General features: G+C 40.2%; 1 protein-coding gene and 1 non-coding gene across 3 annotated transcripts; both read right to left on the reverse strand.

The window, feature by feature from the left end:
- Positions 1-10,111: 10,111 nt before the first annotated feature.
- Positions 10,112-31,731, reverse strand: STRAP (serine/threonine kinase receptor associated protein). 2 transcript variants are annotated; one of them, NM_001015567.2, is made up of 10 exons: positions 31,311-31,702; positions 30,447-30,582; positions 22,687-22,768; positions 21,803-21,875; positions 19,532-19,628; positions 18,831-18,968; positions 15,122-15,258; positions 12,997-13,146; positions 12,545-12,610; positions 10,112-11,842 (listed from the first exon to the last, which is right to left on the reverse strand). In NM_001015567.2, the coding sequence occupies exons 1-10, from the start codon at positions 31,420-31,422 to the stop codon at positions 11,781-11,783; spliced, it is 1,053 nt and encodes a 350-aa protein (NP_001015567.1). In that variant the 5' UTR covers positions 31,423-31,702; the 3' UTR covers positions 10,112-11,780. The 2 variants fall into 2 exon arrangements, with proteins under 2 accessions (NP_001015567.1, XP_005207035.1); XM_005206978.3 differs by having other exon boundaries at positions 11,275-11,842; positions 12,545-12,607; positions 31,311-31,731.
- On the reverse strand, positions 19,927-20,109 carry LOC112446862 (small nucleolar RNA SNORA23). The gene has a single exon (XR_003034948.1). It is a non-coding gene; the product is annotated as a small nucleolar RNA SNORA23 (small nucleolar RNA).
- Positions 31,732-72,089: the final 40,358 nt, after the last annotated feature.

Below are 72,089 nucleotides of genomic sequence, written 5' to 3' on the forward strand. Positions count from 1 at the left end.
AGCATCACAGTCTTTTCCAATGAGTCAACTCTTCACATGAGGTGGCCAAAGTACTGGAGTTTCAGCTTTAGCATCATTCCTTCCAAAGAAATCCCAGGGCTGATCTCCTTCAGAATGGACTGGTTGGATCTCCTTGCAGTCCAAGGGACTCTCAAGAGTCTTCTCCAACACCACAGTTCAAAAGCATCAGTTCTTTGGCGCTCAGCCTTCTTCACAGTCCAACTCTCACATCCATACATGACCACTGGAAAAACCATAGCCTTGACTAGACGAACCTTTGTTGGCAAAGTAATGCTATCTAGGTTGGTCATAACTTTCCTTCCAAGGAGTAAGCGTCTTTTAATTTCATGGCTGCAGTCACCATCTGCAGTGATTTTGGAGCCCAGAAAAACAAAGTCTGACACTGTTTCCATTGTTTTCCCATCTATTTGCCATGAAGTGATAGGACAGGATGCCATGATCTTAGTTTTCTGAATGTTGAGCTTTAAGCCAACTTTTTCACTCTCCTCTTTCACTTTCAAGAGGCTTTTTAGTTCCTCTTCACTTTCTGCCATAAGGGTGGTGTCATCTGCATATCTGAGGTGATTGATATTTCTCCCAGCAATCTTGATTCCAGCTTGTGTTTCTTCCAGTCCAGCACTTCTCATGATGTACTCTGCATATAAGTTAAATAAACAGGGTGACAATATATAGCCTTGACAAACTCCTTTTCCTATTTGGAACCAGTCTGTTGTTCCATGTCCAGTTCTAACTGTTGCTTCCTGACCTGCATACAAATTTCTCAAGAGGCAGATCAGGTGGTCTGGTATTCCCATCTCTTGAAGAATTTTCCACAGTTTATTGTGATCCACACAGTCAAAGGCTTTGGCATAGTCAATAAAGCAGAAATAGATGTTTTTCTGGAACTCTCTTGCTTTTTCCATGATCCAGCAGATGTTGGCAATTTGATCTCTGGTTCCTCTGCCTTTTCTAAAACCAGCTTGAACATCAGGAAGTTCACGGTTCACATATTGCTGAAGCCTCGCTTGGAGAATTTTGAGCATTACTTTACTAGCGTGTGAGATGAGTGCAATTGTGCGGTAGTTTGAGCATTCTTTGGCATTGCCTTTCTTTGGGATTGGAATGAAAACTGACCTTTTCCAGTCCTGTGGCCACTGCTGAGTTTTAAATACAGATGATCAAAACATTTGACTTGCAAAGTTGTATGTGTGTAAAGCAGTAATACAATACACATTATGGCATATAGTAGGGGTTCAACAAGTGGAAGCTGTTAATGTTATTGTCAGCTTCACGCAGTAACTATAGGTTTCATAGGAAAAGTAATTCCAATCTTTTCCCTCTACATGGAACTGCCTCTCATCCTTGTCAGCCCAAAGCCATTGCTGAACATTTTGGATGTGTCTACATCCCATTCAGACATAAAAGAACATTTTTAAAATTTTCTATTTATTTCATTTTTTGGTTGCCGTAGATCTGTATTATTGTCACCCTGCTTATTTAACTTATATGCAGAGTACATCATGAGAAACGCTGGGCTGGATGAAGCACAAGCTGGAATCAAGATTGCCAGGACAAATATCAGTAACCTCAGATACGCAGATGACACCACCCTTATGGCAGAAAGTGAAGAAGAACTAAACAGCCTCTTGATGAAAGTGAAAGAGGAGAGTCAAGAAGTTGGCTTAAAGCTCAAAATTCAAAAAACTAAGATCACGGCAGCCAGTCCCATCACTTCATGGCAAATAAATGGGGAAACAATGGAAGACTTTCTTGTGGGGGGCTCCAAAATCACTGCAGATGGTGATTGCAGCCATGAAATTAAAAGATGCTTACTCCTTGGAAGGAAAGTTATGACCAACCTAGACAGCTTGTTTAAAAGCAGAGATATTACTTTGCCAACAAAGGTCCATCTAGTCAAGGCTATGGTTTTTCCAGTAGTCATGTATGGATGTGAGTTGGACTGCGAAGAAAGCTAAGCGCCGAAGAATTGATGGTTTTCAAGTATGGTGTTGGAGAAGACTCTTGAGAGTCCCTTGGACTGCAAGGAGATCCAACCAGTCTATCCTAAGGGAGATCAGTTCTTAGTGTTCATTGGAAGGACTGATGTTGAAGCTGAAATCCAATACTTTGGCCACCTGATGTAAAAAGTTGACTCATTTGAAAAGACACTGATGCTGGGAAAGACTGAAGGCGGGAGGAGAAGGGGACGACAGAGGATGAGATGGTTGGATGGCATCACCAACTCAATGGACATGGGTTTGGGTAAACTCCAGGAGTTGGTGATGGACAGGAAGGCCAGGCATGCTGCAGTCCATGGGGTCACAAGGAGTCGGACACAACTGAGCGACTGAATTGAACTGAACTGAGGTTTTCGTTGCTATGCATGGACTTTCTCTAGTTGTAGCAAGCAGGAGCTACTCTTCTTTCTGATATGCACACTTCTCATTGCACTGGCTTCTCTTGTTGCAGAGCACAGGCACGAGGCACGCAGGCTTCAGTAGCTGCAGCACACAGCCTTCAGTATTTCTGGTGCATGGGCTTAGCTGTTCCATGGCCTATGGGATCTTCCCTGACCAGGGATCAAACCCATGTCTCCTACACTGGCAGGCAGATTCTTAACCACTAGACCACCAGGTAAGTCCTGTATAATAGTATTTTACCTATTTTTATCTTTGCCCTGAAAGCCCGGAGCTGGCCTAGCACTCAAAGCTAGACCACTGCGTTCCCCAGTAGAATATAATACAGTTTTACAGAACACCAACATCAGCCAAGGCCACTGGACCCATGATAAATTAACAAAAACAAGATCACTTGTAATCATCAGTTCAGTGCGGTCGCACAGTTGTGTCCTACTCTTTGGGACCCCATGGACTGCAGCACGCTAGGCTTCCCTGTCCATCATCAACTCCCGGAGTTTACTCAAACTTATGTCCATTGAGTCATTGGTGCCATCCAACCATCTCATCCTCTGTCGTCCCCTTCTTCTCCTGCCTTCAATCTTTCCCAGCATCAGGGTCTTTTCAAATGAGTCGGTTCTTCACATCAGATGGCCAAAGTATTGGAGTTTCAGCTTCAGCTTCTGTCCTGCCAATGAATATTCAGGACTGATTTCCTTTAGAATGGACTGGTACAACCTCCTTGCAGTCCAAGGGACTTTCAAGGTCTTCTCCAACACCACAGTTCAAAAGCATCAATTCTTCGGCACACAGCTTTCTTTATAGTCCAACTGTCACATCCACACATGACTACTGGTAAAACCATAACTTTGACTAGACAGACCTTTGTCAGTGAAGTAATGTCTCTGCTTTTTAATATGCTGTCTAGGTTGGTCATAGCTTTTCTTTCAAGGAGCAAGCGTCTTTTAATTTCATGCAGTGATTTTGGAACCCCCAAAAATAGTCTGTCACTGTTTCCATTGTTTCCCCATCTATTTGCCATGAAGTGATGGGACCGGATGCCATGATTTTAGTTTTCTGAATGTAGCATTTTAAGCCAACTTTTTGACTCTCCTCTTTCACTTTCATCAAGAGGCTCTTTAGTTCTTCGTTTTCTGCCATAAGGTTGGTGTCATCTGGTATCTGAGTTATTGATATTTCTCCCAGCAATCTTGATTCCAGTTTGTGCTTCATGCAGCCTGGCATTTTGCATGATGTACTCTGCATATACGTTAAATAAGTTAAATAAGGGCAGGGAAACCTAGGGTGCTGCAGTCCATGGGGTCGCAAAGAGTCGGACATGACTGAGCAACTGAACTGAACTGAACTGAACCTGGAATTAATCTATACAGTTTGACTGTATCTTAAATTGGCAGCATTCAGAGACAGTGGGGATACAATGCAAAAAGTGAGATTTTTTTAAATTGTGTATTTATTTATTTTTGGCTATTTTGGGTTTTCATGGCTGCATGGGCTTTTCTCTAGTTACAAAGAGTGGGGGCTACTCTCTAGCTGCCGTGCATGGGTTTCTCATTGCAGTAACTCCTCTTGTTGGGGAGCACGGGCTCTAGGACGCACAGGCTTGAGCTGATGCGGCAAGTGGGCTCAGTAGTTTCAGCTCTCACATTTAGTTGCTGAGGCATATGGGATCTTCCCAGATCAGGGATCGAACCCATGTCTTCTGCATTGGCAGGTGGATTCTTTACCACTGGGCCAGCAGGGAACTGCAGGGTTTGTTTGTTTTCTCTAATGAGGAAATGTTGCTAAATTTCACTCTGTGGATTTCAGTTCTACATTTTTTGCCTTCTGAAACTAATAAAGTATCCATCCTTATGGTAAGGCCTCTCAGATCCGTGGGCCACCACTGCTATGTTGGACTCTCCCAAAAGATTTTTCCTAAAGCAGATTCTAGGCTTCACCACAGCCTTACTGAATCATAATCTCTAGGACCGTGAAATCTGTATTTTTTTTAAAAAGTCCCTCAGATGATGTTTACGCAAGCTAAGTGCAAAGAATCACTGGCCTAGAGGCAGAGAGTAAACCATGCATGCTAATCTGGAGCTCTGGCCCAAACTGTCTTTTACAAGGGTAAAACTGTCTTTATTGTATTTTTACCCATGCAAATTTTGCATGCCATTCCTTTTTGTGGCTATGGGAATTTTTTTTTTTTTTTTTTGCTGCCCCGGGTCTCTGTTGCTGAGTGCAAACTTTCTCTAACTGCAGCAAGTGGGTGGGGCTCCTCTCTAGTTGCAGTGTGTGGGCTTCTTATCGCAGTGGCTTCTTTCACTCCAGAGCATGGGCTCTAGAGTACAGGCTCAGTGGTTGTGGTGCATGGGTTTAGTTGCCCCGAGGTGCGTGGGGTCTTCCAGGACCAAGAATCAAACCCATGTCCCTTGCACTGGTAGGCAAACTCCAATTATTGGACCACCAGGGAAATCCATGTTATGTTTTTTAATAAAAATTTCGAGTTGTCAGATAAATTACTTTTCTCCCAGCCCTCCCACCTCTGACTCCTTCAATTAAAATTAAAGCTCTAAGAATATGTTCCGTTTACCTTGAAACCTTTAGAACCTACCTGACCTGGGAGATAGGAGTAATCCAAATGTTAAGGGTCAAAGGGCATGAACTAGTTGTGTTTGCTTAGTCACACACGTAAGCCTAGTAGAATATTTGTTAGATGAATGATTATTTATTACGGTTTGTGCTACTTTCTTATAGTGCCCACTGTTTTAACAAGTCCAATATTCAACTGCAGTCTCCATGACTTCTTAGAGCAGTCATTCACTCATTCCTAAGGTAAAAATTCACTTAGACTGTGGATTGTCAATAGTGTTTCTAAATCAGATGGGGGAAACTAGAAATAGGGAGGGTTGGGAAAGAGTATGAATATTAGAATTGATATATTTCAGAACTGTAGAGTGACTTCTAGAGCTTCTAATTCCTACTTCATGGTGAAATAAGAAGAAATTCCCAGGTGGTCCACTGGTTAGGACTATGTACTATCACTGCTGAGGGCCAAGGTTCAATCCTTGGTCAGAAAACTAAGATCCCACAAGCAGTGTGGCATGGCCTAAAATAAAAAAATTATAGTCTTTTTTATGAAGCTAAATTTATTCAGTTTAAGGAATAGCCCTTTATTCTGAGACTCTGCCCTTCACTACCAACTAGGATTTCAAAATGTCTTTTCTTTCATGAAGATTATGGTGGTAGGTGATGTTTTAATACTCACTTGGCAAAATTAGCAGCAGACCATTTTATCTTGTCACTGACATCCACTCCCCATCTTTTTCATCTGTTTTTCCAACAAATCCCAAAGTTAGGAGGGATCACTGATAGAATAAATACATAATACTGGGGCTTCCCAGGTGGCACAGCGGTAAAGAATCCTGCTACCAATGCAGGAGACACAGGTTTGATCCTTGGGTCAGGAAAATCCCCTGGAGGAGGAAATGGCAACTCATTCCAGTATTCTTGGCTGGGAAATCCCATGGACAGAGGAGCCTGTCCTCTGTAGCCTGTCCAGGGCTAGTCCACGGGGTCACAAAGAGTCAGACACCACTGAGAAACTGAGCATGTACCCACTAGGTTATATTAAGTGCTTCCTACGAGTTAAGCCCTCTCCATCAATTATTTGATCTCTTCCCCCCTAGGTAAATCTATGTGTGAAAACTGTCATCTCCTTTTATAGATAAAGAAACTGAGGCTCAAAGAGATTAGTCTATAATTGATAGAAGATGATTCAAACCCAGGCAGTATAACTCACAGAAACATACTTACTGTTCCTACTATTTCTCTGAAGCCAAACTCATTAGACAAGTCATTTAACCTCTGAAATGAAGTTTCCCATATGCATAATGGAGATATTACCTATCTCATGGGTTTATTGGAGAAATTAAACAGTAACAATATTTTAAAACTTAAGCGGAAAATCTAACATAAGGCACTTTAAATAAATACTATTTCCACACACATCTGTGAACTTAAACCAGTTGTTTCCACTTGACCAAGTTCCATTCTCTCATTAATTACATAAAGTGGTTCAGCCTATAAAGTACTGTTACTGTCCATTAGCTGTCATTTAGATGCATACTTTGGCCTTGTTTACTCAAGTAGATTGGTTAGATGTCTCATTTGTTTCTTCAGGAACTCTATTGATTTTAAACTCACACTTGTCTAGGTGATACTATGTCACACTGGCAATTGTGCACTCTTATAGCTCAGCAAAGCTAGGCCTATCTGAGAATGTTTGTGTTCCAGCAATTCTTTTCCTTCAGGAATCTCCCCTAGGGTTCAGTAACACATAGTAATCCAACAGAATCACTGTCTGAAAATATTCAGGTGTGGAACATAAGGGTCCTAATAAAGAAATATTTTCCCTTGGTCTGCATTTTCAATTCACCATTTTATTGTTGCTCTGTCCTGAAAAGTTACATACATTTGCCTCCACCTGGGTCTCAAAGAGGAACAGGCAGCTAAGTTAATAATTCCACTGAATTTGAACTATTAAAAAACGTAATCTGTAAATTATTTTGTAGCCATTAAAATGAATGTGTTGCGACTACCCTGGCAGTCCAGTGGGTAAGACTCTGAGTTTCCAGTGCAACGGGCTCAGGTTCCAGCCCTGGTCAGAGAACTAAGATAACACATATTGTGTGGCCAAAAAAAAAAAAAAATGTGTTTAACTTTATTGACTGACATGAAATATTCTTGAGAATTGACTGTACTCAATCCTGGTTTCTTAGAAAAAATCTTCTAAATGACACTAAAACTGAGAAGCAATGATGTATAGGGTAAATTATTAAAAATTACGCAGGATTTGAGCTATAATGCAATTAGGATGTGGAGAGGAAGCTGCAGAGGAAGAATGGAATGGGAAGCAGAGTGGAGATGGGGAGACTCTTATCAAACAAGCTGAAATCCTTGTAGGTGATTGAATCTCAGGTCAGCTGAAGCTATACATGAACTCACTGGAGAGAGGCATGTGCTTTGGATAGGTGACTGTCATATCCTATCTATCAGTGGATAGAAAGGTCTGCTCCATGGAGGGCAGGTGAAAAATCATCTCCCTGGTCTGGTGTGATTTGATGCTTGTTTAGGGACTTATTTCAACATCTACGAGAGCACTTCCAAGCAAGTGCTTTCTAAGCAAGCACCTTTCTAAGCAAAGCAGCATTGGTGAAGATAAAAACATAGACAAGATTATTTCAGGTAGCAGGAAGATTAAATAGGACAAAATAGCAAGTGACGAGGACTTGACACCTGAATCACAAGAATGGGCCAGCCATGCAAATATTTAAATAAGAGTGGCCCAAGTAGCAGAAATAGCAAGCAAGCCAAGTCAAAGGCCTTGTGAGGGACTTTCCTGGTGGTCCAGTAGTTAAGACTTCACCTTCCAATGCAGGGAGGGGGTGCAGGTTCAATTCGTGATTGGGAAGCGAGAATTCCACACGCCTTGTGGTCAAAAAATCAAAACATAAAGCAGAAGCAATATTGTAACATATCCGATAAAGACTTTAACAATGATCCAACATCAAAAACAAAAATCTTGGGAAAAAAAGGGGGGGGGGGTGAGAAATGAAGCCACTATGGCTAAAGCAAGTACAAACAAGGGAAAAAATGAAGTCACAGATGGCAGCAGTCAGAAAATAGTAAAAATATGGTATAATAGGAAGATACTATGGATTTAAACAAGACAGTCACTCAGCCTTTTCAAATTCTCAAGTAATTAGCTTTCCTGTGTAGAGGACGGGCAGGATGAGGGTGAGGTGAGGGAGTAGGGATAAAAGGGGAACAGTCAGGCACTAGAACAGTCCACATGGGAATAGCCTGGCCTAGGGTGGTAATAGTGGAGATGAGGCAAGTAGACTCACAAGAACCCACAGGACTTACACAGAGACTAACAGACTCAAGGACTATATGTCTTTCAGCTTGAAAAAGTATTAGGCAGTGCCCATGAGTGGAATGGGTAACAGGTTGAGGGGAAATAGGTTTGGTTGAGAAATTAAGATTTGTTTTCCACAGGTAAACCTGAGATACTTACTAACGTGGAGCAGCAACTGTGACATTAAGTACTGGCACTCAGGGCCGCAGGCGGGATATAGGAATTTGAAAGATTTCAGAAGATAGTGAATCCTACATTTTCTCTTTGGAGACCAGAGCTAGAAAGTACAGACCAGACCTGAGGTCAAGCATAAAAGGAGGAGCTGGCAGATACAGAAGCAGTCAAAAAGATGTAAGGAAAATCACAAGTGTGATAGAAGTTTCACAAAGTAAAAAACAAGTAAGACAACTGAATGTTGCTAAAGGTTTAGTTATGGGGGCTTCCCAGGTGGCTGTGGTAAAGAATCTGCCTGCCAATGCAGGAGATGCGGGATCGATCCCTGGATCGGGAGGATCCCCTGGAGAAGGAAATGGCAACCCATTCCAGTATTCTTGCCTGGGAAATCCCATGAACAGAGGAGCCTGGAGGGCTACAGTCCATGGGATTGCAGAAGAATAGTTTGTGCTGTTTCAAGCCACAAACCTGTGATGTTTGTTACTGCAGCAATAGAAAACCAAGACACAAAGGATACCAAACACTGGCTGTTCCCCTAGCCTGCCAGGTGGCTTGTATACTTAGCATGTCCAAGGCCACCAAGAAAAACAAGGGTACCCCTCAGAGCTAGTCAAGTCCCTAAAAACATATCCTCTGTTGTTAAAACAAAAGTAGCTAATGATCAACTCTATTAATCTGGCAAAAGCTAAAACCTACAATGACTCAACTGGATGATCAGAATCTAATAACCTAAGAACTTGACAGTTTATACAATACAATCAACCAGAGATCTGACCAACATGAACACTGTAATTACACAAGTATAAGCTATGGTATGAGAGTTCCAAGGCCCGAAATTCAACTTAAAACTTTTTTTAACTGGAGGATATTGGCTTTACAATGTTGTGTTGGTTTCTGCCGTACAACATTAATCAGTCACAAGTATACATATATCCCCTCCCTCCCACCTTCCCATTCCACCCCTCTAGGTCATCAGAGCACCGACATGAGAGCTGAGTTCCCAGAACTATACAGTAACTTCCTGCTAGCTATCTACTTTACATATGGTAATGCACATTTCCATGCTACTCTGTCAGTTCATCCCACCCTCTCATTCCCCTAAAGCATCCGCAAATTTGTTCTGTCTGGTCTCTATTCTTGCCCTACAAATAGGTTCATCAGTACCATTTTTCCAGATTCCATATATATGCATTAATATACGATGTTTTTCTTACTTCACTTTGAATATAACAGGCTCTAGAGTCATCCACTTCACTAGCACTGACTCAAATTCATTCCTTCTTATGGCTGAGTAATAGTCCATTGAATGTATGTACAGCTTTTTCTTGATCTATTCATCTGTTGATGGACACCTAGGCTGCTTCCATACTTAAACTTTTAGAGATTTCAAGCTATCTGCCACCCAGGGATGGTAATAAAGGGCCTTTAGACCTTTAGGAAACCTGCTGCTGCTAAGTCGCTTCAGTCGTGTCCGACTGTGCGACCCCAGAGACGGGAGCCCACCAGGCTCTCCCATCCCTGGGATTCTCCAGGTAAGAACGCTGGAGTGGGTTGCCATTTCCAGAAGAAATTCTCTTTGGTCATGAACTTCACAAATTACCAGTCAATTTCAAAATTCCAGTCTGGTGCATATAAAGCTCAGCTTTATTTACAGTAAGTCAGAGTATGATTAGAATCTGTGGTACACTGAGAATACTGCTGCTGCAAAGGATCAGGCATGTGGCAAGCTGATGAGAAAATACACCCTCCTCCAACCTCCCCCACCCAGGCGACCCTGTGTGGACCATCAGTTGACTTTCCGCAACACACCTCTCTCGAACCTCTAAGGCAGTCACAGCCTACTGTGCTTTCTTCCAGTTACCAGAAATCCTCAAAGACTTATTTTGGGGTTGGTTATTCTTTTAAGGAAAGTTATCAAGGATCAGTCACAAGATAAACAAAGAGAGAAAAAGCAATTAGGCAGATATTATTCATTTGTCAGAAGTATTTCCAAACAAGTTCAGTAGTCCTCCCATATTATTAAAAAATAAATGTATCACAAATCTAAACTCAGTTGATCCATTTTATTAGAAGGTTGGTAAAAGGGCTTCTGGACTGTCACCTGAACTTAAAATGGTAGTGAAACAAACAATGCAGGACTACAATTCTCCCCCATTTTTATAAAATCTCTTCTACCTGTATATATACACGCAAAGGTATACTAACGTGCAGTGATCAATTTTAACAGATTTTAGGGGTTACTGGGATTTTGCGTGATTTTTCTATCTTTCTGCTAATTCTTAACTTTTTTTTTCTTATAGTAAGTACCTATCATTTAAATAAGTCATTTTTATTTTTCTGAAAGTTTTCTTAAAAGGCAGTTCAAGCATTTCTGTCCTATCTAGCAGGGAGAAAGGTATATAAAACTCTACCAAAGCACATGAAGACTTCAAAAATTCAGTGCAAGTAACTGAATTTCAAAATCAGGAAACAATTTCTGTTCACTACAGATTCTTTACCTGGGTGGTCTCTTGATATGATACAGAAAAACTTTCTGGCCATTTCCATTTATAAAACTACAATCTATGGGGACTTCCCCAGGGGTCCAGTGGCTAAGACTCCACACTCCCAGTGCAGGGGGCCCGGGTTCAATCCCCGGTCAGGAAACTAGATCCCACGTGCTACAACTAGGAGCCTGCATTTGCAACTGAAAAAATGATCCCAAGTGCCACAGCCAAGACCTGGCACAGCCAAAACATCCCAACTACTCAAATTTATCAACTTCCCCAAGAAACACACACAGCATTGTTTTAGAGCCATTTTATTGAGACAACTAAAAACAATTAGATGTTCAGAAGCAGTGTACAATAAAAGAGAAATCAAACTGTTACTTTATCATGTATTCCTTCTTCTTTATAACTAAAGCAAAAAAAAAAAAACCAGCTTTCTGCTTTTAAGGGACAAGTCAGAAAAATAGGCCAATATATTTTCCCTCTTCATAATAACATAAACAGCTACAAGAAATCTAATTGTAATAAGAGAAATTGGATGTTGGCTTACACATATTCATTAAAAAGACAACAGATCATCACATTATAAGAGCATAACTCCACCTGCTTTTAGCGGATACTCTTGTGTTCTCATTCATAGGTATCACCAAGTAGGTTAGTTCCAGCACTGGAGCTAATTCATATTCCTCATTATTTACTGCTCATGTTGCTGTAAGCAGAGAGTAACTCTGAAGGCTGACGCTTTTCTCCGCTTGTTTTAGTCCATTCAGTTGTGTACTGTCTGTGGCATTTGCCTGATGCTCAGGCCTTAACTTCAGGAGTTGAACTATAGATGGAATCTGAATTCTCTGAAGCAATTTCTTCTACAATTCAAAAACAGGAAGTCACATTAGTCGACTTAAGGAAGGGAAGAAGCCACTCTATATTTCTGTGAGTTAAGGAATAAATGAAAAAGTTTTTCAAGTGTGCTGGTGAGGGGAAGCAAAAGAGAACAGTGCACAAGCCACGAACGATGAACCCAGGCCACTAAGAAGCAGTGAGGAAAGACTTGACCATTTCCCAGCAAGCTCTTCTACTCCAGGGGGGCTCTCGTTTGGGCTACATTTTCAGTGACTTCAACTGTCTAGTAGACACTGAATTAAAGTCAGATTTTTGAAGATCTGGCTCCCTTTTATTGATTTGAATTTCAATCAATATTATATTTGATCAGAGCACATTACAATTTATAATTCTATATTTGGGAAAGAGCACTTGGTGCTTAACAAGTGTTAAGTAAAAATTACAACTACAACAGTCTATTTTAGCATCTGCCTCCTAAGTCAAACTCTAAGATCTTTAAGAGTAACCATATCAGTCATCTCCATGACACATCTCCGTGGCTAGTACCATGCAGTAAGTATTTAAAATGATTTATCTTTTATGTATTTATATGTATATATAAATATACATATATTTAAACTTCCTATAAGTATACGCTTACATTAAATACATTTTGTCAATGAGTTAACTAATACCTCAATTTTCCATCCTCCAGGACCCTATAGAAGTTAAATGTTAGTATTTACCTAGCTCCTCTTCCGCTGTCTCTGGAAAATTGATCTTGGGCTTTGCCAGCTCACCACTATCTTCTTCTATGAAAAGAAAAGCAATGATGAGTACATGAATTACAATGTCATGAGCAAGTTCTAGTATTTTAACAACTAAGAAGAGTACACCAAGACTATGGCAAGCAATAAACTACAAAACACCTTTTCTAATAACTGTAATTCTAAAATAGTATATCTTTCAGATTCAGACTTTTAGACCCAAACTATAACTACTTGGGATCAATAACAATATCTTTATTAAAAACATGTCTAAATGTACTAGTAAGGATCAATAAGTAGTATTATTCAGAGATTAATGGATGATTTATTCATCAGGCTACTCTTTGCTTAAACCTTATTCTAAAGAAGACAGAAACAGAGACAGAATCAATAATGAAAAATGATACAAAATTATGAATAAAAATTCTTACCAGGAAGCACACATTTCCAAAGGCCATATGTTTTTCCAACCACAGTTTGCCACAGTCTCAATGTTCCATCTTCAGAACCACTGGCATAGAGTTCTCCATCAGGACTAAACCTCACACAGTGAATAGGACCAAAGTGTCCTTTGTAGGATTCTGAGAAAGAGAAGGGGTATTAGATAATTTAATACTTAAACAGGACATTAAGTATTGATACACTAGAGAAGATGTGAAATTCCTGAGGGCAAAGTCAAAGAACTATACCGAATTAAAACTAAAGTGATTCTCATCATAAACAAAACAAAAAAACAAGACTTCATGTTCCAATAAAGATAAAGGAGACTTCCATGATGGTCCAGTGCTTAAGAATCCTGCCTGCGAAAAGCAGAGGATATGAGTTTGATGCCTGGTCTGGGAAGATTCCACATGCAGCAGGGCACCTAAGCTGTGTGTCTCAATTACTGAGCCAAAGCCCTAGGGCCCACAAGCCACAACTACTGAGATTGTATTCTGTAAGGAGAGAGATCAGTATGAGAAGCCCAAGCACCGCAACCAGAGAAGACCCCTGCTTGTCACAACTAGATGAAAAGGCTGCACACAGCACAGCCAAAAACAATACATTTTAAACAGACATCTAGAAATCTCTTTTAAAATAAACCAAAAAAAAAGATAAAGAAAGGGAGGTAAATGACACCCCACCTTCAAGTCTACGGAAAGCAAGTCTAAAGTTTATCAATTCAATCCCCATTTTCAAATCCTAAACTCACTATTTACCAGGGAAGCAATTCTTACTATGACTACAGAGAACCACCAGATGGAGCTCTTTTACACACTCTGCCTCTCATACTCTCCTATCACAGACTATGAAGATAAAGGATCAATACCTATCCTATATAGAGTTTAATGAGAAAATGTACACATTAGTAGTGGTGTTATTCTGTTTAAGGCATATCCTTATTTCCAAACTTTTTTCACTTACTTTCTAATGCCTCATCACCTTACCAGTTTTCGAAACTGTTTATTAGACCAATGTTCTTATTCCGGAGAAGGCAATGGCACCCCAATCCAGTACTCTTGCCTGGAAAATCCCATGGACAGAGGAGCCTGGTGGGCTGCAGTCTGTGGGGTCGCTAAAAGTCGGACACGACTGAACTACTTCACTTTCACTTTTCACTTTCATGCATTGGAGAAGGAAATGGCAACCCACTCCAGTGTTTTTGCCTGGAGAATCCCAGGGACGGGGCAGCCTGGTAGGCTGCCATCTATGGGGTCGCACAGAGTCGGACACGACTGAAGTCACTTAGCAGCAGTGGCAGCAGTTCTTATTCTGTCTCCATGTCCTCTCAATTCAAAGACATTCATGCACTAGCTTCTCTCAGGGAATACCATAACTGTGTTACCATGAATATAAAAAATTATCATAAGAGTAGAAAGAATTTGAGATTTTGAAATAAGAATGTCTGCGTCCAAGGTTCTATATTCACGAATTGCAACCTCAGATACCAGCAAATAATTTACTTTCTCTTCTTCAGAAAATAAAACATGTGGCCAAACATCTAAAACTTGAAAAGTGACATTAAATAAAAACAATGGGAAAGAATCTCAGTTTAAGTCACTTAATATTCAACCAGTAAATTATGAACACTGAACAATTAAAATAGATTCTATTTAGTGTATTCACTGAGGTTATATTTACCCAACACAATCCATCAGTTTTCCCAAAGAAACAAAACAAAATTGTGTTTTATTCTCTGTGTACAATTCTAACAAGCTTAAGTTCATTATAAAGCAGGATAGCTAGAAACCAAGTGAGTGAAGTGCAATGCAGTGCAGTGAGTCGTGTCCGACTCTTTTCGACCCCTCTTTACCACGCTCCTCCATCCGTGGGATTTTCCAGGCAAGAGTACTGGAGTGGGTTGCCATTTCCTTCTCCAGAGGATCTTCCCAACCCAGGGATAGAACCCAACTCTCCTGCATTATACGCAGACGCTTTACCAACTGAGCCACAAGGGAAGTCCTAGAAACCAAGTAGGAGCTAAAAAACATTGGCTAACTAAGGTGTTAATCACTGAAACCTAACCTTTGATCAAGGTACCTATATAATCTTAAGAAAAAAAAAAAGACAACTTACCTAATTCTTCTCCACTATTATAATCATACTTATAAAGTTTAAAATCTTCACCACCTGCAACAACAAATTCTTTCTCAGGATGAAGAGATGCAGAATTGATGGTTGCAGGAGCTTCAAAGGATTTAATTGGGTCCAAACTAGAAAAAAAATTAAACAACATTTATAAGTTTTGAATATTTCATAAATAATATGAGGAAATGTTACATTTAAAATGTTCCTAAATTCTAAAACTTAAGGAATAATACAATATCCAGTTATTCAAACGTACTGACATATGTGAGGGGGACAGAGGAGCGTGGCAGGCTACAGTCCACAGGGTCGAAAAGAGTCAGACACAACGCAGTGACTGAACAACAAAGTGCTGCTAAAAAAACAAACCCCTCTAGGTGTGGAAATAAGGGAATGCTTATACACTGTTGGTGGGAATGTAAGTTGGTAAAGCCATTATGAAAAATAGTATGGAGGTTCCTCAAAAAGCTAAAAATACAGTTGCCATTATGATCCAGCAATCCCACTCCTGGGCATGTATCCACACAAAACTATAATTCAAAAAGATACAGGCATCCCTATGTTCATAGCATCACTGTTTACAACAGCCAAGACTTGGAAACTAAATGGTCACCAATGGACGGATAATGAAGATGTGGTACATACATACAAAATACTACTCAACCACAAAAATGAATAATGTCACTTGCAGCAACACAGGTGGAACTTATACTAAGTGAAGTAAGTCAGAAAAAGACAAATGTCATAAGACGTCACAAATGTGGAACTTAAAATATGACACAAACGAACTTATCTACAGAACAGACCCACAGGCAGAATGGACTCATGGTTGCCAAGGGATGGGGTAGGGGTAGAGTGGGAGTCTGGAGTCAGCAGATGCAAATCATTATACAGAGAATGGGTGAACCAGGCCCTACTGTACAGCAGAGAGAAATATACTCAATATCCTGTGATAAATCTTTAATGGAAAAGAATATAAAAAAGAATGTATATGTATGACTGAATCACTTTGCTGTAAAGTAGAAATTAAGTCTTATAAGTCAACTATAATTTTTAAAAGAGGAAAAACAACAAACAAAAACACATCTAAATAATATTAGGGGGAAAAAAAAACAAAACAGAAGCCTACTATGCCCAAGCGAAATTCATACCCAAAATACACAGCCCCTTCCATAGAGGGATATCCATTTTGTGCAGTGAATGCCTTCCTGGAAATGATTAGGTTGGTTAATGAAAACAGTATGGCTAATGTACTAGGATTTTTACTTTGAAAAAAAAAAAAAAATTTAACTCTGCATTATTTAATTTTTCCAGGACAAACATACTTGGTAAATAGAAGAAGTTTTTACAGCAAGTAATTAACTAATATAAAGGATTATTTGTATACTATTTTCAGCTGCTGAGAACTTTTAACTTTCTGCAAAGGAAAAAGCTTTAATGCTGTGAAATATAAAACTGCTCAAAATGACTCAGTTTTTAATTATCAGGCTATAAGATAATAACTAAATCTGAGACTATAGCTACGTAATAAAAATCAATGCGTTAACAGCAACTTCCCCTGAACATCAATGAGTTTGGGCATCAGCTCTTTTCCAGTCTAACCCTAAAAACCCTGAAAGGCTTCCAACACAAAACATTAGAGCATTTCAACTCGGAAATGCTGCCATCCTACTCCCATCATCACACACTACAAAGCATGAAAATCAAAGTCATGACTTACACAGATCACTGAATAACAACTTTCTGGCTTAAATGGCAGAATATTTAATAGGCCAGCAAACCTCCACCACCACCACTTCAGGCAAGGTTCTACAGCAGGGCTGCACGCTGCCCAAGTCCAGAAGCAACCAATGAACTCAGCTGCACAATTTAATGGTTTTGGGCAATAACATTCCATTATCAATTCACTGTGTGTGTGTGTGTGTGTGTGTGTGTGTGTATGTGTGTGTGAACTCTCTAGCATTCTTAATTGCTCATCTCCATCTTGATTGCCTTCTCATTTCTTCAGCTGTTCAGTGAAGCTCAGCTCTGCAAGTGGCCCTTTACAGAGAAAAGGTCAGGACTGCTGGTCAGAATATAATGTGGTACATTCTTTATGGAAATCAAATATGTGGTATGTACACTAAGAACTTTAAACACATGCCTACCCTCTGTTTTGTTTATTTAAACTAGTTTTTTCAGGGGTTCCATTTTTACTCCTCAATAGATTTTCTGTATTTCTCACATGCTTCTTCACCCATCAGTTCATTTAATTCTGAAGAGTTACTCAGTGTGGCCATCATCTTCATAACAAGATCTGTTGACAAGTCCTGGCTTTTCTGCAAGAGCTTCACTAATTTCACTTACTTCTCCTGAGAGAGGAGAACAGAGCTCACTAGTAGTTTTCACACTTTCCAAAGCACCTGCTCATCTTGTCTGTTCAACCTTGTTCCAACTTCAGGCAGACTAAACATCTCCCAAAGATTCCTGTGAAAAATTGTTGATCCCAACTATTCCAACAGCATCTTCTGTTGTTATCCCCTCATGTTCCTCTGTGATTTTACCCACCCGAGAGAGGTGCAGTATGTGGGAAGCACTTGTCCAGGGCCAGGATGGGCAGGCAGGGGAAGGTGACAAAGCTGCACACAGGCTGCAGACTGCGCCAGCCGGGACACTCCTGACCTCTGAACTGGTAACTCTACTGACAGGATTCTCTTGTGAAGAAACATGCAAGAGATGTGATCATAAATCTCACTGCACAGTTAAAACAGGGGAACTAATGTGTGACATGGTAGACTCTATGCCTCCCTGGTGGTTCAGATGGTAAAGAATCTGACTGCAATGCGGGAGACCTACGTTCGATTCCTGGGCTGGGAAGATCCCCTGGAGAATGGAACAGCTACCCACTCCAGTATTCTGGCTTGGAGAATTCCAAGGACTGTATAGTCCACAGGGTTGCAAAGAGTCTGACACGACTGAGTGACTTTCACTCACTCACTCAGACTCTATAATAATACACCTAGTAAAAATGTTTCCAAAGAATTTTAATGGCTAAGAGGATCTTAGAATAAAAAAATGAAAATTATACTTATTAGGATCCTAGTAACTAAAGAAAAAAACACATACAAACACATACTCCCCCCAAAGAAAAAAAGACTAGCAAAAAACACAGCTACCAGTAACTTTCTGGTTCTATGGCTATAGGATTATACCCAAGTTTTTTAAAATTTTATTTTCTAAATTTCCAACGTAAGCATTTAATATATTTATAATCACAAAAATTAAGTCTACTTTTAAAGAATTCATTAAATCTATGCCCTATTTGGAAACAAAAAGAAAAATCACTAATTTTTCTGTAATTTTAAAGTGAAATGGCAGAATCAAGATTACAGAGGTTTTAGAGTAATGAATAATATAAATTATAGCATCAATCTAGGGATCTTTAAAGAAAAACATACATTAAAAATTGTTAAATTTTACCAATAAATGTCCCAAACACCTGGAAATTAATTTGATTAATTCTTCTGATTAAAGTCTACCAAATTTTCAAAAAACTCACTATTATTAGGTATGGAAACAATCTTCCTCCATATTATGTTACATAGGCCAAGATTTGCCTTTAAAAGCATTAAATACCTCAGTACACGCCTTGCAAATGTTAAGTACACTAAACTGCCCCTTTGTTACCAGAAAAGAAAATGAAGATACTCCTCAGACATACCTTACTGCACTATGAAAAGCAATAGATCGTCCATAAGTTATTACCAAAATCTCTCCCTCAGGAATGTATTCCATACTGCTAACGGACATATTAAAATTTAGAGATTTCACTTCCGTCATAGTAGCATGATCCCAAAGGCTGCATAAAAAAGAAAAGAAGGTGGTATTTACTCACTTAAGAAAAATACTTACAGCTTAAATTACAACTGCAGATTAACCAATGAAAAAATAACCACAACTGTAGTAAAACAACCTCCATTCCAACTCACAAATTACAGATGATACTGAGAAATGTGGCTTTGGCATAAAACATCAAATTATTTGGTATCTTGTTGGTAAAGTCAAAACTAATACTTTAAATATACCTCCCAAATGCTTATGCTATTAAGATACATCTCCTAATCTAATCAATTTCAACACTGCTTTAAATAATGGTTCTTCCACTCTAACACCCTATGGCCAGCCAGTCCACTCACCCAGGTTAAGAGCACCTGCTTATAAAGATGTCAACAGTTTTAATTAAGTCTTGTGAATCCCACTCTATGTTTGTAACAGACAGCTCCAAAAAAATGTGACCCAGATGCAGCCACAGTTGTAATGTTCAGACAACTTCTTCCTACATGACAGTTACAGGAAACTGAACTATAAGCTCCAAGGTCAAACATGTTTTCAACTTTAAATTATTAAAGAAAAACTACTCACCGAACAGTTTTATCATCCGCTGAAAGGATCTGTTTATCCTCACTGCACCACAAAGCCTTTTTAATACCAGAGGTGTGACCACTGATTTCCTTAGGTTCTTCAGATAAAACAATTTAAAATACAATTGTTAATACACTTGCTACGTCTGGGCAAAAGCAGATGTTGCAGGCAATACCATTCAACACAACTTTAACTTTGGGCAAACCACTTAACCTTTTGAAGGCTACATTTCTTCACTGGTAAACTGGGATTAACAATAGTTATTACACCTCAGAGTTAAACAATCGAAACATTTAAAGTTGCTCCCCCCGCCCTGCACCATCACTTAAAAGAAAAAGTTACTACAGGTATCGTACATTAAATTCCCCGAAGGGACAATCTCTATTCCCAAAGTTTTGTGTGTGGGAATTTGGAGGCTGGCCAGTGGTGGACAGGTCCAAAGAGACAACACTAGACCAGTACTATGATCCCAACTCACTCTTCGGCTGCATGATGTTTGTGTGAATAGCAAGAACTGAATGCAAAACGCAGACAGACATGCTACCAGACACAGATGAACACCGTGCACACGTTATAGCAGCCATCCCCTGCAGTTTCTCATCTGGTGTCTGATGGGTAAAAGCTCTTCTTTCTAATGCGAGACAGTGGAAGAGTCACTTTCAAAGGCAGCTTTGAGAAAGGGAAAAGAAGACAAAAGCTAACTGCCTGAGCTTTGAACTATCTTGCTGAGTCAGAAGGTACACTGATTTGGTGAGGTCAGAGTAGTCTGCTGTTTCTGCATAAAGTTATTAATTCCCAGGTACCAAAGGAGAATAAAGATAAATGCAGTTTGTTTCCTCACCTTAGAAATACCTTTAGAAAAGGTATCTCGAGGATAATTGCTTAACTTCCAACGTAACTTTGACTTTGTTATAAACTTCTAAAGCTTACTGACTTATGAATAAACTATGCCCACAACACAAAATTTAAGAACCCAATTAATATATAATAAATAAAACTTTTTCTCATATTTTAGTTGCTTTTAAAATATGCAGCATGTGATTAGGAAAGCACTGAAATACTGTAAAATGGAGATGATGATATGGACTAGGGAAGAAAATGTATCTCTTACAACTTCTGTGCACTGAGAGAATTTATAGAGGAAATGTCAGATTTCACCATCCAATTATTAAAAATGTGTATACCACAAACCTTACTAACAAAATGGAAAAGCAAATGACAAATTAGAATAAATTTTAAAACCAGTAATAGAATGAACAGGTGCTTTATTAGTCCACAAAAGTAAATTAAAATGGTATTCGACAGAATTTTAACCTCATGAATTATTTTTCAAGTTCCCATTAATAAGAATTTTTCTATTAAACTGGCAGAGATAAAGCTAGTTAGTGTTTGCTAGAATAGGTTGGCTATAGGTACATTTTTATACTTCACTGGTGGCCTCTTTGGTAATATCTATTTATGGCTTCCAAGTATATCTCCTTTTTGTCCCAACAATTCTATTTCTATGTAGATATGCTACAGAAACAATTGTGGAATATTTGCAACTATAAGGATGTTTAGCCTAACACTGCTTATAATCTTGAAAATTTGTAAATAGCCCAAGTAGGCCATAATAGGAGATTGGTTAGTTCACTTATCCATAGAATGGAAAGTCATATAGTCATTAGAAAGAATGAATATAGAGTATTCAAAGACATGAAAAAATTACTACAGATTTTCAGCATTCTTCTGAATAGCTTATATACCCATGTGGTTCAAAAATCTAAGTATGTATATACATTGAGAATTCTTACCCTTCTCACCTTCTACAGATAATAACCACTCCTTCTAACCAAAAAGCAGTTAACACTGTTATGTGCCTTTTAAGACTTAGTGTCATAATAAAAGTTTATCAGGATATATTTTTTTCTTTAAATAGTGTAAAAAAAAAAAATCCATTAAAAAAAACTGCATTAAAAAAAAGAAAAAAGACTGGAAAAACATGAACCAAAAACGAAAGACATTAATTAATAATACTGGATGATAAGACTTTCCTGGTGGTCCAGTGGTCAAGCTTCCAATACAGGGGGTGTGAGTTTGATCCCTGGTCAGGGGAATAAAAGACCCCACATGACAGAGGTGGGGAACGGACTGGATGGTAGATTAAAATTTAATTTTTTCTTTGTGACTACATTTTCCTAATTTGAGTATTGAACATGAATTCCTTTAATCAGGAAAAGTTATTTAAATTAAAAGAAAACAAAACCACAAATACATATGAATTAAAATTACCTGCTTCAGGTTTGTTCAAGTCATATATGCGTAACAGTTTATCCTGTCCCCCAGTTAACAAGTAATTACTATCCTGAAAACACATACAAGTAAAATGGTATTAGATTAACTACTTTAATAGTTATATCTCTTTGCAGCTTCTTCAACACTACATAAAATGCAAATAAAGCTCACAGAGATCACAAAGAGATGCACACAGATCAATTATTCCTGAGAAAATACTATAGAGCATTTATCTTTCTCATAATTGCCAAATCCTGTAAGCTTCCCAGTTCAAATGTCACACCACCAACCACATGGCTTCTCTCAGCTGGCTCTGATCCCGCTGCCTACTGAGTAGCATGACTGTGATGATCTCAAATTTATTCTCTCCCTTCTAAGTCACTGGGAAACATTACTTGGGTTTTTCAGATGTTTGTTACTATTGTTGATATAAGAGTTCCAGGGTTCTTAAAAATCTCATAGGATCAACCAAGAAAAAATACAGTTGACTTAAACAACTCAGGGATTAAGGCACCACCCTCCACACAGTGGAAGATCCACATTATCAGTTACAGTCAGTCCTCTATATATGTGGTCCGCCCCCCACTCAGTTCCCCCATGTCCAAAGATTCAACCAACTACCGCCTGTGAAATACTGCAGAATTTACCACTGAAGAAGATTCATGTTAAGTGGACCCGTACAGTTCAAACTGTCATTCAAGAGTTAACTGTAAAGGTGTATAGTTTAATCTAAAGTCAAATCAAATGTAACCAGCATACACAAAATACACCCCCACAAAACCAAACATGAACTAAATACAAACCAATCAAATATAAAACCACAGACATATCCTATAATAACAGCAATATAACTCCCTAAAACAAATTCCACTTTCTAATACCTGCGTAAAATCCACCGTCTTGACAATGTGTTTATGAGCCAGGGTCATCAATTCATCTCCTGAGACAGCATCCCATACTTTGCTAAAAGTAAAACATAAAAAAGTAGAAGACAAACATGGTAATTTTGATAATTAGTTACCAAATGAGTTATTTGAGATGTTATATAAACGTATTATAACTAAAAATGATACAGCAATATAATTTTGACAATGAAAAAGATCAAATTTAAGTAAATAAGATCCATGAACCATAAATCCTTACTTTCCTTTTAGCCTGTAGCCATAATATTCTTATAACACCACCGCAAGTATTTTAACCAATTCAGTTTCTCCTTTCCAATTTTTTCGTCTATACTCTCATATACACGAGAAACGAGATGAAAAACAATAAATACTTAGGAGAAAGAGATTACATAAAATTTTAAATCAAAACAGTAGAGAAAAAAATACTCTCCCATTTCTCCCTCAGAGTTGACTTATATTTTCAAATCCTAGTCCAATTAACCTCCACACAAAGTATCAGCCTTTGATTACATAATGCTAATGTTGAAGATTTTAATTATAGGTTTTCAAATCTCTCAATTGTAGGTTTTCCAACAAACCCATCCCAACCCAAAGTATACGTGTGATTGTGTGTCTATACACACATACGTATGTATATGTATGCTGGGGGATAATGATTAAATAATAGTTCACAGAAATACTGTTAAGAAGTTCCCCCAAATAAAAAAGCTTGAACAATAAAGAAGAAAAAATTCATTTTAGATCCGAAGAGGTGATTGAAAAATAAACAAGAAAACCTTCCACATGGCAAAAAGAAACTGTTATGAGGAACAAGCTATGCTTCATAATAATTATTCTAAAAATTCCATTCTAATGTAATTGACATTTATTTTTAGGAATAAAGTGAACAATGCAACAGAGAAAACAAAAGAAAAACAGAGAAAGCAAGGAGTATTTTTTCTTCACTCATTAAACATAGAATAAACATATCAAGTATGTCACTCAAGACTCAAAAGGGAGAAAAGGGAGACAAAAGGGAGGCACAAAAGGGAGGAAAAAAAAATGATCCCAAAGTTCTTGCCTCAGTAGTGTTAGCTTTAGCTGAGGGGGGGAAAAAAAGAAAATATATATATATATACACACACACAAACAATATTATGTTTAAGAAATACAATTAAGGGACTTCCCTGGTGGCCCAATGGTTAAGAATCTGCCTGGCAATGCAGGGGACATGGACTCCATCCCTGGGCAGGGAATTAAGATCCCAAAAGGCGGGGAGCAACTAAGTCAGTGAGCCACAATGAAAGATACTGCACGACATAATGAAGGTCCGGAGGGCCTCAACTAGGACCCAGCCCCATGCAGTCAAATAAATAAATTAAAAAAAAAAAAAGAAAAGAAATAAAATACAAACACACATGGCTATAGAGACACAAACAAAAACCACACAATTTATGTCAGAAAGTCCAGAAAATCTAAGCATCAAAACCAGTAGCCTTAAAGAGCATGCTAAAGCTGAAACTCCAGTACTTTGGCCACCTCATGCGAAGAGTTGACTCATTGGAAAAGACTCTGATGCTGGGAGGGATTGGGGGCAGAAGGAGAAGGGGACAACAGAGGATGAGATGGCTGGATGGCATCACTGACTCGATGGACGTGAGTCTGAGTGAACTCCGGGAGTTGGTGATGGACAGGGAGGCCTGGCGTGCTGCAATTCATGGGGTCGCAAAGAGTCCGACAGGACTGAGCTACTAAAGCACTGAACTGAACTGAGAAATACACCCTGGGAAAAAATGGAAACATTGTAGAGAAGTGTAACAGTATGCTCAGAGAAACAATGTCAACTGTGAGTGGTATTGCTACTAAACTCTCAAATACTAATTTCTCTTTGCAAAGGAAACCTATTCCACCCTTTCCCATTTCCAATTCAACTCTCTGGTCAAACCCTACTTTCCCAACCTCATTTTGCATTATTTCTCTGAGTCTAGTCACATCAGATTATAAACAATCCCTCAAACAAGCCATGGCTCCTCTGTCTTTGCTCATAGTGTTCTACTTAGTCTGTATTTTTATAATCTTAGGGTTCCCTGGTGGTTCAGTGGTAATGAAGCCACTTGCCAATGCAGGAGACAAGGGTTCAATCCCTGGGTCAGAAAGGCCCTCCTTGGAGAAGGAAATAGCAACCACTCCAGTATTCTTGCCTGGGAAATCCCATGGACAAAGGGATTGCAACAAGAATTGGACACAACTTAGCAACTAAGCAACAACAAACTTTACATTCTCAGCTATCATAGTTCTACTCATCCTCAGGGTTCATCACTAATGCTATTTTTTCACTAAACCTTCTGTTTTTCTCACTTCCATCAACCATTCCTTTCTGTTCTTCCACAGAACTCAGCTTATACTGTTTAATTTTACTTTACTTTTAGTTTTGTCCACATGTTTACTCTTAATCACAGGGAAATCAGTGATAAGAGTTCACATAGATTAGACTGCTATAATAACAGAAGGCATCAAAGAGCTTCCGAGGTGGCTCAGATGGTACAGAATCCACCTGCAATGCAGGAGACCTAGGTTCGATCCCTGGGTCGGGAAGATCTCCTGGAGAAGGGTCTGGTAAACCACTCCAGTATTCTTGCCTGGAGAATCTCCATGGACAAAGGAATCTGGCAGGCTATAGTCCATGGGGTTGCAAAGAGTTGGACACGACTGAACGAATAAGCACATCAAAAGTGAAGAAAATATCAAATGTATTTGAAATCTCTATCCTATTCACATACTCTCGAGTCTCAAAGAAACTGGGCGTTGTCCTTAGAGATATTAATTTCAAGGATATTCAATCATCTTCACCAAACTCCCCAAAATCTAATTATTCTGCTTAGATCATGTCCATTCATTGTACCAGAAGCAAGAACTGGAGCGACTGCACTAGTACCATCCAGAGGGCCAATATATCTACACTCGCGTTCCTCCCACCTAGATACACAAGTAAAATCGAGTGCCACCCTCTCCAATAGAGCATGTTCTAGTCACTTGTACTAACTTTGGCACATTTCCATTATTCCCAATAATAGTCCTAAAAACAGCTTAGAATTCTAAAAGAAATCTGGAATAACCTAAACTCCGGGCAAGAAACTGGTTATTAACTAGCTGGCTACAGGGATCAAATCAAAGCAAGGGAAAGGACATCCTCCATAGAGCTCCCCTGAGAGAAATGGCAGGAAGGGTCCATAAAGGAAGATGGTTAATGAAACATCATTAACAATACCCTCTCAACAGCTAATCCTGTAGCATTCATTTCTGTACAACTCAAGATGTACCTGCCATCTCCCTAAACTAGTGATACCTCTTATGTCCCCAGTTTTTTGCATATGATCAATGCTGTCTGTTCAATACTTTTCATATTCTGAGAAAGGACTTAGCAGTCTCAAAAAAGGGGCTGCTTAACATACTTCTTTAAGGCCTTAACAAAAAATTAAGCTATTTCGGGAAAATGACTGCCTGTCGTAACAGGACAGCCAAGCCATCAAAAAGGAGACACGAGCACCTTCGATTTATTGAGAACCTTATTCAGAGAAAAATTAGCTCTTCCTATTGGCTTTTTACAAGAGGGAAAAAAAAAAAAGAGGATAAGGAGATGTGGTGGTAACATTAGCTCTATGAATTAAAAGACGAATTAAAAGATATAAAGAGAATGGCGTTTCAGGGATAGTTTCAGCTGACTTGCCTGCCCAAATTACCTCAAGATAACATTCCAAACCGACTCACGGACCAGCCCTGCTGAATATACTTTGTCTATAAGAAAAATGGACAAAATTCTCCTTTAGATAATCATGACACCTAAAATTACACTAAGGAGCTCTTCTTTATTGGGTCAAGTTCCATAATAGCAGAGCCCACATAGGTCATTAAATGAGAATACAAAGAAAGGATGCACACATCCCCACACTTCACAGACAGACACACAGCAAACGAGGGTCAAGTCTCAGTTCCCACTAACCAAGCATCTGCTATGCAACAGACACAAGGCTATATTCAGGCATGTAAGTGGAAAAAAATCGCTGATTTGCCCCCAAACCACGCTTGGCTTACATTCATTTGACAAATATGAAACAAGAGGTTTAAGGAACATCTCATGATCAAACTGAAAATACCAAGTATGGCTAGCACATGAACTGAGGCCTTGTTGTTATTTAGTTGCTAAGCTGTATCTGACTCTTTTGCAACCCCATGGACTATAACCCACCAGGATCCTCTGTCCATGGGATTTCCCAGGCAAGAATACTGGAGTGGGTAGCCATCTCCTTCTCCAGGGGATCTTCCTGACTCTGGGATGGAACCTACGTCTCCTGCATTGGCAGGCAGGTTCCACTAAGTCACCAGGGAAGCCTGAACTCAGGCCTGCTTAATGCAAATGCTTACATCTTTCCCACTACATCATGGCATCTGAAAGCCTGAACTGAGAGGGAAAAAACCCAAAAGTATTCCCTCCTGCTACTTAGATCTACTAGAACTTCCTTGCATGAAACCCAAAGATTTCTTGGCTTTAGCCACAGATGTTCCAAAAGAACACATGATTTTGGTCTATTGGGGTGGTAGCTATCAGTGTTACCTTACACGTTAACATTTACATGTGTACTAGATTTCAGGTAATATTCTAAATATAAACATATCAACTCATTTAATATTCACAACGAATGAAAGTTGATCAGTTGTGTCCGACTCTTTGCGACCCCATGGACTACACATTCCATGAAATTCTCCAGGCCAGAATACTTGAGTGAGTAGTCTTTCCCTTCTCCAGGGGATCTTCCCAATGCAGGGACTGAACCCAGGTCTCCCACATTGCGGGCAGATTCTTTACCAGCTGAGCCACAAGGGAAGCCATTCACGACAAGAGGTAGGCACTATTGCTATTCTCACTTTTATAGATGATGAAACTGTGAAAAAGAGAGGTTAAATAAAGTTCGCAAGATCACAGAGCTATTAAAGGATAGAGCCAGGGTTCAAACACAATCTGGCCCCAGCATTCATGATTTTAATAACCCCGTGTAAACACAGACACTAAGACCTGAAATGTTAAGAAAGCCCCAAAACAACACTGAATACCTATACAGAGAAACGTCCTCAAAACTATGACTTGGGTTATTAATGCTGTTAGTGACCTAAAAACAAAGATAACTGTGCCTCTAGCAGCAAGATAAAATCCTGACTACTCTTTTCAGAACTCTGTTAAATATTTAAAGTGCCGTATTTTTCACACCTTTTTCTCTCTCCATTTCAGAGTAATTATCACATGAGCAGTAATTTCTGTCTAATGCATTTCGTTTTTTTTTCCCTGGCATTAAAATTTGTCAAATGTACATCAGGTCTTCACAGATTTTACAGAGATGGGTATCATTACTAACAAGCTTCTGCTCAAGTCTCAGATCAGAGCAAGACTGTCCATCAGGCAAGAGAAGACAGAGCATTTTGCTCATATTATTAGCACTCATGTTTGAGCCAGATAACACAGAACTGAGATGAACAGAAATGAATCTCTCCAGAAAAGCAATTTAAAAGATCGTCTATTTTAACGCTAATGTCTGTAGTGTCTAAGATCTTGTTACATTTTACCTAATCAAATTTAAAATATCACTTTATTAACTATTAACTTAACAACCTGAGGACCTAGTTTCAATAATGATATTTTAAAAATCCACCTAACAAATATCTGAAATCTCCTGGAGAAGGAAATGGCAGCCCACTCCAGTATTCTTGTTTGGAGAATTCCACGGACAGGAGAACCTGGCAGGCTACGGTCCCTAGGGTCGCAGAGTTGTTAATTCCAATTTTCTATCTCTGTTATGAAACCAATGACATTCTCTCCCAGTGACAATGTTCCTAATGGACTCAGCAAAAAATAAACTTAGGAGAAACTGAAGGAAAAAAAAATAGGTTGAACCCACAGGAGACATAAATGTCTCAGAAACAAAACCAAGATCTGTAATTCATCCGTTCTTAGTCCTTCTGCTTCAGAAACTTCCTTAAGTTATTTGTTTGACAAAGTGCTGAACAAGCAAGGTATACAAAAAAATATAAGGCATGGCCCATGGCCTCAAGAAGCAACAACACATAAGTCAATAAGTACTGTAAGAGTCAGAATTTTAACACAGCCAACAGTGCGAGCAAAAAGAGGGAATGGACACCCTCACCTTCCAGTCCTCCACAAATCTTCCTTGTATGAGAATCACTTTTACTTCCTATTTTTCACATCCCATAATTAACAAAGGAGTCTGTCACATTATAAGCATGCATGCCAACCTCTAAAGCAACATTTGACATTAAAGGATTTACATAAAACCAAGCAGTTCCTTATTTTATCAGAATTGCATAGACTCACAACAGGGCAGAGCACAAACCCTTACAATGGTTATGCATAAACCTAACAACATCTATTCTTTGAAGGCAAAGAAAAAAGTTCAAATTGACATTGTAACTTTTCTTACTGATCTCTCATCATCTCAAATTTAATCCCACATCAGCATGGGATTGTATCTCCCTGTTTATTTAAAAATTCTATTTAACAACAAAAAAAGTATGTATTGTAAAACTCACTCCACGCCATAGAGCTCTACAAGTTTCAACAAATACACAGTCATGTATTCACCACCTCAATCAATCTGCCTTTATTTTTTTCATAATAAGCCTAGTATGTTTAATTTGCTTAATACAAAGGCACAACAAACACATTTACAATTGCTCCTTAGTGTAAAATTCTGTTTAAAAAAACAATTTTTAAAAACCACTTTCTCTCTCAAGACTCTCAACTCTAACAGTTTACTGCATGTACAATAATCCTTGACACCGTCTTCCTTAAAACATTTAGGTGTCTGCTAAGTCACAAACATTAGGAAGTAGAGGTACCAAGGTTATATAAGATATGATACACATGAGCAGACGGGAAAGTGGGTCATTGGCAAGTCAGCTTAATAATATATTCAAAAGGCAAAAATCAGAGTAAGTAAGGTCCATTCTGGCAACAATGAGTGTAACCAGACTGTGGGGCATGGGGTGTGCAGTGCAGATGATGATGGTGAATTAGGATGGGCCAAAGTGTTAAAGAGGCAACAACTGAAATTTAACCTTTAGGCCGATGATTAAAGGCTGCACATCAGAATCACCTAGAAGAACTTCTGGCAGGGAAATAAACTGTTGTTGGGGACTTTACCGCCCACCTCCCCCCTCCACCCCCGGACCAATATGTATATGAGTATTTTAAAAGCTTCTAATAATGTACACCCAAGGTCATGGATCACTGACAAAGCACAGGTAAGACAGGAAAAGCACTAGCTAGAGAGGTGACCTGATATTTGTGTTCAGGAAGACAACTGACAGCACCAGGGAGAATGAACAGATGGGAAACGACTAGTGGTAGGGACCTGAACTAAGATGGCAGTGGCGTAAGAAATAATGGCATCAGCAGACATTCTGCTGGTGGAATCAACAAAGATGATGATAATCTAGATGCAAGGGGACAATCAACAATTTAGATTTCACCCTTACACAGAATGAAGTCATTTGAGTCTCTGTGAACAGTTTGAGAACCATTTAAGAGAAAGAAGCAAGAAGGATCAGGCCGGAATTCTGGTGAGATCAAACACGGGGTGTTCCATATGGTAGTAAGAATTTCACGAGTAACCTTTAACGACGTTTTGATCATTTCAGAGCACAATCCACAGAGAACTCCGAAGGTGGCCATTTCTGGCTGCACTTACGCTGTGAAATCTGCAGCGGCTGTCGCTGCCTTGGTGGCATCTTTATTCAATGTTGCGCCCCAAACGGCACCCTTATGACCCAAAAATGTTCCAATCCAGTCTCCTGTATCTCCCTGGCGAAGCATAGGCTTACCATCTAAAAAATATTGAAGACGACATGTGACTTAGAAGTTCGGAGGACTTAAAATCTAAGACTCAAACATAAAACGATCATATTGAAAAACAAAGTGGAAACAGTTTTTGTTGCCTGAACTATTCTCACTCACTGGGGTCACTAAGGATCGTTCAGAAATAAATTCAATGAGGAACCCAGCTGCACATTCTCTCTGGGAAGCATCTGTAACTAGTTGAAAAGATTGACCTGCGTCAAAACAATCTAGATTTGTGTCTTATTTTGGACAAACTTTTTAATATAAATCTCAGCTTCCATCAAACATAGCTTCCACTTGAAAGATGGAAAACGGAAATGAAAAATTCCACACGAGAAAAGACTATTCAATGAGATAACAGGAATGCTAAGTCTTCGTAAAATAAGGCCTGGCCTAGTTGCTGCATTCTGCTAAATCCTTGAGAGATATTTACACTGTTTGTTGGCCGGGACGTCTAGGCAAGCGCACAGTTCAGCTTTTCCAAAAATAGCAATAAAGGTAAAACGAGAAGCCTTCGTTAGGGGCATTACTTAGGAAAGCCTCTCGGCGTCAGCTGCGGAAGCCCTAACAACTACTCCTCTCCCCATCAGCCCGCCGTGGGGCCCTAACCTCAAACGCTGCGAGAGCCGCAGTTCGTTCCGCAATGGGGATGCCAACCTCGTTCGCTTTCCGCCCGACCTCGGCCATCAGGGGCCCGACTAGCGGCCCCGCTCACCTTTGCAAGCGCTGATTAGAAAATAGCCATAAGGCGTGATGCCACTGAAGGCCAGATCTACCACAGGCCGCGTGTGGCCGGAGCAGGTGAGCGGTGTCTGCCTCATCGCCATGGCGGCTGCTAGCAGAGCGATCCCGCTGCAGAGCCGAGGGGTCGTCTAGTCTTTTCTCTCCTCTGTGGCAGCGCCTCCGGCTCTTCAAGGCCCCCGCCCCGACACTGACGCTGGGCCAGGGCACAGGAAAAGGCCAATCCGGCGGCCCCAAGGTCAGGAAGGGGTTAGGGACGGGTCAGGGAGTCCGCGACGGGCGACCGACCGCCGCCGAGGGAGGGAAAGGGAAGGAGGGAGGAGAGTAGGGGAAGGGGAGAAGCGGAGAACGGGCGGCCACGACCCGTACCGTCCACACCGGTACCGGCAGGAAGTGACGACACCAATGACGCTAAGCGTCCGCCGGAAGTGACGAAGCGGCGGGAAGGCGGATTCGCCCGGCAGAAGCTGCATAGAGGCTCGAAGACGGCAGCGCGCAGGCCCGAGAGCACGTATGGTGAACGCTTGACGCTGGCCCCCACGCCTGTACGCACGGCTCCTGGCGGAGCTTTTGGCTCTGGTTCAAAGTCGGCGCGCGGAGCTCTGAGCTCTCACTCTAGAACGGCAGTGGCCATGAAGTTTCTGGGCAGAGTTGCCAAATGCGAAAGCAGGTACTGCTCACCTGAACCTGGCAACCTATCTGGGTTGTGCACCAAGCAGTTCAGACGGCAGGACTGTGCTGGGTGTGTGAACATCTACCTCTAGTTGTTCCCAGCGATGATCCAAACCTGCAAACAGTAGGTTTTTTTTTTTTCATTCCTGCTGCTGCTGAGTCGCTCAGTCGTGTCCGGCTGTGTGCGACCCAACAGACGGCAGTTTATCAGGCTCCCCCGTCCCTGGGATTCTCCAGGCAAGAACACTGGGTTGCCATTGCCTTCTCCGATGCAGGAAAGTGAAAAGTGAAAATGAAGTCGCTCAGTTGTGTCCGACTCTTAGCGACCGCATGGACTGCAGCCCCACCAGGCTCCTCCGCCCCTGGGGTTTTCTAGGCGAGAGTACTGGAGTGGGGTGTCATTGTCTTCTCCTAGCAGTTGTATAAGGCAGCTCCTCCGGAATTCTCTCCAGGGCCCTTAAGTACATTCCCCAGCCACGTAACATTTCTCCATTGCTAGTATTTTAGACCGGCTCTGTGACTTTAAGTACAGTTAATTTCAAATTACTTTTTATTTTGAGGCCTTCGAAGGACTCTAAAACAGTGGTACTCAAATTCTTTGATGAAATACATCAGTAAAGCTTGAGTTCCCATTCCCATTATACGGATAATAATTTGTAAGTTCAGTTCAGTTGCTCAGTTGTGTCCGACTCTTTCCAACCCCATGGACTGCAGCACACCAGGCCTCCCTGTCCGTCACCAACTCCCAGAGTTTACCCAAACTCATGTCCATTGACTCGGTGATGCCATCCAACCATCTCATCCTGCCTTCAACCTTTCCTCCTGCCTTCAGTCTTTCCCAGGATCAAAGTTTTTTAAATGAGTCAGTCCTTCACATCAGGTGGCCAAAGTATTGGAGTTTCAGCTTCAACATCAGTCCTTCCAATGACACTCGGGACGCATCTCCTTTAGGATGGACTGGTTGGATCTCCTTACAGTGCAAGGGACTCCAAGAGTCTTCTCCAACACCACACTTCAAAAGCATCAATTCTTCAGAGCTCACATCCATACATGACCCTAGGAAAAACCATAGCCTTGACTAGGTGGACCTTTGTTGGCAAAGTAATGTCTCTGCTTTTTAGTATGCTGTCTAGGTTGGTCATAACTTTCCTTCCAAGGAGTAAGTGTCTTTTAATTTCATGGCTGCAATCACCATCTGCAGTGATTTTGGAGCCCCTCAAAATAAAATCTGCCACTGTTTCCACTGTTTCCCCATCTACTTGCCATGAAGTGATGGGACTGGCTGCCAGGATCTTAGTTTTCTGAATTGAGCTTTAAGCCAACTTTTTCACTGTCCTCTTTCACTTTCATCAAGAGGCTCTTTAGTTCTTCACTTTCTGCCATAAGGGTGGTGTCATCTGCATATCTGAGATTATTGATATTTCTCCCGGCAATCTTGATTCCAACTTGTGTTTCATCCAGCCCAGCGTTTCTCATGATATACTCTACATATAAGTTGAATAAGCAGGGTGACAATACACAGCCTTGACGTACTCCTTTTCCTATTTGGAACCAGTCTGTTGTTCCATGTCCAGTTCTAACTGTTGCTTCCTGACCTGCATACAAATTTCTCAAGAGGCAGGTCAGGTGGTCTGGTATTCCCATCAAAGTTACATACATGTTAGTTCATAGGCAAAACTAGAAATACTAGAATCTATAAACTAAGTATAATAGAAACACTGGTATTTTCTTCTGCAGGCTGCGCACTTTTATCCCTGCATGGTGTGACAAGGGTAACTTGAAGGATTGCTCATACAAAATCTGTTATGAGCAGGAAAGGTCCTTTCCCTGTGCAAGTTGTTTCTTTCCTTTGAAATTGGTTAGAAAGTCAACCAAAACAGCAGAGATTTTTGTGGCCACTTCACTGATTTATCCTTAAGGCCATGATGTCTTGGCACATATCAACACATATTTAATCAGCCCAAATGTCTGTGAAAGATTCCTTCTGCATCATCTTTTTGTGGTAAATATGTATCTTCATTCAGGAGTCACGCTGATAACTTGAATGGAGACTTGAAATGCTTCCCTTTTCTATTTCTTCAGCCTTTTGTTCATTCCTCAATATGACAGCACTTACTGTGTATGTTTTCAGTTATCTTTCCTTCTCTCTGTGCCAACTCACCCTGTGGTCAAACACACAGGTACACACACTCCTTTCACGTTTAAATTATGAGCTCCGTATGGCTTTGTCATCTTTGTACTGTAGTACCAGAAAAGGAATAGAATTTATTTTATGTTTAAAATTGTCTTTGCTGTATACTTGCTTTACAATGTTGTGTTAGTTTTTGCTGTACAGCAAAGTGAATCAGCTATCCTCAGTCTTGTCTGACTCTTTGCCATCCCAGGGACTGTAGCCCACCAGGTTTCTTGTCCATGGAATTGTCCAGGCAAGAATACTGCAACTTCTTGCCTAGAATACTGGAGTGCTTGCTACTTCCTACTCCACGGAATCTTCCTGCCCCAGGGATCAAACCTGTATCTCTTGCATCTTCTGCATTGGCATGTAGATTCTTTACCACTTGAAGCATCTAGGAAGCCCCAAGTCAGCTATACTTATACACATATTGGGGGCATCCCGGGTGGCTCAGTGGTAAAGAACCCACCTGCCAGGCAGGAGACTAGGGTTCAGTCTCTGGGTTGGGAAGATCCCCTAGAGAAGGAAATGGCAACTCACTCCAGTATTCTTGCCTGGGCAATCCTATGGACAGAGGAGCCTGGCAGGTTACAGTCTATGGGGGTCACAAAGAGTCAGACCCAGCTTAGCCACTAAACAGCAACAACAAGTACATATATCACCTCTTTTTCAGATTTCCTTTCAATTAGAGTCAATGGCATTTAGTGAATGTTGGATAAATGATTATTTATTAAATTTCTGCATTACTGATGGAGATAAATATAAAACACAATTCCGGTTAGAAAAACTAGTCGGTAAAATATTAATATATGTCCATCTGTAGCTCATTGTGTGTAGGGAAGCCTACAACTGAAAACTGCCTTGTATCTAAAACAAAAGGTATAATTCCTCCTCATTTGTATTCTGAGTTCTAAGAGTATAATGTATTGTGGTCAGTTCCATGGACTTCAAAGTCAGTTTAATATTAGAAGACAGACTACTGCAATTATTATAATTAACCACATCTGCTGCATCATCGAAAATGCAAGAGAGTTCCAGAAAAATATCTATTTCTGCTTTATTGACTATGCCAAAGCCTTTGACTGTGTGGATCACAGTAAACTAGAAAATTCTTAAAGAAATGGGAATACCAGACCACCTGACCTGCCTCTTGAGAAATTTGTATGCAGGTCAGGAAGCAACAGTTAGAACTGGACATGGAACAACAGACTGGTTCCAAATAGGAAAAGGAGTACGTCAAGGCTGTATATTGTCACCCTGCTTCTTTAACTTCTATGCAGAGTACATCATGAGAAACGCTGGGCTGGAAGAAGCACAAGCTGGAATCAAGATTGCCGGGAGAAATATCAATAATCTCAGATATGCAGATGACACCACCCTTATGGCAGAAAGTGAAGAACTAAAGAGCCTCTTGATGAAAGTGAAAGAGGAGAGTGAAAAGTTAGCTTAAAGCTCAACATTCAGAAAACTAAGATCCTGGCAGCCAGTCCCATCACTTCATGGCAAGTAGATGGGGAAACAGTGGAAACAGTGGCAGATTTTATTTTGAGGGGCTCCAAAATCACTGCAGATGGTGATTGCAGCCATGAAATTAAAAGACACTTACTCCTTGGAAGGAAAGTTATGACCAGCCTAGACAGCATACTAAAAAGCAGAGACATTACTTTGCCAACAAAGGTCCACCTAGTCAAGGCTATGGTTTTTCCTAGGGTCATGTATGGATGTGAGAGTTGGACTGTGAAGAAGGCTGAGCACCAAAGAATTGATGCTTTTGAAGTGTGGTGTTGGAGAAGACACTTGAGAGTCCCTTGGACTGCAAGGAGAGCTAACCAGTCCATCCTAAAGGAGATCGGTCCTGAGTGTTCATTGTAAGGACTGATGTTGAAGCTGAAACTCCAATACTTTGGCCACTTGATGCGAGGAGCTGACTCATTTGAAAAGACCCTGATGCTGGGAAAGATTGAGGGCAGAAGGAGAAGGGGACAACAGAGGATGAGATGGTTAGATGGTATCACCAACTCAATGGACATGGGTTTGGGTGGACTCCAGGAGTTGGTGATGGACAGGGAGGCCTGGAGTGCTGCAGTTCATGGGGTCGCATGGGGTCGCAAAGAGTTGGACACGACTGAGTGACTGAACTGAACTGAATCACATTAAAGACTTCCCTGATGGTTCAGATGGTAAAGAATCTGCCTGCAATGCAGGAGACCCGGGTTCTATCCCTGGGTCAGGAAGATCCCCTGAACAAGAGAAAAAACCTGGCTTAAAACTCAACATTCAGAAAATGAAGATTGTGGCATCTGGTCCTGTCACTTCATGGCAAATAAATGGGGAAACAATGGAAATAGTGACAAATTTTATTTTCCTGGGCTCCAAAATCACCGTAGACAGTGACTGCAGCCATGAAATTGAAAGATGCTTGCTCACTGGAAGAAAAACAATGACAAACATAGCATATAAAAAGCAGAGACATTTCTCGGCCAACAAAGGTCTGTATGGTCGAAGCTACGGTTTTTCCAGTAGTCATGTATGGATGTGAGAATTGGATGAGTGCTGAAGAATTGATGCCTTCCAAGGAAATCAACCCTGAATATTCACTGGAAGGACCGATGCTGAAGCTGAAGCTCCAATACTTTGGCCACCTGATGCAAAGAACTGACACATTGGAAAACACTCTGATGCTGGGGAAGATCAAAGGCAGGAGGATAGGGAATGACAGAGGATGAGATGGTTGGATGTCATCACTGACTCAATGAACATGAATTTGAGCAAACTCCGGGAGATGGTGAAGGACAGGGAAGCCTGGCATGCTGCAGTCCATGGGTTTGCAAAGGGTGACACAACTGAGTGACTAAACAACAACAACAAACCACATTAAAAGACAGAAAAAAATGATATCAATATTTCATTATATAGTGCAGAAAACTTTAGATAAAATTTAATGTGCATTCATTCATGATAAAAGCTGTTATATACCAGAACTATTAGGGAACCATGTGTGATATTTCTTTCAGACATTCTAAACCTGATAGAATATCTGAAAGAAATATCACACATAATGAAAAACTTAGAGAGTTTCCTGTTAGGTTAGGTATGAGATACGAGTGAGTACGACGATCACTCCAAAACAGCATCGAACTAGATGTTTATATAAGCCTAAAAGGCATAAATGCTGCAAAGAAAATTACAAATCTGGGCTTATTTAAAGATTATTTTGGAGATTATATATAAAGAAAAATCTATACTCTTTTATATTTAGGTATTTTTAAAGACCTAGTATAAATCATTTGAATTAGAGTTTAGCAAGTTTGCCAGGTTAAAAAAAAAATACAGCAAAAGCAATTGCATTAGTATTTCTATACAACAGGAAATGTAATTTTAAATTATGCTATAAAATAATAAAATAGCATCAAAAGATAAAAAGTACTTGAGAATAAATCTGACAAAGTATTTTTCCCAGCAGGAAAATTTAAGTCCCAGAAGAGAGTTTAATGAATAGATCATTTATTAAGTGGTCAGGATCAAAAGCAAGCAACGGAGTGGTGGAGAAACTCAAGAGAGAAAAATGGGTTACTGATTATAGGTCTGAATGGGCAACTGAAAAGGAGCAGTTACCTGAACCTAATTTCATAGCACTCTGGCTACAGGACAAGGTGACAGTCCAGACTGTAAGGCTGGACTTCCCTGGTGGCCCAGAGGCTAAGACTCCAAGCTCCCAGTCCAAGGGCCCGGGTTTGCTTCCTGGTGAGTAACTAGGTCCCACATGCCACAGCTAGGAGTTGAAATGCTGTAACTAATAGATCCTGTGTGCTGCAACTAAAACGGGCACAGCCAAATAAATAAATATTTAAAAAAAGAGCTGCAAGCCTCTGGAGAGGAATACAGCTTGCAGCCAACCATCAGCAGTGAAGTGGGCAAGAAGGCAGGGATGTGTATGCACTCAGATCTCCTACCCATACTTCCCATTGGCAAAAACTTTACAGAGGCCAGAAGGCAAGGGAGCCCTCTGATAAACTCCAAAAATGTCAACCTTCTAAGACACAAACCAAAGCACAGAAGGAAAAAAGAGAGATCTGGTGAAGTAAAGTGAGAATATTCAATTACTTTTCAGGGCATGATAAATTTTGTAAAAAGACATTAAAAATACTAAAATAGATGGCTGTATTGTTCATGGATGGGAAGATTCAATATTGGGAAAACATCAGTGCTCCCCTGTTGGGGGCTGAATGTACTGCCCCCAAAATCATATGTTCGATCACTAGCCACCAGTAGCTCAGAATATGAATGTATTTGGAGACAGGACCTTTGAAGAGATAATAAAGGCAAAATGAGATCATAGGGGCAGGACCTAGTCCAATATAACTGGTGACTTACTAGAAGAGGACACAACAACACAGACCATGGGGTGACCACAGGAGGACACAGTGAGAAAGCGGCCATCTGCAAGCAGAGGAGAGCGGCCACAGAGGAAACCAAACCTGCAACACCTTTTTTGGCGCGGGGTGGGGGGGTGGGGGTGGGGGGGGGGGCGGGGGAGGTGCGGGGAGCGCACACAGCTTGCAAGATCAGTGTTCCTGGAACCCGTGCCCCCTGTAGTGGAAGCTGAGTCCTAATCCCTGGACTGCACCAGGGAATTGCCAAACAGCAACACCTTGATTGTACACTTCTAGCTTCCAGAACTGGAGAAGGAAATGGCAACCCACTCCAGTGTTCTTGTCTGGAGAATCCCAGGGACGAGGGAGCCTGGTGGGCTGCCATCTATGGGGTCGCACGGAGTCGGACACGACTGAAGCGACTTAGCAGCAGCAGCTTTCAGAACAGTGAAAAATAAATTCCTGTTGTTTAAGCCACCAGTCTGTGGTATTCTGTTATAGAAGCTCTAGCAAATGAATACATCACCAAACTGATACACAGATTCAGTGCAATTTCAAACCAAAGCCTCGGTTGTTCAAATTAAAGCTTAAAGTGCTTATGTTAATGGTTATATAGGATGGCAAAAGACCAAAACTCCCTGATACACCCCAGAAGAAGAAAAAACAAGGAAAAAAGACTTCTCTAACTAGATATCACAGATTATTTTTTTAATATTTATGTGTTTCTTTTGGGCTGTACTGAGTCTTTGTTGCTGCACTTGGACTTGCTCTCGTTGTGGTGCACTGGGCTTCTTATTGGGCTTCCCAGGTGGTGCTAGTGGTAAAGAATCCTCCTGCCAATGCAGGAGACAAAAGAGACGCAGGTTCGATCCCTGAGTTGGGAAGATCCTCTAAAGGAGGAAATGGCAACCCACTCCAGTATCCTTACCTGGAGAATCCCACAGTCAGAGAAGCCTGGCGGGCTACAGTCCATACGGTCACAAGGAGTCAGACACAACTAAAGTGACTTGGCATGCCTGGGCTTCTTACTGTAGTGGCTTCTCTTGTACAGACTCTCTGGCATGCAGGCTTTGGTAGTTGCAGCTTGAAGGCTCCAGAGCACAGGCTCAGTAGCTGGAGTTCAGGGGCTTAGTTTCCCCGGGGCATGTGGATCTTCCTAGACCAGGAATTGAACCAGTGGGATCCCCTGCATTGCAAGGTGAATTCTTGGCCACTGGACCACCAGGGAAGCCCTAGCTATCACAGATATTTTGATGTCATAATAAACGTTGTGTCAATAGCACAGTGCTTAGAATACAAATAAGGAACAAAATAGTCCATGTAGATAGAAATCTAATCAATGCAAAGCTGCACTGCAGATCAGCCAGAAAATAATAATTTCAGTAAAGTTTGAAGGTGAATATCTCCCTAATTGAGCTTCCAGATGACACAGCTGACCATCACCTTTACTTGGGTCTTATACTAAACAAAAGTCCCAGTTAAACCATGCTAGATTGCAGTACAGAAACTGCGAGATAACAAACTTGTGGCATTTTAGGCTGTTAATTTTTTTAAATGAAGGTATTAAGGTATGCTTGACATATAACGTTAAATTAGTTCCAGGTGTACAACATAATGACTTGCTATTTGTATATATTGTAAAACAGTCACAATAATAAGTCTAGTGAACATCACTTATCATACATAGTTACAATTTTTTTTTCTTGTGATGAGAAGTTTTCAGCTTAGCAACTTTAAAATATGCAATACAGTATTATGAACTCTAGTTGCCTTGCTGTACATTCCATCCACTTATTTAGTTTTTAAGTGAAATTTTGTATCTTTTGAGCTCCTAATGCACTTCATTCCCCCCACCTCTGCCACCCCTGCCTCTGTCAACTTTCAATCTGTTCTCAACATCTATGAGCTTTTTTAAAAAAGTTTATATTCCACATTTGTTTCACTTAGCATAACACCCTCATGGTCCACTTACGTTGTTGCTGATAGCAGGATTTCATTTTTTTTAATGGCTGAACAACTTCCCATATTTTGTGTGTGTGTGTATATATACATGTATGTCACATTTTCTTTATTTATGCATCTGTCAATGGACACTTAAGTTGTTTCTGTATCTTGGCTAATTGTAAATAATGCTGACATAAACACAGGAGGACAGATAGCTCTTTGAGATGCTAATTTCCTTTGGTTGTATGCTCAGACGTGGGGTTGCTGGATCATATGGTAGTTTCATTTTTAATTTTTTGAGGCACTTCCATACTGTTTTCCATAGTGGCTGTACCAATTTACATTCTCACTAACAGTACACATGGGTTCCCCTTTCTCCACACCCTTACCAAATCTGTTATCTCTTCTTTTTTATAATAGCCATTCTAACAGATGTGAAATGATATCCCATTGTGGTTTTAAATTGCGTTTTCCCGATGATTAGTGATGTTGAGCACCTTTTCATGTACCTGTGAGTCATTGCATGTGTTCACTGGAAAAATGTCTATTCAGTTCCTCTGCAACATCTTCAAATTAGATCGCTTGAGTGTTTGCTATTGAGGTGTATAAGTTCTTCATATATTTTTGTATTAACCCCTTATCAGATATAAAGTTTCTGGAGAAGGAAACGGCAACCCTCTCCAGTGTTCTTGCCTGGAAAATCCTATGGAACCTGGTGGGCTACAGCCCATGGGGTTGCAAAGAGTCAGACATGACTTAACAACTAAGCAAAAGATAAATGATTTATAAATGTTTTCTCTTATTCATTTTGCTTTTTATGGTTTTGTAAAGAGATTCGCTGCTTGTGGGGTGAGAAATCTCAAATTATATTCCAAGTGAAGAGAAGGGAGAAAATATGGATACTTTTGATATCGCATCTATCTTAGTATTTAGGACAGAAAGATCAGCTATTATGGTTTTGTAGGTAGAGACAGAGATAGAGATATAGACATAAATAGACATAGATATAGACATAAACATAGACATGGCCGTACCCCAAGGAATAGAGATACATATAGAGATAGAGAGAGAGAGTTTGATGATATAAAAGAGATCCCCTCCCCCCACCGTCACTTACACTTTCCTGAGAGGAGATATTACATTGTTTGGAAGAATCCATTTGGAACTGTGACAGGAGGGAAAGGAGCAGGGCACAACTTTTGAAAGAATGACATAGCCCAAGGACATGACACAGACCAATTAGAATCAAATGGGACCAAGATGGCAGACAAGACTAGACCTTGATCCTCAATCAGCAAGTGAAATGACACACCCAGAGGTGCCAGGACAGTTCCAAGGCACTCTTAAAAGACCAAGGAGTGAGTGAGTGCCCAAATCCTGGAAATCTCTGACCCTTCCCCAAAATAGTTGGAATAGTCCTCCCACTCATTAGCATACAAATTACCCAGCCTATAAAAACTAACCATGCCACATTTTGTGGCCATCCTTGCCCTTTGCAATGGCCTGTGCTCTGTCTGTGGAGTGTGCTTCTCTCTGAATCTGAATAAATCCACTTCTTACCTATCAGTTTGTCTCTCAGTGAATTCTTTCTGCGATGAGACATCAAGAACCTGAACTTCATTAGGCCCTGAAACCAGGTACGGTGGGTTTTGGCTGGGTTTGAGTCCCAGCCACCTGGGTTCAAGTCCCAATCTGTGGTAAACAGTTTCAAAGCTGGCACCATTTTTCCTAAACTATTCAGACAAAGCAATTCCAAACTAGAGTGATGGTTCTAATAATATGGATATATCCAGGAAAAAAGCAGAAGATCCATATCCAGAAAATCAAAGTTTATTTTTTCACAAGAGAGTAAACTCTAAAGTCACATCAGGATGCTAGATTGTGATTTCTTGGGAAGAAAACTCATGGAAGTGAGCTGCCTTTGTTCTTTTGTAAATCGGATGGAAAATGGCAGCCACACCCATAGATGAAGAGACCAGTCTGGAATTAGAGCACTCACCGTCTTTATCCCCTAGAACCAGAGTCCGCAGGGCCCCTGGCAAACTCTTCTGTTCCTTTGGGAAACATCAGACCAAGGAAAACCTCATCACCTTGTGAACAAAACCTGTGTAGTTTAACCACACACAGTACTGTGGCCCCTTTCTCAACTAGGGGATTCCCTGGTGGCTCAGACAGTAAAGAGTCTGCCTGCATTGTGGGAGAACTGAGTTTGATCCCTGGGTCAGAAAGGTCCCCTGGAGAAGGTATTCTTTCCTGTAAAATTCCATGGACGGAGGAGCCTGGGGGGCTACAGTTTATGGGGTCGCAAAGAGTCAGACACGACTGAGCAACTTCACTTTTCTCAACTAGGGAGAAGTTAAATTTCCCTGAGAAAATAGATGGAAACCCTCAGCGGTGCAAGCTAGAGAAAGGTCTGCAGGAAGAGGGTTAGAGTTTGGCGAGACAGAATCCAGAAATGAAGGACAACCACCTGAAGGCCTAAATGCTGAGGGTTCTCTGTCTTCCTCTCGCTTGTGAGGTATGTCAACTGAAAAATACAGTCACAACCTGAAAGTCATTTTATTTGGTGGGAATGTTTAGGACTCCCCTGAGCCCAGGGAGTGGACAGCAAGCATCTCAGTAGCTCTGAGAAAACTGCTCCAAGGAGGCGGGAAGGAGAGTCAGGCTGTCTACAAGTTTGCAACAACAGATCAGGCAATCTGAACATTAAAGATCAGATATCAAGTTAAAGAATTTAGCATTTTATGTATGGGAAGATACAAGCCTCTGGGCTCACTGAATTCATTCCTTTCATATGCATCTCAGCTGTCTGGGGCCAAATCCTGTTTCCTTGTTCACCTTAAGGAGTGATAGATGGCTGCTTGTTGCGTTTCCACTCACCTCAGATCCTCAGCAATCACCTTGGACGGTGGGGTGGGGTGGGGGGATGGGGTGGCAGCATCTGTTGGCTCACAGTTTAGGGAGCATTCATTCACATTTGGAGGCCAGAAATCGCTGACGGTTGTGACAGTTCTTGTTTATTGATATGGCAGGAGATACTATCATTTCATGGAAGCCAGAGCTTCCCTGCTGGCTCAGACAGTAAAGAATCTGCCTGTAATGCAGGAGGCCTGGGTTCAATCCCTGAGTGGGGAAGATCGCTTGGAGAAGGGAGTGGCAACCCACTCTAGTATTCTTGCCTAGAGAATTCCATGAACAGAGAAGCCCGGCGGGCTGCAGTCCATGGGGTTGCGAAGAGTCAGATACAAGTGAACGACTAACACACACACACACACACACACACACACACACACACTCTTCATTTCACGGGTACAAGAGAAAGAATTAGATAAAGTTATAACTTCTAGGTTTTTATACCATGTACTTTGTAAGTTAAATGCTTATATAACTCTTCTATAAAAAGAGCCACTGAAACTGCTCAATATTTATTTTATCTGGAAATGTGGAAAGAGGATCAGGCAAATGAGGGCTGAGGGTGCACTTTTTCATCCCAACTGGCCCTGTAGGGTCAAGTCAGGAGACAGAAACCACACATTATTTGAGTGGAAAAAACATAATATAAGGAGTAGACATATAGATACAAAGATGTGCTAAGTTGCTTCAGTTGTGTCTGATTTTTGCAACCCGGTGGACCACAGCCTGCTAGGCTCCTCTGTTCATGGAATTCTCCAGGCAAGAATACTGGAGTGGGTTGCCATGTCCTTCTCTAGGGGATCTTCTCCAACCGGGGATTGAACTCGTGTCTCCTAGATTAGCAGGCGGATTCTTTACCATTAGATATAAAGATATTAATCACTAAATAATTAAAAAGAGAACCCAAAGAATCACGGAAATCGCAACTTCCAGGAAGCAGATACCATCCCTAGGCCTGAAAGAGCAAAGGGAACAGAGAAAATCGTACAAACGTAGAGAAGGGGCCCTGGGATGTTGAAATCCAGGCCTCTGAGGAGGGGACATCAGACAGCTGGTCGCTGATGTCTGGGGTGGGAACCGAGCAGGGGGATGAGGCTCTTTCTCTGTGTGTTGAAAAAATTGCGAATTGGATTCAGTGGCTGCTACAAAAAGCCTCGCTGGCTACAGGGGTGAAAAGGTCTGGCCTACTGTGATATTCCGTGGCACCCCTGCCGATCTGGAAGCCACCAGAGGGCAAACAGGGAGGAGTAAATCCCTTTTCTCCAGAGTCATGGTGTTCCTCTCGTGCCCCCTGCTGGAAGAGCCTGGTGGAGCAAAGATGTGATTTGTAGTCTGGGTCCCAAGGTCACCTGGGTGGGCTTCCCTGATGGCTCAGATGTAAAGAATCCGCCTTCAATGCAGGAGATGCAGGTTCGATCCCTGGATTGGGAAGATCTCCTGGAGGAGAGCATGGCAACCCACTCTAGTATTCTTGCCTGGAGAAACTCATGGACAGAGGAGCCTGGCAGGCTATAGTCCATAGGGTCACAAGGAGTCGAATGCAGCTGACTAACACCAAAGGTCACCAAAGGAGAGAATCAGAGGGTGAAGTGGAGCTGAGAGACATTTTCTGGCCAAAGATTCACAACAGGGCAAACAGAAAATGTATCTAGTGTGTTTGTGTCATCGGTGATGAATCTAAAGGAAAACTGTACCTTCTTACACACTTTCTGATTCCACACACATGCCCAATTTGCTGTATTTCCTCCCGACACCACCATTTACCAAGACACCATTAGAGAATAATCTTTTCCATGTTTTATAAATTTATTTTTCCTGTATAGCCATTACTGAGTATAGCCATTATAGAGTACTGAGAAGAGAATAATCTCTGATTCTTCTGTTTCTCATACTTTGTGTTCAATTAATTATCAACTTGTGCCAACTCTACCACTTACACGACTTCTCCATGCTCATACTGTCACTAACCGAGTAGAGGCACATATAATTTTTCACATGATCACATGCAACCCCCTTCTTACTGGTTTTCTGTCTCTAGTTTCATCTCTCTTTAGTCTAGTGATTCTCACCCCAAGATGTACAATAATACCATCTGAGAAACTACTTAAAAGATCTCATTCTTGAGGATCTTGACTTAATTGGTTTGGACTGGACCTGGGGATCAGTATTTTTAAAGCTCCCTTTTTTGGGGGCTCCAAAATCACTACAGATGGTGACTGCAGCCATGAAATTAAAAGACGCTTACTCCTTGGAAGGAAAGTTATGACCAACCTAGATAGCATATTCAAAAGCAGAGACATTACTTTGCCAACAAAGGTCCATCTAGTCAAGGCTATGGTTTTTCCTGTGGTCATGTATGGATGTGAGAGTTGGACTGTGAAGAAGGCTGAGCGCCGAAGAATTGATGCTTTTGAACTGTGGTGTTGGAGAAGACTCTTGAGAGTCCCTTGGACTGCAAGGAGATCCAACCAGTCCATTCTGAAGGAGATCAGCCCTGGAATTTCTTTGGAGGGAATGATGCTAAAGCTGAAACTCCAATACTTTGGCCACCTCATGCAAAAAGTTGACTCATTGGAAAAGACTCTGATGCTGGGAGGGATTGGGGGCAGGAGGAGAAGGGGATGACAGAGGATGAGATGGCTGGATGGCATCACTGACTCGATGGATGTGAGTCTGAGTGAACTCCGGGAGTTGGTGATGGACAGGGAGGCCTGGCGTGCTGCGATTCATGGGGTCGCAAAGAGTCGGACACGACTGAGTAACTGAACTGAACTGAACTGAGGTAGTTCTAGACTTCAGCCAGCTTGGAGAACCATTATTTTAGTCTGCCTTCTGTATTAGTATCAAATTATTATTATTATTTATTATTGTGTGCCATCCAAATCCAATTATATCACTGTTACCCCAAATTCCTCAATAGTTACCCCTATCAGCAGACAATGTATCCATTTGACATACCCATGGTTCTCCTGAGCCTGGTTTCCACATACTGCTCCATCTCCTGTTCATCTTCTCCCTAACACTCTCACTGAGCTTTGACTTCTAACTTCATTTTCCAACAGTATAAGCCACTGCTATTTCCTGAACATAGGATATTCTCTTACTTTTCCATGCAATGCATATTTATTTCCTCCAGGAAAGGAGGCTCACTCAGACAATAGCAAGTTTAAATCACATGGTTAAAAACATATAACGTAACTTTAGTATTTTAAAGCACTCTTCAAACATTACTCTCTGAGATGTCAATTATATGAAAAGTTATGAATGCATAGAAAACGGGTTGAAAGAAATCCATTGAAATGTTAACTGTGTTGTCTCTAAGCAGCAGAGTTCTAGATTTCTTCTCTATACTTTTCTGTAGCTCAGAAATTTTCTGCAATGGCATGTATTACACTTTTAAATTGAAAAACATAACAAAAATTTATTGGTAAAATCATTTATATGTTTTAAAACACTATATATATCCAAATATCTAAACGTACATGATTCTTAAATTAATAAAGAAGTGTTTGATTAATAAAGTAGTGTAATGAGAAATGCTAATATTTGCATAAAGAAATTTTAACCCTGCCCACCTCCTACACAATAATGTATTTTTCCTTTATCCACTAGATGGCAATCTCTTCCCATATAATTCCCCATTTATAATGTTGAAGACTCTTTGAAGGGACTGTGTGTGGTTTACAAATATATTTTTAAACTCACGTATTATATTGTTTATACTTATATTTCAATGTAAACTAAGAAATTTGTGGTTTTAAATCATCTAAGATTTAAATCAATTTCCTGAAGAACATCTCCAATTTATTGGTATTGTCCCAACCAATTCCACTCCAATCATCCCCATCTCTACTTAAAAGGTGGTGGAAATTCTCTTTATCCTTGAAATCCTTTTGTTTTTATTCTTGATTTATACCTTTAGGCTTGCAGATGATACCCAGAGGAATGACTTTCTAGCTGATATTATTCAAGGCGAAGAGACTGCCACCTTCTTTCTGCCTTGGTAGAGACCTGAGGTGGGTCAAATTGAATGAAGCTTCCCAAAGCCAGAGAGTGGAAGGAGAATGCATATTCTGGTGTGGAATGTCCTGAAGGCAGAAATCTGTGTCACAGTGATTTTAAATCTTGTCTGAAATAATGTATTGAGTAATATTAATGAATATTCCCAAGATTTTAGAGGATAGTAGTTCCTTAGGCCATCTTCCCTGGTGTCTCGGTAGTAAAGAAAGCTGCCTGCCAATGCAGGAGATGCAAGAGATGTGGGTTGAGAAGATCCCCGGTGAAGGAAATGGCAACCCACTCCAGGATTCTTGCCTGGAGAATTCCATGGACAGAGGAGCCTAGCGGGCTCCAGTCGGACATGAATGAGTGACTAAAGCGCAACAACCACAAGTTCTTAGGCAAGATTTAAAACATTAACTGTTGTAGGGCAACAGAGGAGATGAAGACATAAAGGCCAGACTTTTGGACACAGTGGGGGAAAGAGACGTGGGATAATTTGAAACGATAGCACTGAAACTTATACATAACTGTGTTTAACATAGATGACCAGTGGGAATTTGCCGTATGACACAGGGAACCCAAGTCCGGTGCTCTGTGACAACCTAGAGGGGTGAGATGGGGAGGGAGGAGACATATGTATACCTGTGGCTGATTCATGTCGATGTATGGCAGAAACCATCACAATATCGTAAAGTAACAATCCTCCAATTAAAAATAAAATAAAAATTTTAAAAATTAGCTCTTGCCCATTTCTCGCTGCTGCTTGCATGTACGGTATTACAGGCACCAAAGGAATCTCAATTCTCTCCAGTTTTTCTTTCCCTAGGCCTTCCTTTCCAAAGTCCAACTGCTCGTCAAAAATGGTTCTGCTGTCTGATTTTCTTAGATGATGACTTACGTGCCTGGTACTACATTGTCAACTTACAATAAATAGCAGTCAGGGAATCATCAAATTTGGTAAACTTGGAAATGTCTTTCTGCCCAATCAATGGGGCGCTTTGCTTTCAAACACATGAAGCGCATTTCTGATGTCTAAATTTAAGGGCTGACCATTATATATATTAGACATAATACATAGGCACATTATAATTTTCATAATTTTTTCTGATGAAAAAACACGTTCTTTATAAAATTTTTCAAAGACTCTAAGACCTCGATTGGGCTTCCCTCATGGCTCAGTGGTAAAGAACCCACTGCCAATGCAGAAGATGTGGGTTTGATCCCTGGGTCAGAACGATCCCCCGGAAAAGGAAATGGCAACCCACTCCAGTATTCTTGCCTTGGAAATTGCATGGACAGAGGAGCCTGGTGGGCTACAGTCCAGCAGTTGCAAAAGTGTTGGACACGACTTAGTGACTAAACAACAACAGGTGCTCAAATAAGGAAAATTAAAATTGCTCATAATTTTCCCACCCAGGAAAGTATCTTATCAGTGTCTATTCTAACTACATATATATATATATATGTATATATATATACATTTTGTATTTGGGGAAATCTAGGATCTCTGCACTTTCATCACTTTCCCTAGTGAAATTTTATTATGTGGCATTCTATTGCTATGCTGAATGATTTAAAACAGTAACAAAAATATAGTCTGTTTTGGTCTTGAACTGGATGTCAGCCTATATTTAAAAGCAAACCACTTTTGTAAATTATCAACATTTTATTTTCTTTGCCTGATGTTTAAGGTTAAATATTCTTCTTCATTTCTATGAACACTTGGGGCTTACAAATGAACTCTGAGGCATGTACTGTAGCTATTTGAATCGATCTTTCTTAGGATAGCAGAAACTCTGAATGCCGTTCTTACCATTCCACAATTTTCTGTAGGACCTCAGCAAGTTAATTATCTTCTTTGTGTGCTTAATCCTCTTGGAGTGCAGCCCTCATCACTTCTGCGTGCCATGCCATTCTGTGCGGATGAATGTTTCCCTTTATCCTCTGCATATAGAAATGGAGAAAAAAAAGAAAATTAAAATAAGCGAACAGGGAGCCTCAGTTTTGCATTAACCTAAGAAATATGGATTCAGTATCCATGGAACTGATAATGCCTGCTTCAATCCTTTAGGACATTTCAGAACATAATTTGAATTTTAAAATAAGTTGAGAAAAAAAAGAAAAGAAGTCAATATTCAAGAGGAATATTGGTTTCTTTCAATTACTTTCCTCTTTTATTCAAATAAACATCTAAAAATAACACCATCTGTGCCTATTAATTGCTATTTGATGTAAGTGCAAAGTGAATTTCTTAATAAATGGAGCTTTAAATTTCTTTCAAAATGTTTCATATTGATTAATTCAAAGAACATATGTGGAGCATGGAGATAGCATACAGAACAAAGTAAGTCAGAAAGAGGAAAACAAATATCATATATTAATACATATGTGGAATCTAGAAAAACGGTATGGATGAGCCTATTCGCAGGGCAGGAATAGAGACGCAGATGTTGAGAACAGACGTGCGGACATGGGTAAGGGGAGGGTGGGATGAACTGGGAAATTGAGACTGACATACATACACTACCATGTATAAAAGCTGCCGTATAGCACAGGGAGCTCAGCTCGGTGCTCTGTGGTGACCTAGAGGGTGGGATGAGGGTGAGGCGGGAGGGAGGCTCAAGGGAGAGGATACATGCGTACTTATAGCTGATTTGCCTTGTTGTACAGAAGAAAACAACACAACATTTTAAAGCAATATAGTTACATGTAAAGCAACTATATTACAATTTTCTTAAAAAATAGCCTTTACTTAGAGTCTAATGAAGCCTTCAGAAAAATGCAGACTGAAATGTATCAAAAAATATCTATTTAGTGCCACTGTACTCTAGGGACTGTCTTAGAGATTAGGGGTAGACCAGTAAATAAAATATACAAATATTTTACTTTCAATGCATCTACAGTGAGTAGGTAAATATGTGGTCCCTTGGTCTGAGCAAGGGATTGGTTCCAAGACCCACCACAGGTACAAAATCTGCCGACCCTCAAGTCCTTTATATAAACTAGTGTGATATTTGCCTATAATCTAAGTATATTTCCCATATTTCCTAAATCATCTTTAGGTTATAATACCTGAAAGGTGAAAGTGAAAGTGAAGTCGCTCAGTCCTGTCCGACTCTTTGTGACTCCATGGACTGTAATCTATCAGGCTCCTCCGTCCATGGGATTTTCCAGGCAAGAGTGCTGGAGTACATTGCCATTTCCTTCTCCAGGGGATCTTCCTGACCCAGGAATCGAACCCTGGTCTCCCGAATTGCAGGCAGACGCTTTACCGACTGAGCCACCTTTGTGATCCTAAAACCTAATACAATGTAAATGCTATATAAATAGTTACCAATACAGTGTAAATTCTATGTAAATAGTTGCTGTTGCAATGCAAATATGTTTTGCTTTTTGAAACATGTTTTGCAAATATTTTTGATCCAAGTCTGGTCAAATCTGCAGATGCAGAACCTTCAGAGTGGAGGACAAACTAATCAAATAACATGTGTGATGTGGCATATGGTGATGACTGAAGTTGCTTAGTTGTGTTCAACTCGTTGTGACCCTTACAGTTGTGGGACTGTAGCCCGTCAGGCTCCTCCGTCCATGGGGTTCTCCAGGCAAGAATACTGGAGTGGGTTGCCATTTCCGTCTCCAGGGGCAGGAGCACGGGGGTGGTCATGTGGGTCTTTGTGAGCATTGGTAATACTTCGGCTATTACTTAGAGGGAAATGAGTAGCCAACCAGAGAGTTCTCAGGGAAAGGGTAAGAGGATCTGAGGTAACGGGAGGACACAAATTTGCAGGAATGTTGCAATAACCCCCAGGACAGAGGATGGAAACTTGTGCTAGAGTGGGAGCAGTGAAGGTGAGAAAAGATGATCAGGGTCTAGATGTGTTTTGAAAGAGATGCTGAGAAAATATGCTGATGGATTTGATGGTGGAGAAGGCAATGGCACCCCACTCCAGTACTCTTGCCTGGAAAATCCCATGGATGGAGGAGCCTGGTGGGCTGCAGTCCATGGGGTCGCTAAGAGTCAGACACGACTGAGTGACTTCACTTTCACTTTTTCACTTTCATGCATTGGAGAAGGAAATGGCAACCCACTCCAGTGTTCTTGCCTGGAGAATCCCAGGGGCAGGAGAGCCTGGTGGGCTGACATCTATGGGGTCACACAGAGTCGTACACGACTGAAGTGACTTAGCAGCAGCAGCAGTGACAGTCAAGTTTTGTTTTTTAATCAAGGCATATTAGGGACTTCCCTGGGGTCCAGTGGTTGAGAATCCACCTGCCAATGCAGGGGATATGGGTTCGATCCCTGGTCGGGGATGATCCCATATGCCGCGTAGCTCATGCACCACAGCTACTGAGCCCAAGCTCTGGAGCCCGTGCTCCACAATAAGAGAAGCCACCGCAATGAGAAACCTAAGCACTGCAACTAGAGCAGGCCCACACCAGCAACAAAGACCCAGTGCAGTCAAAAATAAATAAAATACAATACAATTTAAAGAAGACATATTAGGAATTCCCTGGTGGTCCAGTGGTTAGGACTCCAGACTTCCACTGCAGGGGGCACAGGTTCAATCCCTGATTGGGGAACTAAGATCCTGTAAGCTGCACGGCCACAAAAAGAGACATATTCGCATGTATTAAATGTGCCTATTCTGCTGTGTAAAATCCAGCTTCCATTATTCTTTGACCACTGTTATTCCAGCAACTTCCCAGAGGCTGGTTTTCATTTTTCTAAAACCGACTTTCTTATGGTTTTATCAGTCATTGGTCCTGCTAAATCTTCATCTTACAGTAAAACTTTGCAATTCCAATGGAATACAGTTGAGCACACAGGGATATCTAGCCTTTGTCAGAAAAGACAATATAACTTAAAATCCTGACCCATCAAATTATCTCAGGAAAGCAAATAAGTCAATTCTCTTCTCATTTTACACCCAGCATTATATAATGAACATTGAAGTCTCCTCTTTTCCTGCTTATTTCTATAATTTTCACAGAAGAGAACACGCACCCTTCTTTAATCTGCCGCAAGAATCCATCACAACTGAAAAGGCTTTCCATCCCTGTTCAGTAAACAACAACCTAGACACTACAATAAACTGTCTGGAAATCAAATTATTTGGGGGCGTATTTCCCTATGCAGTGAATGCTTTGCTCAGAAGCAAATTTTGTTACCATTTGGTTAATCTGTAAATGGGCTACCAAAACAAAGTACCACAAACTGGGTAGCTTTGAACAACAGAAATTTGTTCTCTCACAGTTCTGGAGGCCAGACATCCAAAATCAAGGTCTTGGCAGGGCCATGCACTCTCTCAAGTTTCTAAGAAAGAGTTTCTTTCTTTATTGCTTGCTTTCTTTTTTTTTCTTAGTTTCTGGTGTTGCCAGCAATTCTTGGGGTCTCTTGGCTGTATATGCATCAATCCAGTCCCTACCTCTGTCTTCATGTAATGTTATCTCTATGTGTCTTGTATTTTAGATTACTCCTGGTTTATTATAAAAGGATATAACTCAAGAATAGCCAGATACAAGAGATGCACAAGGCAAGGTACGTGGGAAGGAATGCAGAGATTCCTTGCCCTCTCTGGGCAGGCCTGTCACTCTTCCAGCATCTCCATGTGCTCACCAAGCTGGAAGCTCCAGAGTCAAGTTTCTGGTCCAAGTGATACTATTTTTTAGTTAATGAGAAGCTGAGTTGATAATTGTATACTGTGGAGTAGCTCATGTAATTTTTTTAAAACCAAGTTCATGAATTTCTGCCACAAAGGATTTATTTTCTTTCCAAGCCATAATATATGCAACACTCCTTGGAATTGGTTAAGACTCCTGTAGTTTTCAGTCTGAAAAAGAAGAAAAAGCCCTTGCTCTGTAATGACGATCAGGCTCCAACCCTATTTCTACCAAAGATCCTACCAGACCTTTTGAATTAGTTCTCAAGACCCCAGGTCACTCACCAGACCCTAACAGAAATCTGGGAATGAGCCAAGTGGAAGGCCATCTTCATCTACTGCATAGAGTGAAAGCAATTCAAAACTTAGAATTTGCATCATTCAAATGGCTCAAAGTCCCTGTTTTCTAGTGGGCCAAGGTCTTTCATTACCTATCCTAAGAGACAGTGCTTGCCTGGGGAGTTATTATTTGGCAGACCATCTCATCGAGGCTCTTCCTACACCAGAGAGAACCCATGCCTCCTATATTGGCAGGCAGATTCTTCACCACTGAGCAACCAAGGAAGCTCCTCACTAGATCTCCAGTTGTGACTCTAACAGCTGTTTAAGGCTTTCCTTCCTCACACCATGACTGGTTTGGGAATTCTTTGGGGCTTAAGCCTGTAGGTGGGGCTCCCTGTGAGCAGACAGAGGGAATCGGAATGGCAAAGGCAGAGGAAGTGAGGCAGGGACTGCCATCTTATCACAATCGTTCCTGAACCTCACTTTGTTAAACATTCAAAAGTCGTCACCAACTTTACTAGCTCTTTAAACCAGGGGCACTAAGAACACATCACTTCAACTGCCACTGTCATACCTGGGCCATAGGAGGTGTTCATTGAAGAAGTATTTTCTGAGAACCTAAGTTGACACTGAACTGTCTTGGGGCTAAAGATCTATTGGTGAACAAGGGCTCCCAATCATAGTGCTTATATTCTGTCAGGAGAGCCGCACAACACACAAGTACGAATGTGAATTATATTATTTTCCCAAATGATAAGGACTGTGAAAGAAATAAACAGGGTGATGTAATAGAGTTACTTTGGTGGGGAGTGGGTAGGGCTGGGGAGGCGCTCTTGGAATCCGTGGACAGAGAGGTTGACATTTGAAGTGAGACCCAAAGGGTGATGAAGAATCTGTCAAAAAGTCACCTGAAGTCCAGCGTGTAGGGACTTCCCGGGAGGTCCAGGGGTTAAGACTTTGCCTTCCAGTGCAGGGTGTTCAGGTTCAATCCATGGTCAGGGAGCTAAGATCCCTCATACCTCACAGCCAAAAAAACCAAAAAACATAAAACAGAAATGATATTGTAGCAAATTCAATAAGGGCTTAAAAAAAAATAGTCCACATCAAAAACAAAAACAAAAACAAAAAAAACCCCACAACTCTTTGGCACCCCGCTGCGTGTGAGGACCGGTGTCTGGTGCAGAGAAGCCTTTGTCCTGGGATCTGGGGCGCAGCCACCCCCTCACCCATCATGCAGGGCATGTTCGTGGGGAAGATGGTGCTAAACCATTTGTAGACGACCTCCTTCTGGGTCAGGGTTTCCAATGTAGCAGAGCAGCTCCCCGGCTGTGATCTATTGAAAGTCAGCCTTCGACCCAAGGGTTTGTAAACAATAAAAAAATGTAAGTAAAAAAAGGTAAGAAAAAAATGTTTTTAATTGAAATCTTTAAAGTCCAGAGTATATATAAATCTGGTATTAGGTCTTGGAGAAAGAGTACTGAGATTAAAATATAAAGATGAAGAAGAAGTGGTCCTCTCCATTTGTAACCTAATATGTAATGAGGAAGGCAGGCATAGTATGCATTAATTATCATAATTCATAGTAGAAGTGCTATAAGAGAGATGTAAACAAAATCGCAAAGTAGTACAGAAGGAGAGGGATAATTGTCGTTAAAGTATTTGGAAGATTTAGGAGATGACCTTCAAAGATGAGGTGACAGCTGAGATTGCTGATAACAAAGTGGCTCATAGTCATCAAGTCCTGTCTATGTATCAGCCCCTAGGCTAATGGAATTTACAAGAATTCTCATACTTAATCCCATTAACCCTAAAAGGTAGATTCTATTAGTCAGCCTCATTTTACAATAAATACATGAAATGGGGTTTGAGTCTGGTTCATCTAAGTATAGAACTTTTTCTTATATAGACACTATGCACCTAAATGATAATCAGTTGGTTGGCTATGTTTTTCTCTAACTTATTCATTTCATTTTGTGTATCATCTGAACATTTCTTACCACATAATTCTGAGTCATATTATCATTCCCAAAATACTTGAACATGATAAAAACATTTCAGATAATGAGGGAAAGTTGACAGCTACCCGAACAGAAGAATGCACAAGTTATTAGGATAAGTGCACCACAAATATCTTGGTTTACTGTTTTCTAAACAGAGGTTAATTTTATTTATTTCACCTGATATTGGTGTTCAAAGTAAATACATATGTGTAGACCAAAAAGAGAAGTTAATCACTTTTTAAATTCTTTCTGCAGACCATCAAGCTACAAACAGTAAGTCTGTAAAGCCACAAAGCCTTAAAAGATCCATAACCTGAGTAAGATGCTGGTGGATGGAATTGGGACTCTTACTGGAAACCTGATGTGTGAGCTTTAGACCTGGGCTATGCTTTCTTGGGAAAACAAGATGGAAATTTATATATTAGTCATTTGTATTTGGAAGGAAATAAGAAAATTACACTGGCACATATTTATCTGTTTCTTTTGTCATTTATGAAACAGTAATACTTTTTGACCCTGGAGATGTAAAAATGTCACATGTTGATTTATTTGTCTGCCTGTGATAGATGGTGGATGATCCTAGAAGTTGGATTCTCTTATATTCTAGTTAGTGTTGCTGAGTTAAAGATAAGATGGTATCAAATTTTGAAAAGAAGACATTGAGTATTAACTTTGAGGGTCTCTGGTTTAACTTTCTTGGGTTCTGACTATAATTTTTCCCAACCTTTTGGGTTTATATGTATAATATGTGCTATTATCTTTTAAATTTAATATTTATATATTATATAATACACATATAATATGTAATATACAGTACATATTAATATATATCACACATTATATACAATAATATATTATTATACTATTAATATATGATGTGGTATATAATGATTTGATATTTTAATACATAAGAGCAGTTTCATACTATCTCTCTCTCTTTTTAAAAACTTTTTATTTTGTATTGAGGTATAGGATTCTTGGAGGAGGAACCAGCAACCCACTCCAGTATTCTTGACTGGAGAATCCCATGGACAGAGAAGCCTGGCAGGCTGCAGTCCAACATACACACACACACACACACACACACACACAGTGACTAAGCATGCATGTGCAATAAGTTACATGAGGCATTCGATACTCTATGATAAAATGGGCTTTGTGATAGATGATTTTGCCTAACCGTAGACTAATGTAAGTGTTCTGGACACATTTGAGGTAGTCTAGGCTAAGCTATGATGTTCATAGTTTTGATACATTAAATGCATTTTTGACTTACCGTATTTTAAATTCATGAATGGTTTTATTTGGATGCAAACTCATGCACAGTCTAGAAAGATTTGTATTTGGTCTTTTTTCATAGCAAAGTTTTATATGATCCACACTTTCCAAGTAATCATTCAACCCTTTAATTGTGCATGTAAAGGTTTCTACAACCTTTCTAGCCAACGCTAACTTTCCATTAATTTTAACTGTAAAGAAAAATCAGAGAATGTTAGTTTTTTCTAAGTCTAGCATTTTCCCATATATTCCATTATTTTTCTAGATATCAGAACTAATCTTACTGTCCTTAAACTTAACTCAGGGCTGGGCTGTGATCCCATGACTTATCTGGCCAAAAGAACTCCAAATTCATTGGCTACCTTTCAGAAAATTGACCGATGTTCCTGCCAACACTGTTTGTTAGTCTCCTGAGTCAAAAGGCATTCAATAGAGTTAGAATTAACAATATGCTTGGTTTCTAAACCACAGCTTAATGGGAAAGAGAAAGTAAGCAATTCCTAAGGATGTGAAGAAACACAAGTCCTTGGAGTAAAGGCTTATTCATACAACATTTTCTTCAAAGTTAAATTATAACATCTAAAGAGATACGCTACCATTCTAGTAACCAAAGCAACAATTCCCTATTTACACTGGCCTTTAGAATACACAATAAACTGAAAACCATAGTTGCTTGAATGATCCAGTTGCTAGCCTAATTATTATATTGATTAAATCCTTTGTTTTGATTGATTCTAAGCCATACCTTCTTAAAGAGCATAGATTCTTTTTGGAAATAGTGGCATAAGAGAAACTATGGATTATGTGCTTCCTACAATCAAAAAGGTCTTCAGTGTTTGCTGAACTTCCTGTAATACACTGTAGTGGTTGGTTAGTCAGATGTTTTGAATGTTTGTATTTAATATTTATCCATCATATTTATAAAATACATATCAGAATTTTTTTTAATGTTAAAAAGTTTTAAAAAGGAGCAAAAAGGTGCCAGAGGATATCATAAATGGACCATCTTTCTAAGTAGTTGGAAAATAAAAGATATTAATTACTTGGGGTTTTGCAGTGCCTCAAAGATCACTCATCTGTGACTCTAACTCAAAGACTTATAACTCTGGAATATTTATTTGAGATTAATATAAACTTCTTATAATGACTCCCCCTTTCCATTTAAAGTAATATTTTAAATATAAAAGCGTAACATCCTAATTTAAAGGTATTATCTAATGTATAATTTATGAATTAAATTTGTTACTTTAATATTGCTTTAATGATTCAAGATCTTAGAAAATTTAAGATCATTTATTTTGCCATACTGTGCATGTGGAACTTCCTCAACCAGGGATTGAACCCAGGCTTCCTGCATTGGAAAGATGGGGTCTTAACCACGGGACCACCAGGGAAATCCTAAGATCACTATTTTGATCATCAATGCCAGTTGTACAAAATGGCTTATGGAGTATATATCATCTATTTCAAGTAACTCTTGTGTTAATCTAGGTGCTCTGAGAAGCAGATGCCAAGACAGCATTAAATGGGGAAAGATTTTATGGCTTATGTGAAATGCTTGTGCTAAAAAAACATTGGGGAGAGTTCAGATATGCTTGGGAGACAGGTCAGACCTTGATGCAAGTCTGATCCTAAGGGAGGGAGAGAGAAGACTGTAAAGAAGGACGGTTGGGTGGTACCTTGTAGATTGCCGCACAACCAATGGAAGGTTCAGTGGCTGTTAGTATGTCCTTGAGCCAAAGAATCTGCCTGCAGTGTAGGAAACCCTGGTTCAATTCCTAGGTCGGGAAGATCTGCTGGAGAAGAGATAGGCTACCCACTCCAGTATTCCTGGCCTTCCCTTGTGGTTCAGCTGGTAAAGAATCTGCCCACAATGCGGGAGATCTCGGTTCGATCCCTGGCTTGGGAGGATCCCCTGGAAAAGGGAACAGCTACCCACTCCAGTATTCTGGCCTGGAGAATTCCATGGACTGTATAGTCCATGGGGTCGCAAAGAGTCGGACACGACTGAGTGACTTTCACTTAAGCCAGTTTGGCTGACAGTGTGTTGCTTTGCCTTCCTTCCTTTCTTTCCTTATTATTTTTTTAAACTGAAGTATAGTTCATTTATAATATTGTGTTTGCTATGGAGCACAGCAAAGTGATTCACTTTTACATATATACATATTTTTCCAATTCTTTTCCATTATGGGTTATTACAACATATTGAATATAGTTCCCTGTGCTAAAAGTAGCTCCTTTGTTTTTTTTATGAATGATGGTGTGTATCTTAATCCCATACTCTTAATTAATTTATCCCTCTGCTCCTCTTTGCTCTTTAGTAACCATAGGTTTGTTTTCTAAGTCTATGAGTCTGTTTCTGTTTTGTAAATAAGTTCACTTGTATTATTTTTTAGATTCCACATGTAAGTGATATCATATAATATTTGTGTTCCTCTGTCTTCCTTACTTTGGTCAGTATGATAATCTCTAAGTCTACCCATTTTGCTGCAATTGGCAATATTTCATTCTCTTTATGACAATAATATTCCATGTATATGTACCACATCTTCTTTATCCATTCATCTGTTGATGGATATTTAGGCTGCTTCTGTGTCTTGGCTATTGTAAATAGTGCTGCTCTGAACACTGGAGTACATGTATCTTTTCAAATTAGAGTTTTCATCTTTTCCAGATATATGCCCAAGAGTGGGATTGCTGGGTCATCTGGAAACCCTCTTCTTAGGCTTTTAAGGAGCCTCCCTACTGTTTTCCATAGCAGCTGCACCAGTTTGCAGGGACTGCTTTGTGTTCTCCGGCTGGTCTGCCTTAGTACTGCCACTGTACCTTACTCATTGTCTGGAAGCCATCTGTGAGATGCATGTCCTCAGCTCAAAACCTAAGGTGAGTGTACAGTCCAAGAGCGGAGACCTTCAGTTAATGACTTTCTCTGAAGTAGGGCGTTTGTCAGGCACATTCCTCACTTTGGTGGCTGCCGCAACCACTAAGTCAGCCTCTCCAAACCCAGTCTCTTTCCTGGTTTCTGCTCCTAAATTGTGAAGTGCCTCCTGGAAAGCTCCACCTGAATGGCCTGCTGATGCCTCAAGTTCAGTGCTTCAGTGCATTTCAAAATGAACACTTGATTCTGTCCTAACTCATACCACCATTCTCCCACGTACCGAAGCACATCTTACCTCTTCTTTCGTTTGCCTTCCAGATCCAAATAACTAATGAATTCTATCGATCCAGTGTCTATACCATTTTTCTTTCTCTTTTTATTCCTCTGCAGGCCCCCAATGTTAGTTCTCAGGTTTAGACCTTCATCACATTTATGGTACATTATGCGCACGGCTGGCCTCTCTACAGGTGTCCCCGCCTCCCAGCTCTCCTCTCTAATCCATTTAAAGTGCTGCTGCCAGGTCAGTCTCTTTGAAGGGCAGCCACTGTACTATTTCTATTCTGAAAATAAAAACTTTTCAGAGATAGCTGCACACTCATGTTGACTGCACCATTATTTACAAGAGCCAAGATTTGGAAGCAACCTGTCTATCAACAGATAAAATGGATAAAGAAGATGTGATCCATATGCACAGTGGAATATTAACCAGTCACGAGAAAGAAGGAAATCTGCCAAGTGCAATAACATGGATGGACCTTGCGTGCACTATGATAAGTGAAGTAAGTCAGACAGAGAAACCTGTATGATCTCTCTGATATGTGGAACAGGAAAAAATTGCACTTGTGAAAACAGAGAGTAGAATGGTGGTTATCAGGATCCAGGGATAGGGATATGTTTTTGTTTGTTAAGATTATTATTTTTTTTTGATGTAGACAATTTTAAAGTCTTTATTGAATTTGTTACAATATCTCTTCTGTTTTATGTTTTGTTTTTTTGGTCACAAGGCACGTGGGATCTCAGCTCTCTGACAGGGATAAAACTCATATCTCCTATATTGGAAGGCAACATCTTAACCACTGGACTTCCAGGGAAGTCCCTAGGGAGATGTTAAAGTATAAAAACCTAAAAGAAGTAGGTAAATAAATCCTGGAGAGCTAACTTACAAAATAATGGTTACAGTCAACAATATTATAAATTTCAGAGCTGCCAAGAGGCTAAATCTTAACTATTTTCAACACACAAAAAATAATAAGTATTTTGATACAATAACAGTTTTAACTCATATGACAGTGGTAATCATATTGCAATATGTAAATTATCAAGCCAACACATTGTACACCTCAAACTTACACCATGTTATAGTTCAATTAAAGTTCAATCAAAACAAAACCCCTTCAATGTTTCCCAATTTCTTATCAATTGAATTTCTATACCCATAGCCTCTAATGGTGGTGCTAGTGGTACAGAACCCCGCTGCCAATGCAGGTAGACCTAACAGACCCAGCTTTGATCCCTGGGTTAGGAACATCCCCTGGAGAAGAAAATGACAACCCACCCCAGTATACTTGCCTGGAGAATCCCATGGACAGAGGAGCCTGGCAGGCTGCAGTCCATGGGGTCGAGGAGAGTCAGACATGACTGAAGCGACTTAGCATGCAGCCTCTCATTCAGGGCCTTCATGATCTGGCTCCATGATCTAGTTTTTCAATTTTTCCTCCTAAAATTCATTGTGTACACACTGGTTGTAGTCTTTCTGAGTTACAGAAGAACCACAGTTATACTCTGAACTTTCCCATCTCCATGAATTTTCCTCCTAGACTTGGTTTTACTTTCTCAGTCAGTCCCGTCTTGCTTCAAAACCATCCATCACAACCCAGCTCAATTGTTACTTCCTTTGCATATCTTTCTCCAAATCCCTTAACTGGAAGTGCTCTATTTCCTGACATTTCCTAGTAAATGAAATATGCCTCCAGTTTACAATGGAATTTTTGTTATAGGATGTGGGAATAAGTATACATTATCAAACATATCAAAATTGATTTTGTGAGGAGAAATGTATTATCTGGTTCATGCAAGTACAAATACTGTGATCTAGCAGGAAGGCATCAATTCTGGGTATGTAGAACTCTTAGCCCTGAAATATGGAAAATGCAAATTTCAAAAGAAATATTTTGGTGTCATGGAATACTGGCAGATAACAGGCAGCCACCCAGCAATTTTACTTGTAATTGGAAATCACATAATACAGTAAAGCAAATGCCATTACAGAACTTCAACAAGTACCATAATTAAAACCAAGCCACAATAAAGTAAATGTGGCTGAATTATTATATAGATAGCTGAAGTACATTTAGGAAGAAATCATTATGAACAAGAACAAAAGATAAAGCAAAACAACACAGCTGAATGAACTTCAATATCATGTTTATACTTGAAGTGTTTGTTGAATATTAGTACCTTGCAAAAAACAGTTTTAAAAAAAGGAAATAAATACATTCACTTGTACATGATATTATAGCAAAACCCTTGTTGCATTTAGCTATGGCTTTTGTGAGGAATAAATTTAAATATGAAATGTTTGGGGAATAACTGAAACACTATATTGGATCAGCCTGCGGTCTGTGGTTTTTAAATTCTTCCTAAGAAAGATGGCAAGAGGATGCAAATGCACAGACTTTGTTGTTGTTTTTTCCCCTCTTCTGAACCCCCACAGCACAGCGCCTGGCATCTCTCAGTGCATGTGGCCATGTCAACCTGCTACTGGGTCTCTACTGAATCCCACTGGACTAGGATTCTTGAGGGTTGGCTGTGTATTTATCCAGCTTTATATCTTCACGGTCATTTGCTCATGGATCAATGAAAGAAACGAGATTGACTGAATGGGCAATCAGCTGAAATAGAAGGAAAAGTAGAGGCCGATCAGACACATAAAGGAAAAAAGGGAATCACGGGCTGAGAAGAGCACCTGGGGAGGATATCCTTGTGGGGATAGTATGTTCTGTATAGGGAGGAACCATCAGAAAAGCAGCTGAACTAGCAGAAGCCAAATCACAAACATTTACTACATCACATTGAAGAGTTTGGACTGTATTCTTTAGACCATGGGAAATCATTCAAGGAAATGGAAAGATGAGACTTTTAGAAAGATCATTCCAGAAGACCATGAGAGTTAGCTGGGAGTGTGGGGGAGGGATAGGGATGTGGCCATGGGGACAGGGAAGACCAGCTAGGAGGAGGGTGTTACAACATTTCAGGCATGCCACGGCTAGGGTTGGTTCTAAGGCCAAAGTTGGGGAACAAAGCAAATGAAAGAATCATATCTGAAAGCTTCAGGCAGAGGGACTTGCTCATTAGCTGTACACAGGCCAGGAGAGGGAGTCCAGGAAGTCTTAGGTATTTGGTGGTGGTGCCATCCACCGAGCAGTGTTTTAGGGAAGAAAATGAATTCCACTTTGGGACCTGAAATATATGGAAACAATGAGGATTATAAATAAATTGAAGAAATGTGATTCAAGAGAGAGCTGGAGAGCTGAGAGAGAGCTGTTTATTATACTATACTTAACTGTGCTTTATCTTTCCATATCTTGGGCTATCATTCTTCCCTTCCAATAGTTTTTTTTTTTTTTTTTTTCCAGCTTTGAGAACCTCTTAATATTCTGTATAGAAGAGTGCTTCCAAAATCCTCTATTTTTTTCCCATAGGTAAAGCCTTCTTGGCCTGGTGTTTCATGTGTTTTACTGATCTTACAGAGCCCACCTCATCTCTTTTACCCCAAGTATAACATTTAGAGGGCTTCCCAGGTGGCATAGTGGTGAAGAATCTGCCTGCAATGCAGGAGACCCAGGTTCGATCCCTGGGTTGGGAAGATCCCCTGGAGAAGGAAATGGGAACCCACTCCAGTATCCTTGCCTGGAGAATCTCATGGACAGAGGAGCCTGGTGGGCTACAGTCCATGGGGTTGCAAAGAGTTGGACACGACTAAGTGATTAACACAGACACATGCGTAACATTTTTAAAAATACCTGATAGACCACTAAGTCATTCTAACAGGAGATTATTTTTCAGCATGTAATAAAAACATCTCTGGCATTCCAGAATCCTCAAAGGGTAGCACCTTTCCAATATTTTTTGTATCAAATTGTGAACCAGTCTATTTGGTGAGCTTCAGTATAAAGCTTTACCAAATTGAATTTGTAAATTCCCAAGTGCCAGTCAGAATCTGTGACAATAATACTTTCATGGGCAAAAGATGCCATGCCCCTTAAAAAAAAAAAAAACAGTGACTTTCTACCTTTCTAAAGCAGTATATTATCTTTACTGTAAGAAATAACAAAGAGGTCTTTCTAAGGCAGGACTAGAGGTTTGGATAGGAAATTTAGGTAAAATTTAAAGTAAAAAGAAAGAAAGAAAGAAAAAGAAAACATTTTAACTGAATTTTGATTTTTTTTCCATTCAAAAGCAAATGTGGGGGCTTCCCTGGTGGTCCAGTGGCTAGTACTCTACACTCCCAGTGCAGGGGACTCGGGTTCGAGTCCTGATCAGGGAACAAGATCCCACATGCCTCAGAAACAAAAGAAAAAAATTAAGTATAATAAATTCACAACCAACATAAAACGGCTCACTGTCTCAAGAAATTTATTTTTTAAAGGATAAATTTATCTTTGTGGGGGTCTAAATAAACATGTAAGTGAGAATCACTGATTTTTACCAGTGATATGAAACCACCTCTGGGCCACACAAGCTGATAGAACTGATTTTGTAACTTCTCTTAAAGCAGAATGTGAGAAGCTTTCAACTGCGGGAGAATTTCTAAATTTCAGACAACACACACTTATGTTGGAACGTATCCCAAGACCTCGGAACCAATACTCAAATTACCTATGACACATAGGCCAGAATTTAAGCACTTGAATTCTCAACACAGAGATCATCTTATACTGATGACAAACAAATTCACAGCTGCCAAGTTTTATGATTCAGTCAGGAGACAGGAGACAATTTATTGAAACTTTCCCCATGATCTCAGTATCCTAGGACTTTATGGTGGAAAGCTGGAAAGTCGGAGAGATAATAAGTTGTGGAATAATTTGAAATAGGAAATATTAAAATTCTACTTTTAAGAACCAGGATAATAACTTGAATTCTTTGTATTCTGATTCTGAGATGTGCAGGTAAAGTTTGTTGTTATTGTCATTCAGTCACTAAGTTTTGTCTGGCTCTTTTGCGACCCCATGGACTATAGCCCACCAGGCTCCTCTGTCCGTGGAATTTCCCAGACAAGAATACTGGAGTGGGTTGCCATTTCTTTCTCCAGGGGATCTTTCTGACTCAGGGATCGAATTTGTGTCTCCTACCTTGGCAGGATTTTTTTTTTTTTTTTAAACCACTGAGCCACTACTGAAGCCCCAACAGGTAAAGTTTAGTGACTTTTATTGTCTTTGTTTTGATTCCTGGATAATTATAGATATCCAAAGGAGAGTTTGGCTGCACTGTGCTTCCATAAGCAATTACATACTATTTTTCATTTGTTCTGAATGGTGAATGTTTTTCCTTACAAACAGTGAAACAGAGCAGAACCCTACGGTCCTTCCCCCCATGTCCTCTGCCTGCCTTTTGTCTGCGGTGGAAAACATTAATCAAAGAATAAGTTTAATCAGAGAAGTGAGAACATGTAGACACAAAGGAAAGCAGTCAAAGGAGATGGAATAATACTAATGTACTAATTAAGCATAGTCAAGGACCTTTAGTTCCTTCTCAAGGGCTACAGATAATATTCTGAGCCATATCCTGTGAGCTCTTATAGATACTGAAACACTGGGTGGAAGAAGTGATGATCAGACTGTAGCCACGACATAAGCTGCCACAGTTGTGAGAACTGACCTCAAAGAAATGGGAGCAAACAGACCCTAGAACTAAAGATGAATTGTACCTAAAACAACCAAAGTGACACTGGTCAGACCACTGACCAGTTTGAAGATGACTGTGCAGCTTCTACATGTAGCCCCTCTCTCCCAACTCTGCCTATTGGGGGAAGGAGGGAGGAGGGAGTTGGCTTTTGGACGTGTCTGCCCTTTCTCACAGCTGCCGGCATCTGAAATAAAGCAAACTTTTCTTTTCACCAACCTGGCCTGTTTATTGGCTTTTGGGTAGTGAGCAGCCAGACCTCCCACTTTTCGGTAACAATAGTACTGGTCACTTTGACAATTATAGAAAAAATTCTCTATTTCAGAGCTCATTAAGAGAAAAAGTCCCCACAGATGCTTACCATCTTCTATATTCCAGGCATTGTGAAAATGAGAGTCATTCAGTTGGGTCCAACTCTTTGCAACCCCATGGACTATAGCCTGTTAGGTTCCTCTTTCCACTGAAGTGGGTAGCCAGCCATTCCCTTCTCCAGGAGATCTTCCACACCCAGGGATCAAACCCAGGTCTCCCACATTGCAGATGGATTCTTTCCTGTCTGAGCCACCAAAGAAGTGGCTGTTTAATTGAAATGACTCAATTTCTTTTAATGAAATTCATTTTATGAATTCAATTTATGTCAGCTCTAAATATGACACATGTATCTGTTATGCTTTGCTGTGTAACAAATTAAGCAAATCACCACAAACTCCACCCATTTACTAGTTCATTGCTGTGTAGAAATCTGGGCAGTATGGGCACAGTGCACCTGAATGCTCAGAGTCTCTAGTAGCTAAAATCAAGGTATCAGCCTTGCTTTGTTCTCAGCTGGATGTCAGGATCATTTTTCCGAGTAGAATTTAGTTCCGTGAATGAGGCTGGCCCTTCTTTGCTGGATGTCAGTTGGGAGCTTCTCTTAGCTCATAGAGACCTCCTACATTCTTTGCCCCATGGCCCCCTCCATCCTCAAAGCCAATGGAGAGTCTCCATTGTGTTGAACATGCCTCACACTTCAAATGTCTAGTCCCTCTTACTGGATCACTTAGTTTAGGCCAAACTAGGATAACCTCCCTACTTTAAGGTCATCTGATTTCAGATCATAACTGCATCTGCAAAATCACTTCACAATAGAACCTAGATTCATGTTAGATTGACTAGGGGAAGATGTGTGTACCGTAGAGGGTGGGTGTATGGAGGACAATCATAGAATCTTGATTCTCAGTTGCACAATTCTGTAATCAAAATGTCAGCTAGGCTGTTTTCTCATCTGAAGGCTTGACTGGGGGAGAATGTGCTTCCAAGATGATTCAGCTTGTTGGCAAAATTCATGTACTTATAACTGTGTGATTGAAGTGAACTGAAGTGAAAGTTGCTCAGTCGTGTCCAACTCTTTGCGACTCCATGGACTATATAATCCATGGAATTATCCAGGCCAGAATACTGGAGTGGGTTGCCTTTCCCTTCTCCAGGGGATTCTTCCCAAGTCAGGGATCAAACCCAGGTTTCTTGCATTGCAGGCAGATTCTAGACCACTAGTCCTAGTGGTACCCCGACAGTGCCCTGCCATGGAACCATCTATCTCAATAGGCAGCTCATGACATGGCTGTTTGCTTCTTGAAGACCAGTAAGAGAGTGTCATTGTCCAGTCTGCTAACACAGAATCTTATGTGATGTAATCTAATTATGAGAGTGTTATCCTATTCTCTTTGCTGTATTCTTTCTTTATTTTCTGCTTATTGGAGTTCTTTATTTTTAAAAAAAAAATTATTTTGTATTGGATTATAGCCAATTAACAATGTTGTAATAGTTTCAGGTGTACAGCAAAGGGACTCAGCTGTACATATACATGTATCCATTCTTCCTCAAATCCATGTTCTTCTACTTAGAGCAAGTTAAAGTTTCCATGCTGCAGTCAGAGAGAGGACATTAAACAAGGATGTGTGACTCGCTGAGGGTCATCTTATGCTGTGTCTGCCACAAAAAGTCTGTGCTCAGAGCAGTTGTGGAAGAAGTTCAGATCAAAGTGGTCTCCAAGTTTTTAGAGAACAGGACCTTATTAAATGTACAGTAGTTGCCACCAGATATCCAGCCAGGGTTAAATGGGAATCCTATTTCAAACTCGATATCTGATATCAATTTTCTGGGTTTGAATCCCAGTTCTGTTGTGGATTAACTGTGCAACTTTACCTCTCTGTGCCTCAGTTTCCTCCTCTACTAAATGAGCATGAGAGTACCCCTGCACCCAAGGGTCTTTTATGAAGATTAAGGTGACATCATTTACAGTGGAGCCTGATATACAGTAAGTGCTCAGTAAACATTATTTTATATTCCTTTTCTCCCATTGGATGATTTATGCTGCATCTTTCATTCATGAATTTATCTAAATCTATACTGAAACCCATGTATTTTTCTTTTTTTAAAAAGTTTTTGAAACATTATGTAACTTCACACATTTTAAAACATTTATTTATTTATTTATTTTTGGCCATGTTGGGTCTTCGTTGGTGCTCGGGCTTTTCCCTAGTTTCGGGGAGTAGGTGCTTCTCTATTTGCAGTGTAAGAGCGTCTCACTACAGCGGCTTCTCTTGTTGCAGAGCACGGGCTCTAGGGCATGCAGGCTGCAGTAGTTGCCGCTCCTGGTCTCTAGAGCTCAGGCTGAAGAGTTGTGGTGCATGGGCTTAGCTGTACCATGGCATGTAGGATCTTCCTGAGCCAGACATTGAACCCATGTCTCCCGCATTAGTAGGTGGATTCTTTACCACTGAGCCACCAGGGAAGCCCCAGTATTTTTCTTGATATAAGTACTTTGGTTAATCCTTATCCAGTCTTTTCAATTTTGCTTCTTTTCATGCATTTGGTGAAGTGGTCCACATTCATTCTCTAGTCGCATTATTATGATGCTGATTATGCTTTCTTAAACACTTTTAATTTCCAAACTATTAATAAGTCTCTTGAAGGAATTGAATTTTAAGATAAATTTCCTTTAACATATTTTATTTATGTGTGTCTTGTTCTTAAATGAGGTTGAGTGGTAAACTATGGTTAAAGGGGGGATTAAATCTGGTGAGTGTTGGTGGTTAAAAAAAATTATGTGGATATCTATCTCTCTATCATCTATCTGTCTATCTTTATAGTTTGTAGCACTGGGTCAAGAGATGTATGTGGGGGTGATGGCTGATCATAGAACCTAACATCCTGGGAATTTACATGGTCTATATGTTCAAGGGAACATGAATCAATCTTACAGAATTAAATTGAGTAGCACCAGTTCTGTGCTCAGCTCTACACCAAACTCTATACAGGAACAAAAATGAGATACACCTCATTTTCTGTTCTGAGGCTTACAGTGTTGCCAGGGAAACAAAGCTCATGCATATTAGACAGACATACTGTAAGATGGCATAGGATTGCATTAAAATTAGATAGATGAGTATATGAGTATAAGTGATATCAGATCTCAAAGGAGGTAGGATGGGTTAGAGAGGGCTTGCTAAAGAAGCTTTGGGTTATAAGCAGAGTTTGGAAAGGCAAAAATTAATTAAACACCCATTCAGGGATGGAAATTTTTTTTTTTAAAACACCCAAAGCATTTTGTATTGGGGTATAGCTGATTAACAGTGTTGTGTTAGTTTCAGGTGAACAGTGAAGGGACTCAGCCATATACATATATGTATCCATTCTCCCCTAAACCCCATTCCCATCTAGGCTGGCACATAACGCCGAGCAGTTCCATGTGCTGTACAATAGATCTTTGTTGGTTATCGATTTTCAATATAACAGTGTATACATGACCTTTCCTAAGTCGCTAACTATCAGGGATGGGAAATATTTTGAACGCTAGTTTGCCATTAGAACTGACCCTAACCTCTTTACAAGACAATGAGAGAGCAGGATAGGGATTTATGTTAGGGAGAGGGTAGTAAGCATTGACTCTATCTAATCTTTATGAGATAATCATCACCCTTATTTTGTGACAGTAGACCTTAGGGTAATGGGGGTTAAAATATCTGTTTGCAACATAAAAATGCCAAAATGTAGAGGGACATATTCCTTGTCACACTGTAGGATGTTAAGATAGGATTCAATTGTCCAGTTTTTTGTCTCGTTTGTTTTAAACAGAAAGCCCTACTGTGACTCTTTCAATACTTTAGAACTTCAAAAACTTGTGACTAGCCTTACATGTAATTGCAAATGAAAACCAGAGACAACAAAACAGGATATTAATTTCTCATCTAATTAAAAGATGTCATAAAGTATAAAATGCTTCATCTTGTCTTACAATTATGCCAGTTGAAAAAGTACTTTCCAGTCCACACTTTCTTTAGATTCCTACAACAAATCTTTCAATAGCAACCATGGTTTATAAGTAGCTACTTTCTATTGTAATAACCTATCTAAAAAGTTTTATTTCACTGTATATAATGGAAGAATGTATTTTAAATGGCTATTTATAAATTACAATTGCACTAAATCATCAGGCAATAGTATTTGTTGAGAAAGCTAGTAATTGAATGTTATTACCCAATTGTTTATGACCTTATCATTTTTCAGAGTCTCTCAGAAACCAATTTTGTACAATGAGCTATTGGTGTAAGTAGACAGAAATTCTCATAAGCTGAAATCTACTTCTCCCAGCTATAAATTCTTTGTCTAGTAAATACAAGCTCATCTTGTGCTCATAAAGTAGGGCACTACACTTCTTTTCTGCTATTTTAGTACATCTTGAATGTGTTTCCTTTCTAACTTAAAAAAGAATTGAGATCATAAATTCTCCCTCAACTCCTAAGAGCCACAGTAAGCACTGCCTACCAAGAATCTGTTCCAGTAGATAGTCCTGGGATCAATATTGATCGTGACATTAAATAAATGGGTCTGATCTTCCCTTTTCAACACTCAAGGCTATAAGTAATGTGATCTCAAAGAAGCACAGAAGGAAAAGTAGGCATGGGGGTGGGGAACCCAGCCTTATGTCTTGTGCCAGAAAACAGACTAATTGTCTTTTGAAGTGCCTATTTCTAGGTCAGACAGCAAAGGGGAATGGAGCCTCCCAAATTCACTTTAAATGTAGCTAGAACAAGAGGGCTGCCTAGTTTTTTTTTTGTCACAGGTTGTGAAGTACACAAGGGTCTGCTAAGGGGGCAAACAGGGTTAAATCCATCTCTCATTTGGCTTGCTAGTCTGTGTGCCTACATGAGAATATATCTGCTTGGATGAAGGGGTATCATTTCCTTATTCACACAACTGCTCTCGTGTGGATGGGCTGTGGCCCTAATAAAGACTGTCCCACTGGCCCCCAAAGCAAATGTATTAACCACACCTGTGGAATCTTGTGTGTGTGTGTGCGTGCACATGTTCATTTGTGTCTAACACTTTGCAACCCCATGGACTGTAGTCCACTAGGCTCCTCTGTCCACAGGATTCTCCAGGCAAGAATACTGGAGTGGGTTGCTATTTCCTTCTCCAGGGGATCTTCCTGACCCAGGAAGTAATAAATGTAATAAATGTCTTCACCTGACTTATTCTAGTTAAACATGTGCCTTGCTTTCTCTGTGTGAAGCCATCTTAAGAAGAAATTCTCAACATATGTTGAAGACAACTTTCAACTCTCTGCAACAACAAAGAAAAAAAAAACATATTCCAGCTTCATAAAAAGTTGCGGTTTATGTTAATCCTCCACTTGCTATGAAATTTAAAAAAATATTTAGTTTCAAGACAAAACATAATGTTACTAGTTTCTTACATGGATCCTTCTGTTCAGTTCAGTTCAGTTGTTCAGTCGTGTTTGACTCTTTGCGATCCCACGGACTGCAGCACCCCAGGCTTCCTTGTCCATCACCAACTCCTGGAGCTTGCTCAAACTCATGTCCATTGAGTCGGGGATGCCATCCAACCATCACATTCTCTGTCATCTCCTTCTTCTCCTGCCTTCAATCTTTCCCAGCATCAGGGTCTTTTCAAATGAGTCAGTTCTTCTCATCAGGTAGCCAAAGTATTGGAGTTTCAGCTTCAGCATCAGTCCTTCCAATGAATATTCAGGACTGATATCCTTTAGGATGAACTGGTTTGATCTCCTTGCTGTCCAAGGGAATCTCAAGAATCTTCTCAACACCACAGTTCAAAAGCATCAATTCTTCGGCACTCAGCTTTCTTTATGGTCCATCTCTCACATCCATACATGACTACTGGAAAAACCATAGCTTTGACTAGACAGACTTTTGTCAGCAAAATAATGTTTCTGCTTTTTTAATATGCCATCTAGGTTTGTTATAGCTTTTCTTCCAAGGAGTAAGCATCTTTTAATTTCATGGCTGCAGTCACCATCTGCAGTGATTTTGGAGCCCAAGAAAATAAAGTCTGTCACTATTTCCATTGTTTCCCCATCTATTTGACATGGATCCTTATCACCTGCTAAATAGTTTCAGGTGGCACTAGTGGTAAAGAACCTGCCTGGCAATGCAGGAGACAAAGGAGCCATAGGTTCAATTCTTGGGTCAGGAAGATCCCCTGGAGTAGGGCATGGCAACCCACTCCAGCATTCTTGCCTGGAGAATCCCCTGGAGAGAGGAGCCTGGTGGGCTACAGTCCATGGGGTCACTACTGAAGTGACTCAGCAGGCATTCAAACAGTTCTATGGTATGATTCCTAGTGACACTTGGTCATTCCATAGTTGACATTTT

The sequence above is a fragment of the Bos taurus genome, chromosome 5 (assembly GCF_002263795.3).
Source record: "Bos taurus isolate L1 Dominette 01449 registration number 42190680 breed Hereford chromosome 5, ARS-UCD2.0, whole genome shotgun sequence".
Taxonomy (NCBI): Eukaryota; Metazoa; Chordata; class Mammalia; order Artiodactyla; family Bovidae; genus Bos; species Bos taurus.

Bases quoted from the DNA above. Each gene is read 5' to 3' on its own strand.
- STRAP (NM_001015567.2), bottom strand. From the start codon at position 31,422: ATGGCGATGAGGCAGACACCGCTCACCTGCTCCGGCCACACGCGGCCT. The intron at 22,769-30,446 runs GTAAGTGCAGCC...TTTTACTTTTAG, and splicing joins GCCGCTGCAGATTTCACAGC to CAAAGTATGGGATGCTGTCT. The intron at 15,259-18,830 runs GTATGTCTGAGG...TTTTTTTTCTAG, and splicing joins GCTTTTCATAGTGCAGTAAG to TTTGGACCCAATTAAATCCT.